Below are 72,089 nucleotides of genomic sequence, written 5' to 3'. Positions count from 1 at the left end.
AGTACTATGCCCGCTCCTCCGGTGTCACTACTAGGGGTGGCAAATCCATCAAAGTATAGAAGCCATGTTTTTTCCTTGATGACCAAGATGTCTGGGAGTTCGTCGGGCACTTCTTCATGTAGTGTTGTTGTGTCTTCCCCTGGAAAAGCAGCGAGAAAGTCTGCGACCTCTTGACATTTGATGGCTTTAGGTGGCGTGCAAGCTATGTCAAATTCTGACATCTAGAGTAGCCATTTTCGCTGGTCTCCCTATCAAGGATGGCTTTGATAGCAAGAACTTTATGGAATCAGCTTTGGAGATGAGTACGACCCTGTTAGATAGTAAGTAATGTATGAACTTCTGGATTGTATGTACCAATGCAAGGAATGCCCTTTTGGCCTTTGGATATCGGAGTTGATCATCTCTCATTGTGCGGCTGAAGTAGTAAATCGGTCGTTCGACGCCTTCGTCGTCCTCCTGAGCGAGGAGTGTGCCGATGGAGACGTCACTGGAGGCTGTATAAAGAATCAGAGGTCTTCCCTGCACTGGAGACCTCATGACGGCCGGTGACAATAATATTTGTTGTATTTTATGGAAAGCTTCTTGTTGAACAGGTGTCCAGGTGAAGCTTGCTCCTTTCTTCAGCAGAGGTGTGAACGAACCAATGAGTTGAGCTAATCCAGGAATGAAGCGTCGAATATAATTTACCTTTCCCATAAAGATCTGTAGTTCCTTCACGGTACGTGGAGGAGGCATGGTGGTAATAGCTTTTGCCTTGTCTGGGTCGACTTTGATCCCTTCAGCCGTGACCAGGAATCCTAAGAATTTTCCGGAAGAAACTCCGTATGCGCACTTTAAAGGATTCATTTTTAATTTGTATTCTCTGCACCTTTCAAACACCTGCCTTAGAACTTCGAGATCAGATGCTCGAGTCTTCGATTTTACCACCACATCATCAACATAGTCTTCTACTTTCTTGTGCATCATGTCGTGGAATATGGCAGTCATGGCTCGTTGATAGGTGGCACCAGCATTCTTTAATCCAAAGGGCATGACGGTGTAGTGAAAATTCCCAATGGGAGTACGGAACGCAGTCTTGTTGGCGTCATGTTCATACATCTTGATCTGGTTGTACCCACTATATCTGTCCATGAATGAGAACATACCATGACCACTGGTTGCATCGACGAGCATGTCAATGTTGGGTAGAGGAAAATCATCCTTTGGACAACATTTATTCAAGTTCCTGAAGTCGACAGAACATCTGATTTGACCATTTTTGTTCTTAACAGGTACCACATTTGCTAGCCACGTTGGATGAAGAATAGGCTTGATGAACCCTGCTGCCAACAGTTTCTGAATTTCGACCTTGATTTGCTCCTCGACTTCGTGTCTAAATTGTCTGGGTGGTTGTTTGACATCTTTGGAACCAGGGACGATGTGCAGGTGATGGGTGACGAGTTTGTCATCCAGACCCGGCATTTCTTCGTACGTCCAGGCGAAGACATATTGATATTCTTTCAACAATTTTATCAGCTCGGTCCGCTCCTCTGGTGATTGTGTTGAACTGCTCAGGATTGGCCTTGGATCGTCTTCAGTCCCAATGTTGATTGTTTCAAGATCGTCAGTGGTAGAGTCAGTGTCGTCCTGTAGTTGTCGCGGGGAATCTTGGACTTCTTCTTCAAGTGATAGCTCACTCTGACACGATTCTTCATGGGGGGAGATTTTTCATTGTTCTCCCCGATTAATTGTTAATCTTTCAGTCGGCAATAAATGACTCTCCCTTCTTCATCTCGATCAGTCGTGAAGTTTGAACCTCGAGTTGAGACTTGATCATTATGGCGTTTAGTCGGTGTGGTAGGTAACTTGATCATTTTAGCGGCTGAGGATGACGGATCGTTATCAGCCTTCTCGATAGTCTTCCAGCTTGGAAGTGGAGTACTGCGAATCCTGCTTGGAGGTTCCGGGACGCCTTTTTGAGATTCAAGGAACTCAGTATCATAGACGGGAGCATAAGGAGATGATGAAGCCGGAATGCGAACGATCTTGTTGTCGAGCAGGGCCTTCATGTATTGATGGTATGTTGAAGGAACCACCTTGTTATCATGGAGCCATGGGCGTCCCAGTATTATGTGGTAGTCAGGTTCTTGCTCGATCACATGAAACTTTGCTTTCGATCGAATCGGCCCAACCCTCAAATCTATGTATGCATATCCATATGTATGGCTTTGACTTCCTTCAAATCCTGTCATTAGGATGGGATAGCGAACGATTTTACCTTGTGGGAATCTGGCCATCCTGAGAGTCTTCATAGTGACAATGTTGGTGGAAGCACCGGTGTCGACAAGATCTCTTCTAAATTCGGTGCCTTTGATGAAACCAGTGACATACAATGCTCGGTTGTGTCCTTCATCCGTCATGCGATCTTCTTCTCCAAAAGAGATATTGTAGATCGAATGCCCAGGCACTAGGGATACTTCTTTAACTGATGGTGTTGGCGGCGTTATTTGCACGCTGGATGATATCTGGTTGAGTGCTGAAAATATGTTTGTGCGCTGATCCCTGGAGAAGTGCAGGAGTTCACATAGATTTTCAATCAAATGTGTGACCTCTTGTTCCACCGGCTTCTCGTATGTGGTGAAGCTGTTGATTTGAGGGTCAGATGATGCTTCAGTCCCCAGTGTTGAGGCTTCTGGAGCGGAGATACCGCCTAACTCGGACGTTAATCTGATGAGAAAGTCGAGGATGTGGTTTAGCGTCTCTTTCATCAGGTCCATGTTCCTGGTATGGACCTCTAGGATTTGAGCCAACTCTACCAAAGTCGGGATCCCTCTGCCTTCCATGTCGCCAGGTGTAACATGAGGAATGTTTTCGTTTGAAATATTCCGATCTGAATTAGTTGAATTAGTCCTAAGACCAACCATCTTGTGAGATTGTTAGATTGCAACCGAGAGAATGATCTCCCACTATGGTCGCCAATCTGTGGATGGGGAAAAATGATTTGCTGGTTTTTAAGGAATTGAGGAGACGACCGTACAGAGGAGACTCCTCGAACCGAGCGAAATATTAAACCTCACACAGATGCACCGCTGCAAAGAGGGTGCTTTAGATTCGAGAGATCAATCTGTAGTACTCCGTCCTAAATCAAGACAATGACCGTTCCAGAGTAAATTCGGTCACAAGAGAGGATGGGTTGATCAGTAGGACGGAAGCTGGGAAATGTGTGGAATCAATGGTATTATGAATATGATAACCTCTAAATGATTGAAATTGCTCAATTGAGAGTAGTTGCTCAATTTATGAGTTGATGATCTCATGTTGTCGATTTGACGTGAGATTGATGATACTGTTGATGCACATTCAATCATGATTCAGAGACTTATTTATATTATTGGAATTGTAGACACCATGATCCCATGAAGTGTGACAGTTGATGGAATCAAGGAGTTGGGAAGTGGAGATCGTGTTTGAAACCAGTTGCTCAACGTGTGGAGACTTGGTCGATTTTCCACCCACTACCTCGTGAATTCCTTCAACTGATTGCACGACTTGCTCACATTCCATCGCGTGTTTGAACACACGTATCGTAGACCGCCAGACCAAAACCCTAAGTGATATCCCCCCAAGTGACACGATTGACGTCTCGTGGTTTGTTAGTCAATTGATGACTTCGTGGTTTGATGGGACGATGAGTCCATGTAGTTGCTGAGTGTCGAACATGATGTTCTGAAACTCGTGAATTGAACATGTCATGATACAGAGGTATAGTTCTTACGATGAAGTGAGCAAGTATTTCTCATTCGGTGGATCGTTGAATATTGATTGTTGAACCAATATTCCTTGGTTCGGGAAAATATTTATCATCTGAGCAAGTGTTGCTCATGTGATGAATTGTTGAATATTTGATCGTCTGAGCATGTGTTGCTCATCTGATGGATTATTGGCAGCGTACCAAAAATATTAATTATAATACTGGTCGTCGAGCCGAGCATAATTGTAGATTAATGAGCATGAGGCCGTCGTAAAATTATTAAGGTTGGAATCTGGAGTGATGATCCTTGGATTCAGAAACCCTAATTTGATCAATTGATGATCAATTCATGGTTCGTCAGAAGTTTAACCATGGGACGAAGGAGGGAGCGACTACATGGGACCGTGGATCAACCATGTAGTGTCCATATGCTCACGTGAGCAAATACAAAGAACTCCTAAAGAGTTGACGATTTTTTGGTGAAAGAATGATTAAATGCTGGTTAAATCATTTATTCGAAAATGCTCGTCTGAGCCTTAGGTGAGAAAACCTAATTAATTATGACAGAGTGGGGGACCGACCATGGGGTCATGAAACTGGCCCTGGGTAGTCACGTGACCACATGATGATCGCTTCATGAAAATCCAAAGTGTTTGGAAGAGTCTTGGACCTAATACGTGCAATTGTGCAAATTAGGTCAAAACTGTGAAACTTGATGTGACCGGCTTCTGTAAGACAAAGAGACAATCTTGGTCGGTCAAGATAGCGTGCTTGTGTCCCCAAGGTGTCCGCGTCTCAGTCCTGAGAATTTTGATATTTTCTGGCGTCCAATTGAGCATCCATTCAAGAAAATATGCCAAAATTAGGGTTTCGACGAAACTGAGGAAAACACCATGAGATGATGACAAATAATTATAAAATAAAGAATGAGGAGGCGTGGGACCGCCGTGGTCAAGACATAGTCTTCCAGTCGTGACCACGGTCCCGTGGTGCCTTTTCCTTAATTTTATAATATTTTGATGATTTTATGAAAAATTCATGAATTTTGAGAAATTTGATGAATTTAGGGAGTTTCCATGAATTGAAGGAGTTTTCATGAGTTGAGGGAAGCAAAAATTATTAAAATAATAAAAACAAGGGCGTGTGGGACCATGGAGGCATGGCCGGCCGGCTATGGACCGGTCCCACGAGTTTTTCATAATTTTTTAATATTTTTTAGATATTTTTGATGATTTGAGGGAATTTTTCCTAATTTGAGAGAAATACCATGAAATCAAGGAATTTGATGAATTCAAGGAAAACTAATAATAAAACAATAAAACAAAGGGGTGTGTGGGACCGGCTAGGGCATGGCCGGCCGGCCAAGTCCCGGTCCCACAAGTTTTCATAATTTATTTTATTTTATTATTATTATTTGATGATTTGTGCAAAATACCATGAAATCAAGGAGTTTTTTCATGAAATTAGAGAAATAATAATAAAATAATAAGGAACCGTGGGGTGTGGGGCCGGTTGGGACCAAGGCATGGCCGGTTGGCCAATGGTCATGCCCCACACTCCTTTCCTTAATTTTGTATTATTTTTTATGGATTTATGGAAGTACCATGAAACCGAGGAGTTTCCTTGAGACGAAGGAGATTTGATAAAAATATAAAATTGGCGTGGGATTGACCACGACACGGTCGGTCGGTCGTGCGTCCGTGCTCCCAGCACCCTGGTCAATATTTTTAATTATTTATTATTTTCTTCCCTATTTTGCATAGGTTCATCATTTCGTTGTACTTTGAAATACTTGTTCGTGTGGTGATTGTTAGTGTATCGTCGTTGAATACACCTTCACCATTTGAATCGGGGCTTACTTAGAGGTATCTCAGACGCCCGGTTGTTGATTATTTATTACTAATTGTGGAATTCAGTGGAGAATAATTTACAAAACTGAGTAATAAGATGTTTATTATTAATTCATAGGTTCAGCTGAGGATTCGACTACGAATTCATAATAATAAAGTGAGCATTACCATTCCATGGGATTGTAGATTCGACCATAGAATCGGAGTAATTAAGATTTATCTATTACCATTTATGAGACCAGTTGTGGATTCGATCATGAAATCGGAGTAATGAGATAATATAGTTATTGTTATTCTATGAGATCAAGTCGTGGATTCGATCATAGAATCAGAACAATCGTTATTTCCATTCCATGGGACCAGTCGTGGATTCGGCTATGGAATAAGAGCAATTGTAATTAGGAATAATTAACTTTGTTGCTCTACACTAGTAGAGCAAGCTGTCTAGGAGCATTAATTATCCCGATATGAGCTTTCCGGTAAGTCATATCCTTTATATAGTCAGGGTAAACTTGTTGTTTGTTCCTGAAGACGTTATCGCTCTATACTAGCAGAGCAAGCTGTCTAGGAGCCGTCCATCTCGTGATGCTATATAGAAATAATCACTGAAAGTATTCAGTATTCATGAGATATGTCGTTGTCCAGTCGTGAGACTACATATCTACATATACTCTGAGAGAAAGTACTCTCCGTTGAGAATTCGATGAGAGACCCGTGTCTCGATACTCACGTCTGATTGATGTATCAGAGCTTCGTATAATTATGAGTTTACGAATTTAGCCTTTTTCGAAAATCCACCATCTACAATTTCTTACCTATACTCATACATCAAGTGGGATTAATCAACACAAAAGAGATGTAGGATCAGAATCTCGCAACAATTATGTCTCAGCGAAATTATCAATGGTACAACACAATAGTGTCGCAGAACAAATTCAGAAATGACGTCAGTAAGGATCATGAGAAAGATGTGATAGTCCTGCGAAAATTAGAGAGCTTGCGAAATTAACATTTGTAAGGTTGCGAGAATGTCGCAAACCATATCCGAAAATAAATGACAGATTAGCTGTCATCCACTATGTATTTCCTTATAAATAGTCATTCGAGTTGTGAAGGAGAGAGAGATCTTTTTTGAGTAAGAAACAAGTAAATAGGAGAGAGAAAGTTTAGAGCAGAGATCATTCTTGACTTCTTTATCTTTCTTGCAAGAACATTCAGAAATTAATCAATAAAATTAAGAGTGTAAACCTAAAATGAGCTGATCAATAATGAAATCATATGAGGGGTGTAGTGTAGGATTTCCTGCAACTACATAATGGCGCTAGAAACAGGGAAGAGTTGAAGATTATTCTAGAAAAAGCTAAAGATTGATATTGAGATTTGTGAAAATTTAAAGTGATTGATTAAAAAAATTTTATAATTTCTTGCAATACTGTTAGCATTGAAGAAATACATCCGAACAACCGACTACTATTAGAAGAAGCAAAAGAATTGCTGGAAGAGAAAGAAGTGAAATGGGAGAATCTACTAGAATGAGAAATAATAGAGAAAATAATTCAATCGCCAATTCAACAAACACTAGTTCAAGAGAGGAATACAGATTATGACAGGTGAGCGTACACACTTGGCGATCAAATTCAGCAGAAGAAATAGAAGAAGAGCAACAAATAGAAATTATAGACAGGAAGAGAGAAATCAAGAAGCAGATGAAGGAATAATTCATGGAGTGAGGAAATTGGAGCGTTAGAAACATTGAGACGAAGAATACATGAAGAAAGAAGAGCTGAGGCAGAAGAACGTGCGAATTTAACAAGGCAAAATCACGAATTAAGGATGGAGAATATAAGACTGCAGAATAGAAGATCGAGAAGTATTACAAAATCATATTCAAGATCGACTAGAAGAGAAATGAGGCGAAATTCACCCACAATCAATGCTGGAAACAATATTCAAGAAGAAATATCAAATCCTAATGAAGAATATCGCGAAAATAGAGAAAGAACTGATGATCGTTACATTCCACAAAATGAAACTTTTGATGATGGGCAAATTGGAGGAAATCAAGAGAACGGGCAAAATCAGAGACAAAATAACCAAGATGGCGAAGGAAATCAAGAGGAAGGAAGAAGAATTTTACATGTGAGAGAAACTCAAAGAAATCAACAGACAATTGAAGAAGAAATTGAAAGACATAATGCTGAACAAGCACGTTTAATCTGCGAACGTGAAAGATTGAGAGCGGAAATGGAAGAACAAGAGCTTCAGGAGACAATTCGCCAGAACAATCATGACAATCGAGAAAGAAGGCGTATACAAAACCGGAATAACGATAATCTCAATGAGGAGTATGATAGAGTAAAGAGAATGGCTGAAAGACAGCGAATTGAATTGATAAGAAATGAACAAAATTATGGAGGGGAAAATGAACGACATCATCATTTGCGAATTCAAGATAGGATGAGGAAGAGAATCGCAGAAGAAGACGAGATGAGGATAATGAAGAAGAGATACAAAATTTCGCAAGAGAAGATAGACGTGAACGCAGAAGAAGAGAAGCAAAATTAAAGAGACCAATGGGTCAAGATTCAGGTGTAAATAAACAAATCTTGAAAGAATTAGAAGAAATGAGAGGAATGCTAAATAACAGAGAGAAGTAGGTAGAAGACAATTGGATGAAGCAATAGAAGAAGCTGCGAAAACTCCATTTACAAGGGAAGTACAATTAGGAGGAATACCACCGAAATGCAATTTGCCCGCATTAACCAGCATTTTCGATGGAACAACTTGTGCAATTCAACACATTAAAGCTTATGTGAGGTGCATGTTACAATGGGAAAATCATGATGCGGTATTGTGCAAATATTTCGCATCCAGCTTAACAGGAGAAGCGTTAAAATGGTTTGAAGGTTTACCAAAGAATACAATAACCTCCTTCAATCATTTGCAGACCACATTCTTGGGAGCATATATAAGTAATAATTCCTCACGACCTGGTATAGAAGATGTGTTTGGATTAAAACAAAGGATTGGCGAAAGTTTGAAACACTTGACTAAAAGATGGAGAACTATGTGTAGCGAAATGGCTGGCCGTGTAGATGAGAGATATCTCATATTATCATTTATCAATGCTATGTTTGCAACAAACCTGTTGTATGTCCAAATTTTCAGAGTCAAGAATACGATTACAATGACTGAATTGCGAGAACTTCAAGAAGAATACATTGCTTTAGAGGAAAAAAATGAAATGGAATCATATCCAGTTGCGAACACCAGCTCACAAACAGCGAATGCAAGCTTATTACCCAAGCTAATAAACACAGTGGCGAATACTTCGCAAGTACAACAAGAAAAGGTGACAAGTAACAATCAGCAAATTGGTAGCTATGGGAGCCGAGATCAAGAAGAGTATGAAAGAGAAAGAAATTTCTACAATCGTGGAGGAAATAACAAGATTCAAAGACTCGATCAACCGCAAGAAACTTATGGAGGTCAAAGACCAAACTTTAATAGAGGACAAGGAGGTCACAAGGTAATATGGGAAGAAATCAAGATGCCACCTCTAAATGCAAGTGTGGAGAAGATATGGGAAGCTATAATTTGATGGAGAATATACCAACACCATGGAACATGGGAACGGAACCACCTCCAAACCACAGAAGTCATGAATTTTGTTCTTATCATCATTTTCATGGACATACCACAAACGATTGCAGAAATGTAAAGAGAATTATTTTGAGAATGATAGATCAAGGAAAACTAAACGACTTTCTGGTAGGGCATCCGCAATCTCAACCATTACCACCACCACCAGAACATCACAAAGTGAATACGATGAAAAAGAAAGAAACATTCTTCATAGAAGTTGGTGCAAAAGCAAAAAATATTCTGTCACTCTATCGTACATTCATATAAGACAATTGAAGATTTTCATGATAATGTTTTGAGTAGAGTGTTCGCAAGAGATAATAATGGAAGAGAAATTATGAATATTGCGAAAATCTCGCACTAGAGGAATGGCAGAAACAGATCATTTCTTTTACCGCAGAAGAAATTCCCGAAGGAGAAGAGTGCATGACAATCCATTGGTAATAAAATTAGAAATTAATCCAAAACCGAAAGAAGATGAGGATGATGAAGCTGAAGATTCATGGGCAATCAATAGAATTCTAGTCGATACTGGAAGCTCTGTGAACATCTTATTTTATCATACTTATAAAACCATGGGTGGAAGAGATGATGATCTTATACCATCAACATATAAGATATATGGTTTTAATGGTACTGCTAACAAGCCTAAAGGGGAGGTTACTATGCAAATTCCATTGAAGGGAATATCTTCTGAAATCTCATTCTGTGTCGTTGATGTAGAATCACCCTACAATGCATTAATTGGTCGACCTTGGCTACATGGGATTCTAGGTGTAGCTTCAACTTTCCACCAATGCATCAAATTCCCTCACCCCAATGGTGTAGGAATCATAAAGGGAGATTGGGTTGAAGGAAAGAGATGTTACGAAACTGAGATAGAATCTTGCGAAGGAAGAGCAAACAAGAAGGAAAACTGGCGACACAAAATCAAAGATGTACAAAGAAGTGAGAGTTGATGGTGGATACAATCGAAAAGAAAGGAGAAGAGATGTTGCGAAATTAATGCTAGCTCAGAATAAAAAGGATGAACATACCACTACCAAGGAAGCAGTAGCAGAAAATAATAAAGAGAGAGGATGGCAAAGTAATAAAAACAAGAAATGTATGAATGATTAAGTTGTTGCGATAATCTCGCAATAAGTAAAATTCTCAAAAATACATTTGATTGAACAACAAAATTGAGATTGCGAAATTCAGATACTAATGATTTGCGAGACTCTCGCAGAGATAATGAATTTTACAAAATAATCAGAAGAATGACAAAAGAGAAAGAGGCGAACCTTTATGGCGTACACCCTAGTTCGCGAATACAATTTCGCAAGAGGCAAATGTAAGACCTAAAGTACGTCATTAAGGGGGTACCTATTGCATGCTCAGGGAAAGGCTACACCGCCACCGGAACCTGAGTCATGGAGATTTGGGGTCAATGAAGCCCATCCGGGAGAGGCACCTTGGATTCTCAACTTAAGCATATGACTTAGGTTGGGCGACTAAGGTAATAAGGACTCTCCCAAGGAGTGCAGATCTGATCAAGGCGCCGAGGTACACGGTTGAGTCAAGAGTGCCAGGGCGTTTGAAGCGTCCTTGCCATTCTTGACAAGTCTTGGCTTATACTGCACTCGGCCTGAAGAAAACCCCACTTAGGGTGCAGTCTCGTAACCATAAGCCCTATAGGTAAAAGGGATAAGAGGCTGCGAAAACAACTGGTTGTTGTTAAGACTGGATGGGAGGAGCTAACCTTGTATGGTAGAAGTACGCCTCCTTGAAGGGGCAACCAGGGGGAGATAAGGGCGGCACCCTCCATTAGGGAGCTGATAAGTGTCTTAAGACGCAAATGTCATGAGGCTTTTTATTCGCAAGGATATTAAGGCTTGTCATATTTGTGCAACAATCCTGAAGAGGCAATAATACAAAAGAAAAGATAAGACGAGATCAATGGGTTTTCGCATGAAAGTGCGAAGACGTCCTGCGATTTCGTCGCAAGACGGCAATGTCATGGGGCTTTATTTTCGCAAGAATATTTAGGCCTGTCATATTGTCGCAACATTCCTGAAGAGGCCATAATACAAAAGAAAAAGTTAAGGCAAGATCAATGGGTTTTTGCATGAAATGCAAGGACGTCCTGCGATTTTGTCGCAATGACAAGAGGTGGCATAATAAGACCTTTAATTAGGAAGGCAAAATAAGACCACACAGGAATGAGATTTTGAAAAGAAACAAAATTCACTTCGCAAAAGTTGCGAAATTATACAATAAGAATTTTATGAAATCTCTCATTTGGATTCAAATAACAGAGGCAAGTATGGGAATGTATGAAATTAGAAAATGTTATTTGTCTCCATATGAGAGATTTACTCAAAAATTCAAGAATTAATGATTATATTGATTAACTGTATTGCAAAGAAGAATTGTTTTAATTTACGCAGGTCAAAATGAAAGAAACACAAATATACAGAAAGAAGAAATAATGTACAAGTATTACAAAGAATCAAAGAAAAAGTAAAGACTATTTCTTGGTTAATTCATTATCTTCATCAGACTTGTTTCCTTCTTCATCTGCGTCAGAATCTTCATCACCATCAGAACTTCCATCACTATCAGATTCTTCATCGTCAGCTTCGCTATCAGAGATAATCAAACTGGGAGTATTCTGTGGGATTTCTTCTAAAAGACAAGGATAATCAGAATGTGGGATATTATGATCACAAACCATTGGATGGTTTGATTGCGAAAATGCATAGCGTCATTCTGAAAATTCGCAACGATGATCTTGATTTGATTCTTCAATCTAGAATACTTGTCGTTGCGAGAAGAAAGATTCTTTGCGAGTTCCTCCTTTTCAGCTTCAAGTTCTTCAATCTTTTCACGATATTTATTTTCAGAATCTGCGAACAAAAACAATAATTATTAACTTGATGAAAATTCATAAGAAGCAAAAGATTAGTAAAGAAGAGCAATTAGCAACCTTCTCTGTCAGAAATCATGTCTCTAATCAAGGCTGTATGTTCAACTTGGAGACTAACATTTACGACTAAATCTTTTCTAGCATCATCTAAAATTTTCGCAGCCCAGACAAATTCATCCTCACTACTTATGAGAAGATGAGAACGAATTTGATTTTCCCTTTCGCAGAGTTCAATATTCTTGCGATTAGCTTCATCTCGCTCATGTTGAACTTCAAGGAGAGCCTCTTGGAATTTCGCCAAAGCCTTGGCACCTTGATCAGAGATACGATCCTTATCATGTATGAGACCGCTAATTTTGGTTCTTAACTCATTGGTTTTCTCTTTGGAATCAATAAGGAGACGCTTAAATCTGTTGGCTAAGCCTAAACTGGATCTATGATCAATTTCTAAGAGGCGAAATTTCGATCTAAGTTCATTTAGAGAAAGAGATGAAATTCTATCATTTGAGAAGCTATTTAAGGAATTGTTAAGACGTTCAAGAAGGGTATCATTATCCAAGGAATTAGGAAATGAGCGAAGAAGGGTAGCTTCATCAGAAAGACCGTAAATGTCTGCAAAAAGGATCATTTAAATAAGATAAAACAACAGGATGAATGAATAAAGAGAAAGGAGAAAAGTAACATACCGTAGAGCTGATTATTAGCTTGTTGAAGACTAGAAATTTTGTTCTTATACGAGGAAGAATCAATTTCTAATTGTCTATTTTTCTCGCGAAGACCTTTAACTTCAGCTTCAAATTCTTCATTCTTTTTGCGAAATTGAAGATTCTTTTTTTCAAGATTTTCGCGTCTTCTCTCTAGATCTGAGGCAACAACAAAATAAGCTTTTCCAGCCTGCGAAAAGAAATAAAAAATATTAACATAGAAAGAGATTTTGAGTTATAACAATGAAGAAGTAAAAAGATAAAAGTATACCAGACTATTGAGAGAATGCAAGAAGTCGGGAGTCACTGATCTAGAAACTCCACGAAGAGAGCTATCACCATCCAGTAAAGGGACATCACAAAGGGTAGCAAGAGCTTTGCAGGTGTTTGCTAATTGGCTATCTCCCATTCCTTGTAGAGAATCAGAAAAGAGGTCAGAAAGCTTAGCCATAGAAGATTCAGGTGGAGAATCTTCAGTTGCAGCAAGATCATCGTTATCTTCATCACCCTTGTCACTTTCGGAATTTTCGTTAGGAAGAACATTTGAAGGAGAAGAAGAACAAACTTTTCTTTTCTTTGGAGGAGGACCAGTTGATTTTTCCTTGCGAAGAGTACCTTTACCTTTATCACCAATCTTCGCAGCGTCAACAGATTCTTCTACTTCAGCAATAATTTTCACACACAGATAGAAATAAGAAATGGAAGCATGGAAGTAACAATAATATTTAAAGTCATAATAGAAAATTTCTTACCTCATCTGTGTATGAGCGAAGAGCTAACAGAGTACTAGATTTCCCAGTCCTGTTATAACTATCCTTTAGTTTTTGGATCTGCGGAATGTCGCAAGAGTTAGCGAACAGAATAGTAAAAATCAATAAAGAAATATAAAATGAGTTAAAGGGGAGAAACATACATCTTTCTCCTTCTCGGTCCAAGAGAAAACCCAAGGTTGATATGCAGCGAGATTCGCAGGAAGATCGTTTGATCCAGCAATGTAGGGTCCCTTTAGCATTAAAGGAAAAACACACCATTTATCATCTTTGGATTGGTGAGGAGTTGTGTTTTTACCAGAATGCCAGTCAATATCTTGCATAAGAATTTTGGCTTCATCAATGTTATCTTTCCTTCTTAATCGAATACCCCAGCGAGTATTCTCTTTCTTCATGGAGATAAGTTCGTAGTTTTCAAAGAAATTCTCCACTGTATACTTCTCAGCAACTATCTCTAGGTTTGAAAATTTTGGATCCCTAAGTTCTTTGGAGTAAAGAGATCCTCTACCAGCATCACGATTAGCGAACTCTAGCATCAGACGGATGCAGTCCCCACTTAGTTGGAAGATAGCTCGCGAAAATCCCGGATGAGCGAGAATTTCATAAAATAAAGGAAGATCTGGGTTATAAAGAGGAATAGGGAGACCTGCGAGAATCTGACCTAGCGAAATTATGATTGATTGATCATCACAATTTTGATTAGAGAAAATCTTGACAGAAAGAATTGATTTAGCATTCTCACCAGGAATGGTGGAGAGTGTAAAACCTTTATCAGCAAGATCTTTTTGGACATCTTGTAAATTCTTCTCATATCTATGACCACTTGGAACCATGTTTGAATATAGAGTATGGGAATGTATAGAAAGTAAAAGGATTGAAGGAAGAAAAAATTACAGCGGCAGAATTTGCAGAAGAATAACATAGTTGCAGAGATGAAAGAATAAAAATAGAAGAGAAAGTAAAAAGAAAAGTGGAAAGAGGGGGGAAGAAGAGTATATAAAGAAAATTTTTTACTCGAAGAAATAAACACCATTAAGACGAAGAGACGTGAGCGGTTGAAAAGTAGCGGTTACAAAAGACGTGTCAAGAAATAAATGGAAGAGAGAGTACGTGTGAAAAATGTGGAATATGAAAAGATAAGCAGCTGCGGTATTTTTCACATCATTCTCTACTTTGCAGAGAAGATATGATAAGAGGCAAGATGTAGGATCAGAATCTCGCAACAATTATGTCTCTGCGAAATTATCAATGGTACAGCACAATAGTGTCGCAGAACAAATTCAGAAACGACGTCAGCAAGGATCATGAGAAAGATGTGATAGTCCTGCGAAAATTAGAGAGCTTGTGAAATTAACATTTGTAAGGTTGCGAGAATGTCGCAAACCATATCCGAAAATAAAGGACAGATTAGCTGTCATCCACTATGTATTTCCTTATAAATAGTCATTCGAGTTGTGAAGGAGAGAGAGATCTTTTTTGAGTAAGAAACAAGTAAATAGGAGAGAGAAAGTTTATATCAGAGATCATTCTTGACTTCTTTATCTTTCTTGTAAGAACATTCAGAAATTAATCAATAAAATTAAGAGTGTAAACCTAAAATGAGCTGATCAATAATGAAATCATATGAGGGGTGTAGTGTAGGATTTCCTGCAACTACAAGAGGAGCATAAGTGCATAATTAGCAATTCGAACTGAACCACTACTGGAATAAAACTTCAGGTTGTTAGTCGGATTATTGTTTTTCTTGATGGAAAGTTCTTTTTATTTTTCAGTACACTTGGTCAGGGGCGGAGGCAGTGTAGTGAAAGTGTGCGCAATTGCACAACCTTAAATGTCAAATATCTCTATTGAGCATTGGTTTTGCAAGCCTAAATCAAGGACTAATAGGCTCTTGCACCCCCTGAAATTCCAAGAGTCCAACTGTTTGTCGCTCCTGAAACAATAAAGAAAAATATAAACAATTACAATTCATCCTAAAATAATTATTGTATGCTACTTGGAAGATTTTGTGAATAGCAGGAGTTATACTTACAAAGGCCTTTAGACCAATAGATATTATCATCAGTTGTTACCCAACTTGAAAATTCATCTTATCTACCCATATGTAATTAACTCGTCGTCTCGTTCTTCTGAAATTCATTTATTCCACTCTCATGACTATAGACTTCGTGAGGATGCATTTTCCATCTTTGGTTGGAACATTGAATCGAATTCAGTAGCTTCACACGATGGAATGATCATGTGTTTTGCGGAAGTATCTTGAGAATGATCATATGTTCATTTTTTTGTTGCCCTAGTCATGTGTGGTTTAGTATAACCATGACATTATGTTTGTATCAGAGTTGCAGAGTATATTAGAGCACCTTTTATCTTTATATGCTTCACCATTCATTATCAACTTCTCTGGTGACTTGAATTGAGATAAACATTTAGTATCGTTATGAATGTTAATTGTTACGGTGAAATTATTGTAAATCGAGTCTGAATGTTATTAGTAGCGGTCAGTTATCGATCTACACTAGTTATACTAACACAAATTCTTTGACATTTGTACCTGTAGACCAAAATGAAGCATACATCCCCATCCAAAACCTCTTGTTGGATGAGGTTGCACCTTGTACGTAAAAAAAAAATGTTTGTCTTTTTTCATTTTGCCGTGTATTTGTTTTTATTGCACCCACTCTCTAAAAATCCTGGCTCCGCTCCTGCACTTGGTGGAAATTTGTTGCTAAGATTTTTTATATTTTTTTATGAAAAGGTTAATATTATTAATTAAGAAATATGTAACAATACGTTACGATTTACGATTTCTTATTCATCAAAAACATTAAATATAAGCTTACCCACGAACAACAAACATTAAAATATAATACTAGACTTTCGAACTCGTTGCTGCAAATGGATTGGCATATATATGTTGATGATTCTTGATCTTTACTTCCTTTGCCATAGAGTCTGCCACTGTATGATTATGATTTCTGCTTATATATTTAACCTGAGTTTGAGGAAGTTTTCCTAAAACTGTTATAGCTTCTGTAATTGTATTTTCCGTACACCATAGAATATTTGCACTATTTTTTTGTTCTTCTGATAATGTCCGATAGTAATTTGTAGTCAGTTTCTATGGAGACACTTGATAATATGTTCTCATATATTTAACCAGTTTCTTGACTTCAGCAAAGTTTTTGCTTTTGCATGAACCGTCGAAGAAGCCCAATCCGAACCCGCTGAAATATGCATGCGGAATCTTTTAGGATTTTCACTATGATTTTTCCATGTTGTGGATGAATCCTAGGGATAAAGTAAATTCCTGATATTTTGAGATTAACCACTTGTCTCGTGATCTCCCAAAAAATAGATAAAATATCCATTAGATTATTTTGCTTCTCCCTGATATGCTCTTGTGAAAAGGAAATAATCATCAGCCAAAAATAGGTGAGATATATTTGCGGCGTGTTTATTGATTTTTAGCCCAGAGTTTTTTTTTTCTCGACAATAGCTTTTCTAGGAGATGCAAAAGGATCTCCATGCAGATAAGAAAAAGGGTATGAGAAAGAGGATCTCTCTGTCGAAATCACTTTGAATTTGTGAAAATTGGATCTGGGGAACCATTTAGGAAAATAAATAAAGAGGTAGTAGATATACATTGTAGGATAAGATTTACCCATATATAGCTGAAACCAAAAGAGATTAGGGTTTTTTTAGTAAAAGGTCATTCAATTTCATCAAAGGCTTTTAAAGATCAAGTTTTAAAGTTAAAATTCCCTTTTTTGCTTTTGATATTTTCATAGATTAATGGAGGAGCTCATGAGCAATGATAATGTTATCAATAAATTGCCTTCCGGTAGCAATGTCGATTGGTTAAGAGAGATTATGTTACTTAATATAGGTTTTAACCTATTGACAAGGATTTTAAAGGCAAGCTTATAAATTGTGTTTCTTGGACCAATGGGTCTGAATCAACAAAGGTTCGTGGAATAGTGATTTTTGGGATGAATTTTATATATTAATAATTGAACTTCGGATTTGCAATGCCTATTTTAAAGAATTCTTAAACTGATAAGACGATATATGTTCCTAGGATTTTCAAATTAGCTTTGAAAAATCCTGGTTAAAATCCATCTGGTCTGGGTGCCCCCAGGGGTTCATTTTGAGAGAATAGACCGGATTTCTTCTTTGGATGAGATTTCAATGAGAGTTAGATTTTCTGAATCTAATATTCATGGTTTAATGATTCCAGAGAAATCAATGTCGTAATACTAATTTGATAGGTACCTACCTGGGAAAAATTATTGATAAGAAGATTTGATCTTTATCAGAAAGCCAAAGACTCGATGGCTCTCTGAGGCTGTGAATTGCATTTATTGTTCTCCTACTGAAAGTCGTTGCATGAAAGTATTATGTATTCTGATCATATTTTTAAAGAATTTATCCCGGGAAAGTTGATGGTAGTAATCGTTTCTGATCTCGTACTATTTTCCTATCTCCGCTTGAAGATTTTTTAGAATATCCAACTTGGAAGAGAAATTCCTGGATTTATGGATATTTTCTATTTTACTATTCATAATTTTTATATTTTTATGATGTTTCTGTAAACATCAGAGTTCCAATGAGCAAGATCATAAGAAAGAAGTTTAATGTTCAATGAAAGATTTTTAATTGAAGAGTTGTTTGAGTGGAGTTTCCAGGATGCAGCAACAACAATGGTTAAAGTAGGATGAGATAGCCAAAATTTATCCGAGTTGAAGTTGAAAAGTAGATGATATGATCTGATTCCACTCTGAATAAGTGACATACCTTTGTATCCGGGAAATTTTGTACCAATGGTAGGAGATTAATACTCTGCCAATTCTTTCGCAAATGTTTTCTTCTACTTTTCTACTGTTGGACCATGTAAAAGGTGCTCCTTCATATCCAGAATATTGAAGGCCAAGCGAATCTATAATTTGTGTAACGAATGGTTTATTGCTTGAGCTTGATGATCTTTTTCCACCTTGCTTTTCCTCCAAATCCAGAATCGCATTTAAATCTCCTAATATAACCGAACATGTTGTGTTATATTAGATATATATGAGACAATTGAGCAATTTTCTTATCAGCTTCAATGAAACAGAACACAAGTAATCACAAATTCCTTTTCAAAAATTATCGCCTGAAAGTGGCACACGTTTAAATACAAAGAGACTAGTTTTAGGTCTACATTATTGTTTTAAACTATTTCTAACCCCTTAGTTATTCCCACAGAAGGAACTATAAACCAGTTATGAATATCAGATTTTTTAGAAAAGATCCAGTCGAGTGAATAGGGCTTTTCTCTCGGATAAAAAAACATTATCAAGATTGTAACACTGACATAGGTAATTTAAGTGATCTCTAGTAAGAGAGGGCCCAATACCCAGTTATTACTTGGATTCAAACCTTTGATGTGAAGCTTATAGGTTATGTAGGAAATCTTATTTGTGATTCACAAATACGAAAAAATACTTTTGAAAAAAAAACAAAAGAAACGACACAAACGGTATTACCGTTTTATCCAATCTCTGCTATCATGCCACAACTAGAATACCGCAACAACCTCAACAAGCTTTGTGAAAATTATATTCACGGTAAAAATGAATAATATAGAAACTAAATATAGTAAAATTAAACGAACACACCGAAGCAAAATTAAGTGGGTATTATCTTTATTTAAAATATTTGATGCGCTGCCCCAAATGGAGTAAATGTCATTTTTTTTCGACATTCAACAATATTTTTGGTTTTTTTCGCAATAATTCGATCTTTTTTTTAAGTACAAAATTTATTAATGAAGAAAAGAAAAACAGAAATATGAGGGGATATAAATTAAGAACCTTCTTAAGAAAGCAGAGAGAAGAAAAATAAAAATAAAAACAGTGAAGACGAACATTACATTAGCAAGCTCACATAAAACGTTTCATCCTAAAAAGTTTATCAGGAGCTTTTAAGTAAATTCCATGTTTTGGTTTCTTGTTGCGCAAAATAGGCTGAAAACCATTCGATGGAGGAGAATGAGTATCTTTTATCACCATGTTCTCAAATACCGGTGACAATGAAAATGTGGGATAGTCATCATATTCATTATCATCTGTATACATGGCTAGCATATTAAATCTACAATCAACATTAGCAACATGTTTAACTTCTGAGAGGAGATCCATTCTCTGTGTCTTATCTTTTATGAAGAAATCCCACCTTCCTCCTTGGATAAATCTTCCCAATGAGTTTCTTTCAAAAAGACATGAATCATAGTTATAACAATATTACTATCAAGACTAGTAGTTACACGAGATCTTTCTTTAAAAATCTTTGTTGTTAATTCTTCAATGGCTTCATTAGCTGCTTGAAGCACCATTTGTTCAACAAATGAAAGTTGAGCACTACTGACATTCAGCATACCCACTCTAACTGTAGTTTGACTTCTCGGAGAAATAAGAGAGATTATAGTGTTTACCAAACTATTAAGAACGAGTGAAATCGTATCAACAATATTAGAAATTACCTGAACTTCCATACTAATTATTTTTTGCTCATCGACTGTCACCAAAGTGGTTCTGTCATCTTTGTTGGGTATGTCACCAACAATTACTTCAGTATAAACTTCACGTCTTTCCACCTCTGTGCTGGTAGTTTTTATGTGGTCTCATCTTTGTTGTCTATGTCACTAACAACACTTCGATTATTACCAATAACGAATGCAAATTAATATAACATGATACAGACTCTCGAATTCTATTTTTTTTTAAATATGCAAAGTTTAATTTATGTGTGCTCCCCCTTATGAGCTCCCCCTTAAAGAAGGATAATTATACTTGTCGGAAAATGTTGGTGACAGTTACACAGAACCGAAACTTCTTATTATCTTTCATGGCCAAATATTCACTTCGCTATCCCTACCCATCCCTCTAACTCTCTTGTATGTTACATCATCGATATGTCAATATTTTCGAAAAAAACTCGAATTGTAGTTGCTATAACATGATAATACCTAATTGAATTCAGTGATGATACGTAATTAGAGTTTATGATTTGTCTTGTAGGCAGTCCGGTTGTATTAGGCCAAATATTCGTAAAAATATCTGGTTGTGTCTGGCCAACATTTGTATTATGTGTGTTAATTGAAACATCACAGAAAATATACTATTGTTCTTAAAAAATCGTTAGACATTCAGGGTTTCAAATGGTTATACTCGTTAAAGATTAATTTCTTGTTTTTTTTAATACAATGTAACTGAACTCAACCTTTAATCATAGTCACCCAATTTGACTAGTCTCACTGTTGATCCAATTTCGACCTTATCCATATATCAGAACCCATATATGAATGGAAAAAATAAAGAATCCTTTTCTTTTTTTGCTTCAAGGAAAATTTTTATTGGAACTAAACATTGTCATACATAATAGTGTTTAACAGGAAAGATGGCGGTTCCCTTTTCTAACTATAACTATTGCATATCCTTTTTTTCCGAGCATGTTTATCAAGTTTATCTGCACACTTATTGGCTAATATGTTGATGTGCTTACAAGAATAAGAGTTAAAAGCCAGTTTGGGTATTGGATTATTTTCAAAGACCAGACTACATCTCTCCTTCCATAAAAACCAGCAGATGGTAGCCATTTTACAGATGATGGAGCTGTCAGATTTTGTAAACCATGAAGATATCCACTCCCTGGAAAATTCCAATGAAAATCGTTATGTCTATAACCAACACAGAACCAAACTGCTCTAGCATATTGACATTCAAACATAATATTCATAGTAGTCTCAGTAGCACACTTGCATCTGCCATAAATAAATTCTTCATATGTGATTCTTCTACTTAATCTTTTCTTGGATGGTAAAATATCCTTGAAACACTTCCATATAAACAATTTTACCATAGGAATTACATCCATATTCCAGACTTTCCTCCAAATGTTACTCAAAGAAGGTCTGAAAGTGGTTTGACCATTATGATTCTTCATATTGTATAGAGCATAGTAGGCAGACTTTACTGTAAAATTCCCATTCTTTGTAAGAGACCAGCATAACTTGTCTTCACTGTGATGTGGAATTCTCATTCTTAAAATTCGTTGAGCAGTATTAGGATCAAAAAGATTATCTATTAATTGTGTTCTCCGGCTTTTAGTATCTTCATCAATCAACTCTGAGACTTAAGTAAAATAAAAAGGGTTACTAGCAGAACTGGAAGGAGAAGGTGGTAAGTCTTGTTTCAGAATCCATTTGTCTTGCCAGATAAGAACCCGTTTGCCTTTCCAATTGACCACCAGCTAAAATTCTTGATAAAACCAAACTCAAAACTAACACTCTTTCAAGACCACGTAGAATCCGCCTTTTTAGGGGCATGAAGATAATGAAATTTTTCGAAATATTTGGCTTTTAGAGAACATACTAGGAGAATATCCTTGGTAGTGCAGATTCTCCAAGATGCTTTTGCCAGTAGCGCATGATTTAAACAGCGTAAATCCCTGAAATTCATACCACCATCATCCAAAGTCTTGCACATACTAGAGAATGAAGTGAGAAACAAACCCTTCTTATCAGACTTATTTCATCAGAACCTTAGTTGGATCGAATTCATCTTCTTTAAAGTTTCTTCTGGAAGCTTAAAAGAGCTCATTTGATGTAGAGGTATGGTGCTAAGGACATTTCTCACCATTATACTCCTGCCAGCTTGTGACTAAGTAGTTCCCCTCCATTTTGATAATCTCCTTTCCATATTGCTTGTAAGATTGTTGAAAGAAACTTTCTTCCTTTTGTTAAGAAAAAGAGGAATACCAAGGTACTTCTCTTCCGGATCCATCTTCTTAACATTAAGTATACTTGTTATATTAGTTGTTGCGGATGAACTCAGATTCTTACCGGAACTGATGTTTGATTTTTGATAATTTAACAATTGACCTAAACGAGAACTGAAGACCTGCAAAATATCATGCAGACTTCTTATGTTATCTAGATTTTCCTTAACAAAAATAAGAAAACCATCCGTAAATAATAAGTGGCTTATTGGGGGTGCCCTTCTTGCTATCTTGATACCACTTGTACTTTTCGAAAATTCAGCAGCAACCATTGCTCTTGAAAATGCTTCCATTGCTACTATGAAGAGATATGGAGAAATGAGATCTCTTTGTCGTATACCTCTAACGGGTTTAAAAGGCTTGTAAGGAGATCCATTCAAAAGAACAGAGATTTCAGTGGTTTAGATCCTCTAAAAAAATAAGAGAACACTATTCATCTCCAAAGCCCATACGTTTCATAACTTCAATAATAAAATCCCACTCCAGCCTATCGAAAGCCTTCAACATATCCAACTTAAGTGCTAGATAGTTATCTCCTTTCTTTTCAGAATATAAATAATCTCATGAGCCAGAAATATATTATCTGAAATGAGTCTTCCCGAAATATACGCAGATTGTAAAGGAGATATGACTTTATGTAAGACTAGCTTTATTCTTCTGACCATAAGCATATATAAGCTTGTATAAGAAGTATTGGGAGTCATCCCTTTATCTACAGCCCACGCAATATGTACCTTTGGCCTTGGTCAATAGCGGTTGACGAAGCATCCGTTAAAAAATGACCTGCCGTCACGAGCATGGGATAAGACGGTTGAGTAAATAGTTGTGGACCTTGTGGTTAAGCTGGAAAATTGGGCGGTCTCTGCAGTCTACTCTGCGTAGTCTGTGGAGTTTCGAATGAAACTGCTTCACTTATCCTTCTCTCGTTCCTTCTCTCTCCGTAAAATCATGGAGTGTCTGCAATCCCTTCCAACGTCTCTAGGAATTCCCCGTATTACTTTAAACTTCAACACTCGAAGAATACAGAGACTCGCTAACCCTAATTATCCATTTCATAAAACAACACCAATTCATTCCCCACTCTTCTCCAACTTCATATTCCCAATAACTCCATCAAACCCATCTAGGTTTTCTTCTTCTTCCACCACGGGTAAGCAATTTTCTTCTATCTCCACTTAATATTAATAATCTATTAGATTCTCATTTCGATTTCCTTGAAAGTTCTTGATTAGCTTTTGATTATTATTTTTTTGTGTTCAGTAAAGTTTGCAGTGCCTGAGAACCAATCAAGTGTGGGAGTTTCTGAAACGGATGAATGGGCAATGCAAGGTAATTACTATTGCTTCATATTGTCGGCCGTTTGGTTGTAAGGTTGCGATATTGTGTAGATTCTTGTGCCGTCATGGCAATTGAGCTATTCTAGAGAGAAATGAGAATGATGATAAATTTAATGAAGGTAAGGAAACTAAAGCATTTATGGTGTAGAATAGCATAGTCAGTGTCCAATCGTACTGGCATTTGCTGGACAAGAGAATTTTAGTGCTCAGTTAGATGAGTTTTTGGTCAATACATGGACATTTTTTGTGTATACTCAATCTAGAGTAGAGATGTACTGATGGTTTTGAATATATTGAGATGGTTTTGAAGTTAAGGTATTCTTCCATTTAATTTCCTTCCTCTAGTAAGAATCAGCTAACACTGTTGGAACATGTTGAATCCTAAGCCGTAATATGCTAAGTTGTACATAAATTTTATTTGACTGTCTTCGGCACTGATTTCAGATTTTTACACCTTTAGAAAGGATGTTGAGATGACGATGGAACGGGTTACAGAAATTAGGCGCTCCTCTGGTTTGGAGAAACTACAAGAAGAGCTTACAGCTCTTGAAAATAAGGCAGCTGATAGCACTTTATGGGATAATCAAGCTAAAGCGCAGGAAACTCTTCTGGCGCTGACTGAAGTCAAAGACAAAATTAAAATGCTCACTGACTTCAAATCCCAGGTATGTGCTTCTCTGCTTTGTGACCATTTTTAGGTTGAATGAATATTAGTCGATATTAAAAACAGTGTAATGCTATAAACCTTTAATGCACACTTTTTTCCCCTTACTAGGTTGAAGATGCAGATATGATTGTAAAACTAACCGAGGAAATGGATTCTGTTGATACTGAACTTGTTGAAGAAGCCAAAAATACAATTCGAAATTTGAACAAGGCATTGGATAGTTTTGAACTTACTCAGTTGCTTTCCGGACCCTATGATAAAGAAGGGGCAGTTATCAGTATCACAGCTGGTGCTGGGGGTACAGATGCACAGGTGATTGGACATTTTTTTCCATACTTTCAAAGTATTTTTATTTATGTTTCATGTTTATGTAACACTCTTTGAATTATCTCCAGTGCAGGATTGGGCTGACATGCTTCTTAGGATGTACATAAGATGGGGAGAGAAGCAGCGTTACAAGACAAGAGTAACTGAGAAATCCATGGGTGAGGAAGCTGGAATAAAATCAGCAACGCTTGAACTTGAAGGTAGTTATGCTTATGGGTATCTCTCAGGAGAGAAGGGTACACATCGTATTGTTCGGCAATCTCCATTCAATTCCAAAGGTCTTCGTCAGGTAATACCTCATTATATGGTCCTCCCTTAGCTTTGTCATATCAGTATGTAAAATGTTAAGACACCTTGTTTTTCATTCTCTACTTAATGCTTAAAATACGTGACTAATTTGCTGACATGGGAGGAATATAATCCATGGACTTGATTAGAAGTAGCTTTCCAAGATATTCTCCTTGGATGCTAGTTAGAAGGTTAATTGAACAGGAACACTGTAAAAAGAGACGAAGAGAAAGGATTTCTGATTCTTTTTAATTCATATCACTTGTCTAGTGAGGTTAGCACCTTGAATCTCTTTTAATGTTCTTTTGTAGACGAGCTTTTCTGGAGTGGAAATCATGCCTCTTCTTCCAGAAGATTCTGCCAGTGTCGAGATACCTGAAGAAGATCTTGAAATAAGCTTCTCAAGAGCAGGCGGAAAAGGAGGTCAAAATGTGAACAAGATTGAAAGTGCTGTCCGAATGGTTCATATCCCTACTGGTGTTGCCGTTCGTTGCACAGGTATGGTCCCGAAAAGATTTGAACTTAAAGTTATTGTCAACTTGCAAACAAGCCAGGTTTTGATCGTGTATAGATAAATCACGATTTGAAGGACCGTGTCATTCCTAATTTATATAATTTTAAAAGTACTTCCTTGCTCGCTGTTAGATTGATGTGTGTGATACCTCATAATGCAGAGGAAAGATCTCAGCTGCAAAACAAGGCAAAGGCTCTTAGTCGGTTGAAAGCCAAATTGCTTATCATTGCTTTGGAACAACGGGCATCAGAAATCAAGGAAATTCGAGGAGATGCAGTAAAAGCCGAGTGGGGTCAGCAGATCCGTAATTATGTGTTTCATCCTTACAAGCTTGTGAAAGATGTCAGAACAGGACTTGAGACATCAGATATTGCTTCCGTTATGGATGGTGAATTGGAGCCTTTTATCAAAGCTTACCTCAAATTTAAGTACAGCAACAGTCGGTGAGCTTCAGTGCTACATCATACATATGCACAAATCATACTCGCTCTTACAAATCTATCATTTGTCTTTGACAAGTGTATATTCAGTAGAATCAACACATGTATAATGTTTGAGACTGATCCATCCATCGATTTTATGGAACAAATTTTGTTGTCAAATTTTTGTTGATATTAATCTTTATATCCAAAACATACTGATGAATATAGCTTTCAAGTCAGTCTAACGACTTTTTAGTTGCACGTTATAAAATGACTCGTTAATTCTGATGCACTTGCAGTACATGACCGAGGAATTTATCCCACAAAACAAATGAACACCTAGTGGGGCAGCTGCAAGTAAGAGCAGGAATTAGAATACTGCTACCTTGTATATAACCCCAGTGTAGAAATTAGTTCACAAATCCCTTTTTTCTATTACAAAAATTTGGACCTTCAGCAATAGCGCCAAACAGACAATGTTTTGTCAGCATAAACCTTACACTAATGAAATTCACACAGTAATATTTGTTGTGTAACCTCATTGCGGCAAAACTTCAACCTCTGAGGGGCTTGATGTTGTCTGGTCACTGTTTTCTTTCACAGTATCAGGCAAAACTTCAACCTCCGAGGGGCTTGAACTGGTCTGATCACTATTTTCTTTTTCAATATCCAGTGTAGCATTGAAACCAAATTCTTTTCCTGGTTTAAAAGTCGCTTTTAGCTCTGCTGCTGATTGTATTGTCTTGAATGTGTTGTTCACAGTTAAATTTTCCTGCTTTCAGTAGGGAAGAAAAAGTGATTACTTCTTGTACCAAGCTGGCGAAGTTATATAAAGATAAATTCAAGGATTAAGTTTGATAACTTGCCGTCTTTACAAATTCGGTCATGGTTGCACTGACAATTTCTTGTACAGTGAACTTGGTCACACGATCTTCACCAAGAGCCCGTAATATAAAGCTCTTTGGAATCTGCAAATGCTTCCAATCAACCATACAGTAGAAGGAAATCGGCTTTAAAATAAAAGACCAGAGTGAAAGACACTTACATTGGATGTCTTTCCTGGATGATCCCCATTGCAATACAAAAGAAAAGTATCAGATTTTGGAAATAAATTCAGTCATCTAATGTGACAAAAAAAAACTAATCTGGAAGGAGAGAGGACTTATAACACAGTCCTTGGCACTATTAACATGTTACCTCCTTTCATTTTGCGGAACCCAGGAACAGGTGGTGCTGATTTAGCCAAATTTGCTATAACCACATCATGTATTTTTAGTGTTTCTATTCCAGTTAAGTCCACTCTAACCTAAGCAATGGCAATCAGGGAAAACATTAGGTTAAGACATAGCACCTTACTGTTGGATAAAGTAATCGCACTAACAGAAATTTTACAGAATGTTCTGGTAAGCACTTCCAAGCAACACATTTGACCAGGTGGGGATTTACTCACTTGGACATTATAGTGTCTTAACAGAAAATAAGGTAGTTAGGAGACATAGTGGAAACTCACTTGGATCTTATCATCATCTCGTGACTCAATGACTACCTTTGCTTGTTTTAAGTGACGAACAATGTCTTGATCAGCAGTAATTGACGACTCAACTCCTGAAAAGAGAAAAGAAAAGGGGTAATTGGTAAGACTGATACATGGAACAAAACTTTTATGCATCATACTGTTTTCAAGCAAATGCGGAAGAAATTATAAGTTTTAGTGCTGTAAGTTAGACCTAAGTTCACCTGAATCAACTGCATATGTGATCTGGGATGATCGCCTGTGACTTTCGCCGCTTGAGAATAATAACCTTATGAAATAAAAAAAAGGAAAAAGTATTTAAACAACATTTCATTTGAGTCACAAACTGCTAGCTATAACTTAGAAGATAACCAGCTACATAGCCAATCAAGATGCAGAATAAGCATTATATAATTGACATCCACATTCAAGAAACAACACAAAATGACCAGCATAGTACATGAGAAGTGTTGCCAAATTCAGCTAATCGGTCTTAGGAACATATTGTAAAATTGTGGAAGAATAAAAGTAAATCCCCCCCGAATAGTATCAGACTATCAGACTACATGGTCGTGGCTACTATAATCCGAAGTCAGACGGAAACAAACTGATCTCCTGTGATCAGCTCCAACCAGAAAATATCCAAAGACATACATTGATGACAACCAAATGTCACATCTCCCTACCACAATGTTACCTTTACGGCTTTACCCCCACCATCTAATCCTTCATCTGTCTCCTACGTCTCTCACTATCTATACTTGCATAGCTAGAGCTAATAATTTACCAGTCTACTTAAAGAGATAGCATACACTTTGAACACCAAAAAGGAAATTATTCCTTGTAGGAGCAATAAACAATACATTAAAAAATAGAAATGACAATAGCTAAAACATATGTCATACCTAGGAAAATTGTGATTTCTTGTGTAGTGAACACTGAAGCTTTTAGTGCTTCCACATATATGCCCAGGATTGTTAAAGGTCCCTATAGAAACCTCCTGCAATTAATCAACCGAGCAGAAAGCATTCAATTACCCATAAAATTTCTAATACTCATTTGCAAAAACCATTGTTGCATATGCAAAACCATTCAATGAAATTTTATCCACAACAAAAAAGTACAAAATCCCAGAAATTACTGCGAGGAATTTTACTTACTCTAATACTTGGAAATGAAAGGGTTTTTGAAGGAACTGTAGACATCGATACACACGCCATCGATTTTTAGGAGATTTTGAAGAAAACCAAGACAATCAATCGGGTGCCAGAAAACCAGAGATTGAAGAGAGAGAGACTGAGAGAGGGGGGGGAAACAGAAGAGACGGACCTAAGAATTCAATCCATCCGATATATAAGAACAGGATATTTCCACCCAAAAATACCATGGGTGGATTAAAGATGAGTTGGGTGTATATATTAGAATTTCTTTTTTACTTCCTGTAATAATTTCTCTGTTACTTCTGGAAAAATGGCGTCTCTATTAGCGGCTACATTTTCTCCCAAACTTCTTCTATTCGGACATCGGAAAGTAAGTGACTTCTCATGTGAAATCCTAGTTTTTTCGTTCAACTTGAAGGAGTCTTTGATTTTGTTTGCAGTTTATTTCTCAAGTGTTTTTTGTTTATCATAGATATTCAATTTGACCAATTGCATAGTATGGTTTAGCCCCATCGGTAAAAAAGGGTTGTTAGGGTTTCATGAAAACATATAAGAATGTGTAGAATCACCAAATTAGGTTTAATTTTTATGTTTATATGTAGGTAGAAAACTAAAAACTCAAATAACTTAGGGAAAATTAGGCGCAGGCACAAAAAAAATAATATATTCATTGTCAGACCCACAATTAATTTTAGGTACCGTGACACCCATAATTATTTCCGACTTTCTGTGACACCCAAAATTATATGAAATTTTGGAAAACGTCTACATAATAGGTTATGCATCAGGGGTATAATTGAAAATGCAACTTGGATATAACATATCTAAAAAACCGCGCCTTGTAATTTTACAAATTTTATATCGTTGGAAATCTTTTTAAGAGACTTAAACAACGAGTACAAACAACAATATCAAAAAAAATTCACAAAAAAAATCGGAGGTGATCACCATTTTAGGCAAAATTTTTGAAAACTTCGTACATAAACATTATGCAGCCACCAAAAAGGATGCATAACGCATTATGCATACGCATAAAAAATTATGCAACCATTTTCTCCACTGCATAACAAAGTTATGCATCTATAACAAGTTATGTAGCCATTGTATTGTTGCGTACATAAAAAATAGATGCATAATGCATTATGCATCTATTTTCTCGATGCATAAAAGATTGTGCAACAATTTTCTCGATGCATAATGCATTATGCAACCGTATTTTCGGATGCATAACAGGTTATGCCTCTATTTTCGCAACTGCATAACATGTTATGCAGATATTATTGTAGGTGCATGACAAGTTATGCAGTCTTTGTTTTTGTTGGTTTTAATAGTAACAAAAAAGTTGTTGCATAACGTGTTATGCAACCGTTTTTCTGAACTGCATAACAAGTTATTCAACAAATTTTGTAGATGCATAATAGGTTATGCATCCATTTTTATAAATGCATAACATATTAGGATTAACATGACAAGACAATTTTGTCATTTGCAGTTCACTATCACTAAATTTTAGTAATAATCTAAACATTTAACTAGGATTCATGTAATCTAATGCGAGACCGAATCAAATTTGACACACAACAGCTTAGAGACAAATCTTCCCGACCCTAGACTTGACTTGAATAGTGGAGAGCTTGTCCTGTATGGCATTTGTCCAACAAAGGAATGAAGTCAAATATAAGTGGATCTACGGACGGACCCAAAAAAAGTTTCTGTACGTTGCAATCCAGGTCCCCAATGTTGCATCTCCTCCTCCTCCATAAACCTAGTTACTGAGTGTTTAGAATCTGTGAACTCAAAACAAAGAGAAATTATGATGATGATGATGATTCAACCCCGTTTCTTCCTCACCTCTTTGTACATACCCGGCTATCAATGCGTTCCACGAAACTACATTTCGAGAAGAATTTTTGTCGAACATACTGCGGGCAGTTTCTAAATCTCCATATTTTGAATAAAGTACTAATAATTTTGTTTGTAGAAACTCATCAGGTGTTAGTCAAAGAACAATCGTATTTCCATGAAGTCTTTTCCCTTTTTTGTATTCTCTCTTGTATATACACTCTTGTAATAGAAGAGAATAGGTATGTGGCTCTAACTGTAACCCTGAATTGCATACGAGATTAATTGCTTCCGTCAATCTTCCGGGAAAACACAGGCCCCTTAATACTGATTCTAGTTCTTTTGATTTATTATGGATTTGTCGCGATAAGTGGAAATGTCTCACTGGTGGTAATCGTATGTTGAGATGATGGAGATTATACAGTTCAAAACCCGTGACTTAGCGCCGTTTTTTACCCATTTAGAATCAAACCCTAGAAACATATCACCCTTCAATTTCATCTCGTCCATTATCTTCTCTGCAAACTCTAATTTTCGACCTTGAAATCGAGCTCAGCTTCACGATCTCTGCCTAACCCATCAAAACAACACCGATGTACACAACATGTTCCCTTCTTCTTATCGAAATTCATCTTCATCCATTCACCACCGTCTTCACAAGCAGCACTCACAGACTCACAGAGAAATTGGTGATAAAATTGAGAACAAAGAGGGATGAATAATGGGTGGAGTTAGAAGTTGGAGTTGGAAATGGAAGCCGCACAATTTCAGAAAATATGAGTCTGGGACTAATTTTTCCCCCAAAAATGGGTGCGCGCCTGTACTTTTTTGACGGTGGATTTCTCAGTGGAAAAAAATTGAAAAATGGGTCTAGTAGTAGTTTTCACAATAACTTACCTATTGGTCTTTTCAAGAACTTTGAGCCCAATGTGTGTCTTTTGATCAGACACAAAAATGCCGCAAAGCTGCATAGAATGCTGAATATTTTCAACATTTGGTGGATTATGAACTTATTTGCTTAACGATATAGTTCTGCTTTGCAGGAAGTGAGTTCCTGGAAACCTTGCAACCATGTTTCGTTCAGAAGAACAAGTACAAGCGTTAGCATACACTACCGGAAACAAGATCAGTTTAGGCATGATATTGCTTCTTTTATTCTTAATCTAATGCATAGCAATTCTGGTTTTGTTTTTCATGAAATTCAGTTTAAAAGAAATCAAGCCACCAATTATTCTAAATCACTAATTGTAGCTTACTTATCATTTTATAGGGTAAGTGACAGACCGTCCCTTCGTTTATTTGCTTTATTTTCAGGTATAAAATGACTTCTTCTTGTGTTGTTCAGATTCTTGTTCTGCTACCTTGTGCGTGTTTCCAAAGATTTTCTGCTACTTATGACTTCTTAATTGCTGTTTATATTAGAATAGGACGGCATCTCAGTTGTTCCTACTACTACTATGCCCAGAAAGTTGAAGGTAAGAAAGAGTACAAGAGTTGATGCACATAAGGTTGGACCTAGTAGGCCACATAAGGATAGACGTAGTATCAAGCAAAAAAAAAAGGAAGCAAGTAGAATACTAACAGGAGCCATTCATGTTCAATCAAGCTTCAACAATACCATTGTAACGATTACAGATGTAGAGGGTCGGGTGTTTTCTTGGTCTTCTTTCGGGAGTTGTAAATTCGAGAACACAAAAAAAGGAACGCCATTTGCTGCCCAAACTGCAGCAGAAGATGCTATTCGCAAAGCGGTCGATCGGGGTTTGAAACGAGCAAAAGTCATGATAAAGGGTCCTGGTCTCGGAAGAGACACTGCATTACGAGCCACCCAGAGAAGTGGTGTCCGAATAAGTATTGTACGGGATGTAACCCCTATGCCACATAATGGATGTAGACCTCCTAAAAAAAGACGTGTATAGAAATAGGGATTGGACATATTTCATAACAAAAAATTATATTCAATGATCTGATAAAAGATATTACTATGCACTGAGAGGAATTAGCAGTATACATTACAGTGGAAGCTTAATCTATATCATACAGGACTATTGAACAATAAAATGGAATCCCTTCATCCGGACTTGTCAACTGAGAAATCAGCCGACTGCTGTACTCCCAGGAACAGGATTTTTCCACCCAAAAAAATACTGGTGCATTAAGAAATGTTATTACCTTATAAGTTGGGTGTATATATTATCTGGAAAGGATCAGGTTCTGTAAATTTCTCTGTTATTTTCTTTTTGATAAAATGGCGTCTCTATCAATATCTACATTTTCTCCCAAAGTTCTTCTATGTGGAAACGGCAAATTAAGTGATTTCTTTCACATTTGAAAGATTGAGTTTTTGCATGTTTTCTGTTAATTAATTTGTTTGTTATAGTTATTCGATTTGACCAATTTCAATAGGATTTTCCGAACCCTAATGTGTATCTTACAGTCCTCGCTAAAGTTAGAAATTCTATGAGGAAAAATCAAGGTTTAGTAATAAAAACGCAACTTTATTGATATAATAACTCAAAACTAAATTTGGAATTATTGAACATGATGCACCTCCCAGAAGATAATTAGTGTGTGGAATGTCAATGTTTTCATCATTTTGGAATTTAAGATGAACTTATCTGCTTAATGATACAATTTTGTTGCGCAGGAAGCGAGTTCGTGGAAAAGTCGCAACCATGTTTACTTCAGAAGAAGAAGTGCAAGCGTTAGTATTCACTATCGAAAACAAGATCAGTTTAGGCATGATAATTGCTTTCTTTTTATAACTTGCTACATTAGTCTTGCACAATATTGTGATTTTTTGTTACTTAAACCTATGAAACTTGCAAGTAGCAGAAAATTCCATTTTATTTATGAAAGACTAAAATTTAAATGGCATGATAATTACTTCTAAATGGTTGTTTATTTTAGAAGCAGAAGAAGTAGGTGTTTCTACTACTTCATTGGACGGCATCTCAGTTGCTGCTAAAACTACTTCTGAGCCACTAGAGTTGAAGGTAAAAAAATTTCATTGTTCTTCTGCTTGTAATATGATTGTTTATACCCTATTCTTCAGTTAATGTATCATGGTAATGCAAATATCTATCACTTAAGCCAAACTTCATACTCGTTATGATTAAATCAGATACGGATAGATGTTACTGGTGCGAAAACACAAGAAATTTTTGACGACGTTTTTTCCAAAATGGTTGCTGCCGCACAGCCCATTCCAGGTTTTCGAAGAGTAAAAGGAGGTCAGTTTCTGTGTTTAGTTTCTCATGAGACATTCTGTTTGCATACAGCTTATTGTCCACTAATTTAAATTTAGCATGTCTCACGTTTTAGTAACCATATGCAGTCATGTCTTTTATATTAGAACCTAACTCTCATTTTCCTCATTTGGTTGATTTGCTGCGAAACTTGTCGCTATCAGGAAAAACTCCAAATGTAAGTTTCCTTCCCATATATGATACTTTCTGTCACCAAGAATCATTTCACGATATAGTTCAGCTCCATTTATTGTTGAAACATTTTTTTAGGTCAAACACTGTTAGGAAGAAGAATGGTTTGGGATTTCAAATTTATGTTCGAGTTAGTCTTTTCAGCATAAAAGAATAGGTCTCAGGTCTTATATGATTTTTTCTCAATCATGTACGGCAGATACCTAAAGATATACTCGTGCAAGTCCTTGGGCCAGAAAAAGTTTACAAGAATGTGATCAAGAGAGTAATAAACTCAAGCATTGCTGATTATGTAGAGAAGGTACATTGTAGCCTTTTGAAATTTTAATCTCTTGCTTTTAGTATGAACCCAACTAATGATTCTCCTTTTCTTTTACGTGTCAATTGACCCTCGTATTCTTTCCTCTCTTTCTTTTTCTGCCTTTCGCCTGGTTTTTACAGGAAGGTTTGAAGATTACCAAGGAGCTTAGTGTTGAGCAGAACTATGAAGAGCTTGAAGCAAAATTTGAACCTGGTACAGAATTCAGCTTTGATGCATTTATTCATCTTCAAGAAACAAATAAAGAAAAATGTTAACATTTGAAGAAAATATTCCATAAAGTCCTGAACGAGACTAAAACTGCTTAAACCTCCCACAGACAGTGACGAGAAGCATAAGGATCGCACATACGACCTAGAGGAACAAACTCATATCGACGGGCCTCTACCCTGTACTTTGTGTGGAGAGAACTAACAGATAATTCTTCATGCGTCTAATATTTTATCTTTTACTAGAATTTTTGTATCACATTAGCAGTGAACTAACAATTTTTGAAGTTTTGACATACTTCAATTTCCATTGCTTATAAAACTCTCAAATATAACTCGGGAAATGTTAGGTCCCACAGCAAGGTAGGTCCAATATGATGTGAAGAGTTACTGTCTACTAAAAGGTTGGCAGTTGACGCGTTTTTTATACCCATCCCCCATTCTTCAATCTTAGTACTTCAGGGTGTTTGACCACCTCTTCTCTCGCTCCTCCTTTTCTTGCTTTGTTCGCCATTGAAATACTGCCCTGTTCTTGATAATTCAGGATCAACTTGGGGATCTGGTTAACTCTTTTGCTTAATTTGTTTAATTTGGAAATGCACTTGTGCATTGTTTTACTAAATATTGCATTTTGCTTAATTTGTTTTATTAATTAAACAAAAAATCATTTGGTCGGGTTCCTGCAGGTTACCATATTGTCAAGAATCAATCAACATCTACCATACAAATGAAACATACTATAACCTGACAGAACTCCTTGGTGTAAGATACGTATATGAATCTCAGTTGGAGTACCCAACATAACATGCCAATATAACACCACAAGACCTCTAAGAACCTAGTTGATTTCAACATTATTCTTCTATTCTTCAGCCTCAGGGCAGGTTCCTTCAATCTTATTTTTTCTATCAACTTTCTTACTTTTGCAAACTCCTCAGGCCTCAATGGGATGAATGCCCCAAGGATTTTCTGCTTCCCCTCATCGCTGCTTGCAGTTGCGTCTTCATTACTTGCACCATTATCCTCCTCAACATCAGACTGAGAACATTCTTCTGCAGACCCGTCCAACTCACTCTCGTCTTTGCTAAAATCCCGTGCTCAACATTTTCATTCATTCATTTTATTTCAGACTACTGCGATGACAAAGAACGTAGTTATCTTTAAAATGTACACTTTAATTGGATAATCACAAGGCTTACAGAAGGGGCAAGAACACTGCTATCAAAGCACCAATAAGGGCACTTGTAACTCTCGTGCAAGTGCCTTTACTAATTTTTCTTGATAAAGTTTATTTCCTGTAAGCGATAGTTAAATAAAAATCAAACAATTAACCCACAAACATCCACTACAAATACAAACAGAAGGGAACAAATACAAACAGAAGGGAGTAACAGTCATAAGTAAACAACCTGGGGGACTCTGAAGCCGTATTCTACCACTTGAAGATGCCAGCCGATTACCATAAGATGCAGTAACATCTTTATGTTTTAAATGAGAAGCAGCACATTCCAACAGTAAATTTTTCACTACAAGAATAAGAAATTTCCGGTCAGAACAAACAACTTGCACAACACAATGTAGTAGGGTAAATAATAAACCAAATGAAAGACAAAGAATTTTCATATAAACATACTTAATGTAGTAGGGAATTCTCAAGTACTCGTTCTTGAATCTTTTAATGGCAGTTGTTAATAACTTACTATGCAGCCATTCTTTTTGGTCTTATTCTGCAAGCCGAGCATCCGCCTCAGAAAGACTAGTAATTTGTTTTATCTCATCCTTATTTCCATCACCACCACCACTATCAAACCCAAGAAACCTTAACCCAATATGTTTCCCAAACTGACTACTATAGTAGACAGAAGAACCCTGCATTTGTAACATCAAGCAGAAAACCAAATGCAGAATCCAGCTAAAGGGCAATATAAGAGGAGCTGTAGAGATAACTTGTAGGCCAGTTCAAGAAAAGAACACTGAGCTGAATGCACACGGCCAAATTGTCCCAAAAAACACAAGAAAATTACAAATGTTTGAACTCAACACTAGCAGGCCAGTTAAAGAAAAAGCATTGAGCTGAATGCACAAGAACATATTGTCCCAGACACATGAATTACAAATGTTTGAACCCAACAGTGCAGACCAGTAAGTTGCTGCATGACAATTCCCTAATTAGTATAATAAATTGCAACCCGGAATACTACCTACGAGAACCTAGTGAATCTCGTCGACTTAACTTTTGTATTACCATCACTGAAAGATAAGTTCTCAAGCTCAAATACATAAACATTACACCCTTAAAAAAAGTTCAGTTTTTAAGATTCATTTTCGATTGGCATACATATATGAGAAGACGATTTGTTTGGTGAAGTTCCCAAACTCTTTGACTTTGTTTAGTTCAAATGATATGACTAATGAACAAGAGTGGTTAAATTGCATATTTATATTGAAAACGTAACATAAAATTCAAAATATTCAATACAAGAAATCCAAAGGTTAGACCTGGTAAGAAAAACAAAGCACAACTCAGCTATGCTCACAAGTTTTAGTTATCCGGAATACTTAAAGAGCGCGACAATTCAAATGAGTTGCAGTCTCAACTTAATCTTCCTCAGAACTTCCCTCGCTACTATATTCACTACTGCTATCTTCCTGGTCAATATCAAGTTGTACATGCCGAACTTGAAATGGTTCAGGACCCTTAACTGGCATTGGAGGAGCACGACGTGGTTGTTGTTCCTCAACCTTACCCGGAACAATAGCATCCAATGGGGGCAACGGAACAGGGTCCCCTGGTTTCCATCCAGCTGGTGGAATAATTGGAAAATCAGCTGGCAATTCCACAGGCATCCCAGGTCGCCAACCTGATGGAATAGTAAGGTGTGGGGGGAGTAAACCTTGAACCGCTGCTAAATCACCAAGCTTATTATTCTCTGTGGCTAATCCAGGAGCCTCCACCAATGTCTCAATGGTCTTCTCATTACTTTCTATCTTAGGTAATCCAATATCAAGATCAGCGAAATTATACAATTGCGATGCACGCATTTGTTCTTCTTGTGGGGCAGGAGGAAGAGCTCCACGAAGCGGAGCTTGCCCCGCCCCAAATTCAGGTGGTGCGAATGTTGTGTAACTAATTCTATGAGCATAAGACAGTATATCATTCAATTTCAATGAAGTTGCAATACTAGTAGTGGTAGTAGTTGATGTCATTTCAGTATCATCAGAATTACCTTGTGATTTCGATCGTTTAGGTTGACGATAATCAGAGTAATCATCAACTAGAAGATCAAGAACATTTTCAGCTTCTTTAAGTTTATTTGCAAACCCAAGAATCACCGCATCTTTTGCTTTAATCTCTCGAGCAATTTTCTGTTTAGCATCTTGAAGATCAAGAATTTCTTGAAGCTCAGCAACCGATTCAAAGAGTTGAGTTTGAAGAGAAGTGAACAGCGAGATGATTTCTTTGGGAGAAGTAGGAGTAGAATCAAGTGGAGGTGGATTTAGGGTTAGGGTTTGAGAAGCTAAGAAAGTAGGAAGTGAACCACGAAAAGAAGTGAACCATGATGCTCGATTTGGGGAAACTTCAAAGAGTTTAGAAGCAAGAGAAGCCATTTGGAGGAGAAGAGATTGAGCTCTAGATAGAGGTGGAAGTAGAGAAAGTAAGGATGAAGAAGTTGTTGTTATTGTTGCTGTAGGTAATGTGATTGCAGATGGGGTTTGTTGTTGTTGTTGTTGGAAATGGTTCTGTGAATTGAGTTTAGGTGTTGCTGGGTTTGAGAATGATGGTGAATTAGGGTTTGTTAAACCTAATCTGGCTGGAGATTGGAGAATTTGAGGTGATTGATTCTGCAACATTTTTTCTATTCGGGGGGATTTTGTGGTTTTGATGAAGGGATAGTTCTGAGTTAGGGTCTTTTGAATTGCTAGATGCAGTGGTGAGAAGAAAAGATGCTGACTTGAATCTGGTTATGCTCAGTTCTGTTGCTCATGGAAGAATTCTCTCATTTTCTGGTGTCTAGTCTAGTGTTCAGAGGCTCGTTTGCAGTTATTATGAAGGGAAAGGAAGCCTGCCTGTTACATATGTGTGACAATTTTGGGCTCAATCACTCCGATCCAAACCATTAGGCTAACGCCTATGGTCTTCTAATCGGCAAAAATACGGTTTAGTCCAAAATTCCATGCAAATATACTAGTTAGTCCTAACCTATTCAACTAGGTACAAATTAATCTTTTTTTATTGAAAATACACAAATAACCTTCCTGCTTTACAATTTATTCGAAATATTTGCAATTTAGTCCAAAGTGACTCATGATGATGTCAGCGGTTTTAAATAATATATTAAAAAAATTGAAATCAATTTGTCTTTCGAACTGATTGTCCAAAATTCACAAACTTTATATATTCGGAAAGAACTTTCCGAGAGCTACAAAAAAAGTACCCATATGACTATATAATTCTGACTTTTAAAAATTCTTAATTTACATTGGTGTACAAACATGTACACTTCTACAAAAATCCAGAAAATCCAAAAACACCAGCTTGTACATTACACATAACTTAAATCATGTATATTACACACAACTTAAATCGTCCACCTAAGACAAATTTTAGCCTCATCCACGGAAGCGAATCCACTTAAATCTTGTTATTCAATAAGGCTCATCCTTGTGCGTACTAAAATCGTCATATCTGCTGCCAGTGTCTCACATGCACCTGATAATTTAACATGTTCATCCCCACAAACAAATGCAACTCTAATTCTTCTGCCACCTTCGCATGAATTACCCAGCGTAATCATGGGAAAATTCGACGTGTTTGCATTTGTTCCCATGAGCTCTTACACCTAAGCCTATTGAACCAGTTATAATATTTCTTCACTCTTCATAAAAAATATAGGTAATCAGATTAGTCCCTATAACAAACAAATTCAAAATAAACCCAAACATATTTTAATAATTTCACCATACAAAGGCACCTTCATAATACTAGTTGCAAGCTCTTATAGAACTAGGCACTCATTTGTTTCACAAAGATGGGCATATTTGTCATTTAGAGCTTGGTAAAAATGATAGGTATGTTTATTTTGGGGACGTTCAAATAAAAATAAAATATGCTTGTTTCTAGGATAAGAATGACAGTGATCCTAAAAATGGCTTGTTTCTAGGATGAGAATGAAAGTGAAATCAACCTGCACTCATCTTGTTATAGGCGCACCATTTTGTACACTTGTATTACTGATGCGCCATTATGTACAATTATAGAATGATGGTAACCTGAATGCCAAGAGACAATGTCAAGCTAAATCGGAAATTCTGCAAACGATGCACAACCAGAAAAGCATCTATTATTGCATTTAAGAAGATCACTAGCCTTACATTATAATTCTTCTGAGTATTATGTAAGACTAACTTGTTCTTGTATGTTTCCTTCTTCATTACCTTGGCCGCCAACATCTCAAAATCTTTCTCTTTTTTCTTAAAAATAACGTCCTGACATTCTATGGTCTTTCTGTGCATACAACCTGTGAGTAAGAAAAGAGTTCATCAAACACAAATTCAAAGAAAAACAAGAAACAGGGTCCGTAACGGTGGTAATAAAATGACATGCAGTAGTGCTAGAAACATAATGTTCTCAAAATACAACTAGGAAAACACTACTGAGCCTTGGCAAGATATGCTGCTTCAATATTTTGGCTTCGAGATAGAAAAACTAGCGAACACATATGAATACAATCACATATGAGAAATTCTAAATTGATACAAGTATGGTTAACACTTTTATAACCATGATGTTTGGTTGTATCAATATGTACACTGAAATTTGATTAGAAGTCCTAGAGTGGGCTATAATCTACACATATTATTTCTGTGACATGTGTACAACAATGTACACTTATATATTACAGGTGTACTAATATGTACACATGTAATTTTTTTGACAACAAACAATTAACGACTCTTAAATAGAAGTTGATCACTAATTCAGGTATACATAATTTGCTAAATCAATTCGAGTGGCCATTTATTTTGTTGTTAACATATACAAAGCTTAGGTACATGTTTAGAATGTCATGTGATATTCGTCACAATGGACAATCACAATTTGAGTTCAACTCACCAAAAGCAGACCTTCAGCAGCTTGATTGAGGTTAGGATCAGATGACAGCTTCTGGGGAGACCATTGTGGATATTCATCTCAATTCATTAGCTTGCTTACCCCTGGAAACCTATATTCATTTGGAGTTCCCAACAAGCAACCCTAGAATGTACCAAAAAAGATCAGTAAGTTATATTAACAATTAGAGAACAACCCAGAAGATCTGAGCCAAACACATGTCCATCTGAAATTTACTAAGTGCAACTATAAAATTCATTTCAGTCCAGACTTGTTATTTTGTTGAAGTTGGATTACTAAATTCATTTCAGGTGTACAACTATGTACACATTAACAATAAAAATGTGTATAATTATGTACACATGAAAACCTTAAGTGAAAATAGTCCTTGAAGCCTGCGAGACTTACTTTTTTAGAAAAATCTAGGATCTGCAGGTGGTTATTAACTATAAAGATTTATGTGTTAACACTTTGCAGACTCTAGTTGCCATCAAATTTTGCTAATCTACTATCATTACCTTAGTACGGGCAATGATTCCAGCTGCCATCAAATTCTACTATCTGCCACTTGTAGTGTTGTACCTAACCAGAAGTAGAAATATATATAACAACCAGTCAGCATGGTTTTCTTGGTTTGTTCACAGAAGGCTGAAAGCCATTTCCAAAGAAAAGGTAATAACAAAAGAGACTAAAAATATACCTTTAAGAAAACATTCGAGTATGGATTATTTAGAAACTAAAATGGACAGTGTGTACAATGGAAGTACTAACATGTATAGAGATTGATGTAATACTGTAGTAGGCAGACGAATTCTGTCACATATTCTACGGTAATAGACTAATATAGTAAAACGGGTAGAAAATAGATTTATCATCTGATACTAAGATGTGTTCGGTGACTCAAAAATTATTTTTGTGTAGCAAGGAATCCCAACTCTTCGCTTAGTGTCTAAACGAAGATACCTAGACAAGCAACGTAATCCACAATGACAAATAAATAAGCAGGACATCAAGCAACATAACGAAGTAATGGCATTTGTACTGCACTGCGTATAACTGGTGTACAATCAAATACACCTTGTGTAGGAAGTACAAAACAAACAAAAGTAAATGCATGTAACTGGTGTACAAGAAAATACACCTTATAGAGCTAGTAAAAAATATGTAGTACACATAAAATACACTTTGTATAGCCAGTACAAAAATTTACCTTGCCTTAGTAGAAGTCTCCAACAAACCTCCTCTAAACCTTCTTGCATTCTCCACTGCCAGATTCCCTAGCCTTAAACTGTCCTACAAAATTCTCCTAAGCAACACTAGAAATCCTCCTTAGTTCACCAGGGCTAGTACCTTTCTGATCATCAAAATTCAAAAAAAAAAAAAAAAATCAAAGGGTTTCAATGAAAGTATAGGTACACATGGCATATACATAAATTCCTTTCAAATGCAAATATATCTAACAACGTTCACAACGTATTCAGACACAACTAAGAAACCATGTGTACGCAAAAAAAATGAGTTAAAATGTCATAACAGTTGAAAGCATCACTTGGTTCCCCAATTATGAAATTACAGCTGCATGTTACTATTGAATGCCGCTATTAACGTAATCTGATACTTTATTCAAAATTAAACTTGAATAAAAAAATATTAATAATTAGCATGTGTACAACTATGTACACATTAACAATCCACAGGTTTACAATTATGTACACTCTTCAACGGTATACAAATACGTAGATATTGACAATAAAATGGTGTACACCTATGTACATGTTAACAATATATGACGTGCACGTCCCTACAGGGGGAATGAACACAAACTAATACTTCAGAGATGAAGAGGTACCTGATGTATATATGCTTGATATTGTTCCCTCCACCAGGCGTAGAAACAAAATGGAGAGCTCTATAAAGTCAGGCACTGTGTATAAACATAATCCTGGGTTAAAATTTTGTTCCTGTAATTAAATTTGGATATTTTACTTCACTAATTTCCAAGTAAAAGAAGTAACGATTAAAATCTATGCTGGAAAAGCTCAAAACTGGTCTGCTCGTATTTTTTATCTAGTATCTATTCACAAAACTCATTTACTGAAAGTTACGGATTCTTCCAAATAAAAGAACTGTGGAAGTTAGAATCATAAGTTAGACAAACATGTGTTTTCATTGACGTCCCCCTCCTCGCTTAAACTATGAAGATGGATCAAGTGAATTCCAAAAGCATACACAAAGAACCAAGTTGACTGTAGCTAGAAAAGAGAGAAGAAAGATGTTATTTCCGCTATTTAGCGAGGTAAAAATGGTATGTGCTAGTATATCTAAATATTAGAATGCTATTTCCACTCAGGATTGGACATTTCCAGCAACAAGGTTTTGATGATTTTATGCATGTCTCTGAGTATTTCCAGCAAGTATTTTTTATTTATGTTCTTAAGAAATATGAGTAAAAGCGACCGTCTTAGCGTTTCAAACAAGATCCAATTCCTAATTAATATGTGTACAATTACGTACACATAAAAAATAACCAGGTGTACAACTGTGTACACATTAATGTACAACATGTGTACACATATGTATACATTAAAAATCCACATGTGTACGATTATATACACATTAATAACCAATAATAAATTACTTAAAATAAAGATCACTCGCATAAGCCAAAATGCAATATTTGATAATTGTTCATGTAAATGAGAAGAAATCTAGCCCATCTAAGAGGAGAGAAAAACTGCTCATCTTCATACATAAAAAATTCAGAAAGTGTTGGTTAAATTTTACTGAATATATTAATATGTACAATGGGAAAATGACGGAAAATGCGACCTAATGGCAAAGTTACCAATTGTTAATACTTATAATGTCTAATGTCTGCTATAAAGTGTTAACTTAATGAACAAACAATCAAGATCGTAAAAGAATATTACTTACCCATTTACCAGGGTAGAGGGAACGATAATATTTGGAGAACTTGTCACATTCACCAGCCTCTTCACCTTTGGAAGCAACACATCTGCATGTTATAATAAAAAACGACCATTGTTTATTTAACGAAATATAGTAAAATAAATATTGACTAGAATGTAGAATAGGCACACAGAATAAACAGTACGGAAAAACTCGATGTAGCGAGTATTTATGTTGTGCAAGGCGTCGCCAAGGCGTCAAAGTGGCCTTATTTTCCACTGGGCGCCATGCAGTTGGCTGGGCATTAAAGTAGTATTTTTCTTTAAAAAAGGAAAAAAAAATATTTACAAAATCTTTATCATTAAGTTATACGTTAATATTTGAAAATCCCAACTGATTATGTTAAGAAACATATCATTGCTAGTTGTTTTCATTAATATTTTGATTTAAAAAAAGGAAAAAAGATCTTTCCAAATCCTCTGAAGATCTTCAGCCTTTAGTTTTATAAGCTAATATAGTCTAAGCTAATTTTGTTAAGAACATATCATTTATTAGTTGCTTTTGTTAATTATTATGATATATTCCTGCAATTAATATTAATATATAGAAATCAGGGAAACTTATGTGAGAAGAACTATAGTTGTATACGCCGTGCCTCATCGCGGCTCGGGTTTTCACACCCGACGCCGTGTTGCGCCTTACGCCTTGTACAACACAGGCGAGTAAAACAATGTCTAGACTGATTTGTTCTCGGGAATCGAAAATCAACATGTGTCGTTTTCAATTCAAACAAAGAGAATAAATCATAAGAATATCAGCCCACATGAGGATTGAAAAACAAGGATAAAACATATGCTTTTGAACCGCCAAAAAACAAACTAAAGTGATCTATTCTTCTGGAGAAGAAACAACAAAACCAATGAGCAAAAACATAATTTCTTAATCCCATATATTCACGAGTTCAAGACTATAATTTCATCTTGAAGGGAGAGATTCAGCATAAACACTATCCAAAAGATTTCACAAGGCTATATAGCATGTTTTTCGTAGTCTACTAAATGCAATCTTTAAATTAAAGTCGTTACAACTTTTAAGAACATAGAACAATTAAAACAGGTCCAAAATCCATATTAAATTGAATCTGATTAGAAACATTGGACCACTAACAACCACAACAAAATCAATTCAACCTTAGTAAACCAAATAATCAAACATCTTATGAGCAAAAATAAAATGAAGATACAAAAATAATATGTGTCTTTTCTATGATCTAGTACGTAATTACCTTGTCATGTATTTGAGAAGGTTGTTGAAGAAGCTTCGTTCAGAATGTTCACCATAAAAGTGAGTTGCACTGTCTTCATCTAATTGAATAGTCGTCTCAAGGACAATAATGCAATCCAGAAACATCTTCTTTATCGTTTGTGTCTAGCTGCCAGAAACACCATCTGGTTTCATCATCGCCAGCGTCTTCTCCTTCTCGATAGTTGTTCCATATCTACAAAATCAAAAATCAAAACCATAGATTGAAGTTCTGAAATCTGATTTCGTGAGTTTATATCGAAATGATAATGAAGATGTATAAATTAAAGTAAATAGAAATTAAAACCTGAACCTGATAAGTAGAGAGATCGATATGAATAAGAAGAGAATCGAAGAAATCTTCTTCATCGCCACAAAAAAATCCAGAGAAGATGAAGAATTAAAATGGAATCTCATCAACTTTTCTCCTCGATTGCGAGTTAATCTTCAAATATATGTACTAATAATAACCATTTGTTTGATTCTCATATTAAAGTTTCAGCAGTCAGAGAGATTAGGTTTTACTTTTCAGGATTTCTTCTCTGCTCTATAAAGCTCTCTCGACATGAAAATGAAGAAATAAAAATTGCGTTAGTAAAAAATTATACGGGACGGGTATTTTTGTCAACAAAAAAATGTTGTTTTGGACTAAGTCGTTCATGAAAGGACGGACTCGTTCGAGATTGGGCAGATTTGTACCTCTTAGTACTAGGCTTGAGGGAGAAGGACTAGATTGTCCAAAGCCCATTAATTTTGGGACTAAACGTCAATTTCTACCTTCTAATCTAGCAGCTAGATTGGTCATCCACATCAGTTATGGCAACCTCCTAAGTCCTATGGCATTTCTAATCTAGCAGCGAAACGCTGAATAGAACAGAGATGACCGCTGAATCAAACATTGTCACATGATTTTATTTTCCAAACAACTAATCATTATCATTTCTCTCTCCATCTTTTTCCTCCCTCTCCCTCTTTTTCCTCTCTCTCTCTCGCTTTTTTTTCTCTCTCTCTATCACGTTCTCTCTAAACATTTAGTAAAAAGTATGGAGCGTTGAATGGTTCAGCGTTAAAGTTACTTTTTGAGCACAGAATAGTTCAGCATTTCAGTCTCGCTGCTAGTTGAACTGCGAGCAAATGCTAAGAGAGAGAAGTAGACAGAAGTAGTATTAACTTTTTTCCCACACTTTTTTCTTGATTTGCAACACTTTTTGACCAATCTAGCAGCTCAATTTAGCCCATAGGGGTTAGACTTAAGGAAACCTATGTCACTACTTTAGACACTGTTACTATAGTCTTACTTTGTTTTGTATATAGCGTTTCTTTCCAAACCTTGGATCATATGTAATTGTGAGAAGAGATGATGTTGTTGTTTGACAATCTTCTCACATTCAATTTCATTTCTTCATTTCAATTCATATTACAGAAAGAGACATTTTCAGACTATATAAGCAGACTCAATCGATGACCTTCTCAACCGGTAGGTAACGTACAGATTAACTGTCATCTTGCAGTTATCACACGTACAGTAGACACGGGCACATGTTGACATACACATATACTTAGATTCTTTAACATGCACACTCCCCCCCCCCCCCCCCCCCCCCCCCCCCCCCCCCCCCCCCCCCCCCCCCACCCCCACACACCCCGCGCCTCCCACTCCTGCAAGTCTAGGGTCTATGGAAGCAGAGACACTGAGCTTGTCTCGCAAAGTAAATAAATTATTTGTGAAGATATCTGTTATTTGATCTTGAGTCGATAGAAAACGCACATCCAAGCCTTTGATGCCACAAGATCCCTGACATATTGAAAAGCTATCTCTATATGTTTCATTATATTATGAAAAACGGGATTAGTTATCAAGTAAGTAGCTCCCATATTGTCACACAACTGAACAAGCCACTCTTACAGAGGAGAATTGCAAATCATGAAGTAGAGGCTGAACCCACACAAGTTCAGATGTACCATCAGCCAATGCCCTATATTCAACAGATGTAATTGATCTGGAGACAGACTTTTTTTCCTTGAGCACCATGAAATCAAGTTTAGACTAAGAAAAATTGTCATTCCAGCTATAGACCTTCTATCTGCCGTGTCACCATCCCAGTCTGCATCAGAATATGCCTGCAACTGTAGAGAGAAGGATCTTTTTAATTGCAGAGCATGTGTGAGAGTACCTTGTAAGTATTTAGGGAATGCGTTTCACAGCTGACCAATCAGCATCAGATGAGGTTTGTATATGAAAAGCTCTGTTAACAGCAAAAGCTATGTCTAGTCGTGTAAGAATTTCATACTGAAGGGCACCCACTGTGCTTCTAGACAAAACAAGATCCTAAAAAGGAGTAGTAATAGCTGCAGTTGTAGGATTGGAGATATGAGTGGTGCAAGACTTAGTAGTATTCATCTTAGATTACATTAGCAGATTAGAGATATGTTTCTCTTGAGACAATAAGACACCAATAGAGTTTTTAGTTTCCTGGATACCTAAGAAAAATGCAGCTCACCCAAATCCTTGATAGCAAATTGATTACTCAAAGCTGAAATCAACTGATCAATTGCAGAAGGAGAGCTTTCTATCACCAGAATGTCATCTACATAGATGAGAATATAAAGAAAATAAGAACTGGTCACCTTGAAGAAAGGAGATGTGTCAGTATTAGAAGAATTAAAACCATTTTTGACAAGAAACTGACTCAGTTTTCAAACCAAGCTCTTGGAGCTTGTTCTAAACCATAAAGAGACCTTTGAAGCTTGCACACATGATTTGGAAGCAGCTTGTGAGCATATCCTGGTGGTTGAATCATGAACACATCCTATGATAAATGGCCACACAAAAATACATTTTTGAAATCCAATTGCTTGATTTGTCATTTCTTGTAAAGAGAAATGGAAAATATTATCCTTACAGTAGTTAGTTTGACTACAAGACTGAAAGTATCCTGATACTCATTTTCTTCTACTTGATTATATCCCTTTGCAATAGTCTTGCCTTGTATCTTTCAGTAGAACCATCAACTATTTTCTTAATCCTGAAAATCCTGCTACAACCTATCTCATTTTAACCACTAGAAGCCAGTACCAATTTCCAAGTACCATTTTGTAATAAAGCAGTGATTTCTTCATCCATTGCAGCTCTCCACCTAGGATATTTACAAGCTTTAGTATGATAGGTTGGTACTGTAATATCTTCACACATAGACTAAACTTCAGAGGCATACACTCTTGATATTGGTTTAAAAATACCCAATTTACCCTTATTGTCATAGAGTGGGTATTTGAAATAGCATGAGAAGTAGCAGTAGAAGAAGTAGGTAAAGTGACAATATGAACATCTTCAAAGTAAAACTTGTAACTTGAGGTGTAACAGAAACTTGTATAGTAGATAATGGCACATCCACTTCATTTGAAATAGCACCTGAAGTTATAGGCTGAACTGACATTGTAGACAGTGTTGCATTACTAGAATAATCACATTTGAACAAGCTTGCATAAGGAAATTCATTGTCTACAGATATTACATTTCTGGATATGATAATCTTGTTGGTATTATGATTAAAGTACCTGTAACCTTTGTGCATATGACTGTAACCCAAAAAAATATATTTAACAGACCTTGTTTCTAGTTTACGATGATTGAAGTTTCTCAGGCATGGATAACAAGCACATCCAAAAGTGTGTAAGAAGGAAAAATCAGTTTATATGTTCGGAGCCGCAGTACATGTACCCAGTACACGTACCGTCGTAGCTATAGTTAGACAACGAATTTTTGATATGCATACCCGGTATCCATACCATAAAAAATTTGTTGACTCGTGAACCAGGAAGGCGCGCATACCTAGTATGCAAACCGGAAAAGATCTGTTGGTTTCTAAACTGGAAAGGTGCGCATACCCAGTATGCAAACCGGGAAAGTCTGTGGATTCCTGAACCCTTTTTTGTCTTGAGAGTATACAAACCTGGTACACGTACCATGAGAAAAATACTCATGAACATGAATATAGTACACGTACCAGGTACATGTACTTACCCTCTCGAATATTTCAAATACATCGTAATTATTTATGTGAGATAATCGACATTTGAACAATTCTCTAAAAACGCTATCTAGACATGATTGATCACATTTGTGACTCAAGATTAAAATCTTAAAGTGTTATATGAAAATGGTTAAGCTTATCGTTCGACTGGCTAGTTTCGGCTAACCTTTCATGAAAGTGATTGTACACGGTTTGGTTACGGGTCATCCTAACCAGACTGTATATTCTATTATGTTATTCTCAAGTGAAGTTTTTCATCTAACAATGATTACTAATTGCTTGATTCCAAAGTTACCTTAGCTTAAATCTAAAACAACCTTGACCTTGGAAATATTTATAAGGAAAACCTCAAGCAATTAGGATCTTTGAATACCTAACATTATTCTTATGTGTCCTAGATGCAAACTAGAGTCGTCCTCTCCTTTAAACCTTTTTAAGTTTGGCGACTAAAAAGGCTTCACCCAGGGATTCGTGAAGCCAGGTCCAACTTTTTTTTGACAGTTCGTGTATCCTGATCTTGATATTGATTGTTGAGCCTTTATCTCCAACGAGCAAGATAGATAAAAATCACAAAGTTTATTCGTCTCAGACTTTGTGATTCCACAAGTATCTACTTGTGAGGTAAATAATAATTTAGGTTGCTCTCCGGGAGTCATAAGACTGGATTTTGAGGTTTGCTAGACTTTGTCTATTACAATCGATTTGCTATCTCTCCTTGATCTTTGATCAAAACAGAAATCACATATAGGCTTATCTGCGGGAGGCATATTGGTTTAACGTCTTCAATTGAGTTAAAGCAACTCTTAGGCTGTAAAGGACGTCAGCTAAGGGAATCAATTGCGCAAAATCTTACGATATTCAAGAAGCGTAAGGAGCGCGACTATAACTGAATCACCATGATGGTAAGTCGGTCTCAATTACATTCCAGTCCGAAGTTTTGATACCAGGCTAGTGTCTGTAGCGTCTTAATACAGTTTGGTGTTCAAATCTGTACTAAGTTCCGGGATTTTTCTGCACTTGTGGTTTCCTTATTAACAATATTTCTGGTGTCTGTGTTATTTCTTTTCCGCATTATATTGTTTATTTATATAATTGAAATATAACATGTTATACGTAAAATAAATCAAAGTAGATACGCGTCCATCTTAATTGTTGGACACGACTTGATTGCTCTTGGATATTGATCTTTGGTATCGTCCAAGTACTCTCACGGTATTATCAGGTTCATGGACTTGTCTCTGTTTACATATTGATTGTGAAAGAAAGAGAGATGAACTCTTGATATAATTCCTTATTGAGATTCATTAAGTTGTAACTCTCGGAATTGTATTTGGGTTAAGTTAGTGCATACAGGTTTCCTGCGAAAAAGTTGGTGGTGTATTTTGGTATTCCCGCATTTTCAATTGGTATCAGAGCAGGAAAACACACAAAGACCTAATAAGTTTGTGTTTGAAGCAATCTGACTATATGGACAGAAGAGCAATCTCGATAAACGTACCGTCGGCTCTTCATGGCACAAATTACTTATGGTGGAAAACTCTTATGTGTTATTTTCTACAAGCTCGTGACTTCCAAACATGGAAACTTATTGTAAAAGGATTTAATGTTCCAACAGTTGTTAGAGACGCATTATTGAGAAAGATATACCAGCATAAAATAAAACCGAGATAGATGCTGCAAAGCATAATTCAAACGGGTTAAACGCTATTATTCACGACATAAACCAAGATCTTCAGCACCATATGACTTCGTTCTCTAAGTCAAAAGATGCTTGGGATACCTTAGAAACCGTATTCGAATGAAATACCCCGGTAAAAGAAGCTAGGCTTCAAAACCTGAATTCTGACTGGGAAAATATTTGTATGTATGATGAAGATTCGTTTGATGAGTTTAATCACAAAGTATCTGAAATTGTTAATGCATATTATGCGTTAGGTAAGGTTATTCCTGAAAAGGACATTGTGATGAAAATTCTCCTATCTTTACCGGTAAGATACGAGTCTAAGAAACATGTCATCATGGAAGGAAATAACCTTGCAACACTTTCCAGAAATACATTGGTTGGAAAGTTAAAGATCTTTGATCATGAACTGCAATTCAAAGTGATAGACACATTTTTGTGTCTAAGTTGTCCTCAATTTTCTGTATTGTTGGTACTCGATTTTGTACTTATTATGGTGTTTTACGTGTGTGTAGGTATTTTTGGGCAATAAACATTTTTTGAAAAATCGGCTCGAAAAGTTGTCTAAAGTACCTGGAGGAATTGTTATTGACACCCACAGTTTGGATAAGGGGAACCCCAAGGTCACCCCTCAAGGAAGCTACTATTCGCACCCCCTAATCTGGATAGGGGGCAACCCTTCATCTTAATTTGAATTCTGAAAAGTAGCGGGAAATCCAAGTTTCAACTGCCAGAATTAGGGTTTGCGATTTGAGCTTGTTGCAATGAGACTAAAAGGCTGAAATTAATTGGGTCTACTCATATGGGCTAGACAGGGATGATGTATGTGTTGGTTGCGATCCAATCCACAAACTAAGAACCCGACCCAAAATAACGAATTAACGCTCCCAAACGTGCCCTTAGGCCTTTACAAGGTGTGAATACACGTTTCCCATTTGATAAGTTCGTGTACCCAGTCCACAAACTTCAAATTCCAGCAGAAAGTTTCGGAAATAAGTCTGCGAACTCGGTTCGCAAACCCAGTTCGCGGACTTCACTGTCTTAGGTATTCAATAAAAACAGTTTGGCCACAACTTCTTCATCCGAACTCGGAATGACCTCATTATTTTTGCATTCTTTATATCTTTCAATTCTATTCAAGATGATGATGAGAAATCCTTAATTTGAATGAGTTAAGATCGGTCTTTGGCCTGAGTCTTGATTTTGAGCGTCTTGCTCCTTTTCGTCGCACTTCTTCCACTTGTCTTGGACTTGGGCACTTGGATTCTTGGAATACTTCTCTTCCTAGCTCTTTTCAGCACTTTATAGCTCCTTTTTGGATGATTCACCTAATTGAGACAAATAAGAAAAAACAAAAGTAATAATACGAAAATATGCAAGAATAATAGCTAAAACAAGTATGGAATGGACATTAAAATCATATGAATGATGCACTTATCAGATACCCGCTTGCATCTTCCTTTTATTGTTCGCACTGTCTTTCCTCATGGAGCTGTTGAGATCGAGACACCAGATAGTAGTAGTTCTTCGAAGGTTAACGGTCAGAGATTGAAACCCTTTTTAGAGCCCTTTCCTACAGGTAATGCTGAGGAGGTCCCTCTGGAGGACCTTGTTTACCCTCGATTTACCATCGAGGCGGTTTGTATGTTGTATATTATTTTCTTCCTTAATCTCCATAGAAGGATTGTTACGCTTGAAAATGCGTGGGTCTAACAACCTCACCCAATATTTCGATTAGCAATCTGTATGGACTAACTCGAATATACTTTTAAGAGAATCAACTAGACAGTCAGACTCAATCTTAATAAAAAGTATATCAAGGAGTTAATATCTCTATCTCTCGATTTGATCCATACTCAAACAAATAGAAATATGTGAGTCTTTATCAAATACAAGAGATATAAACTTGGATGGTACCAAAGACCAATATCCAAGGATCAATCAATTTCCAATCAACAACCAAAGGTTGGATTTCACAATTGATCGATACAACGCACAACCTGTGATATTTTAATTATCTAACAAAATATAATGCAGAATAGAAACAACACAGACACCAGAAGTTTTGTTAACGAGAAAACCGCAAATGCAGAAAAACCCCGGGACCTAGTCCAGATTGAACACCACACTGTATTAAGCCGCTACAGACACTATCCTACTACAAACTAACTTCGGTCTGGACTGTATTTGAACCGTAATCAATCTCACACTGATTCAAGGTACAGTTGCGCTCCTTACATCTCTGATCCCAGCAGGATACTACGTACTTGATTCCCTTAGCTGATCTCACCCATAACTAAGAGTTGATACGATCCAAAGTCGAAGACTTTAATAAACAAATCTGTATCACACAGAAAAGTCTACGATAATAGATAAATCTGTCTCCCACAGATAAACCTAAGAGTTTGTTCCGTATTTTAATAGAAATCAAGGTGAACAGGAACTAATTGATAATCCGGACTTATATTCCCGAAGAACAGCTTAGAATTATTAATCACCTCACAATAATCTTAATCGTATGGTAGCGAAACAAGATATTGTGGAATCACAAACGATGAGACGAAGATGTTTGTGATTTCTTTTTATCTTGCCCTATCAGAGATATAATCTCAAGTCAATTATTCAATTGAACTCGTACGATAGAAAATGACAATATCAGATCACTCAACTATAATAGAAGTAGTTTCGTCTGGCTTAACATCCCAATGAAGTCTTTCAGTCGTTAACCTACAAGGTCTCGAGAAGAAACCTAAGGTTAAAGGAGAATCGACTCTAGCAAAACCAACTAGTATCACACAGGAGGTGTGGGGATTAGTTTTTCCAGTTGCTAGAGTTCTCCCTTATATAATTTTCAATTCAGGGTTTGCAATCTATGTTAGCTTAGTAACAAAGCATTCAATATTCATTGTTAGATGAAAACCCTGATTCAACCAAGCTAATATCTTTCAACCGTTAGATCGAAACCTAGCTTGTCACACACAAATGAAATGTATTTCATTTAGGTTTGAGTAACCGTACCTAAACGTGTACACTTAGTTGGTTCACAAATAGTTAACCAATGGTTAGCCATATGAGCAACTCCATTAACTGTATTCATCTTTCTCATAAACTAGTTCAAATGACTCATAAGAACTAGTTGACGAGTTGTTCAATTGCTTAGGTATTTATTCATAGACACAATTGAAAAAAAATCGGTTTGATTCATTTGAATCAATTCATGAACAATATAGCCACGGTTTGCAAAGATTGCATTACTTATAATTTATTTTTTTAAGTTCATGAACTACCAATTTGAGAAATAACCAGCTTAGTTACGCGTACGGGTATGCGTACCTTAGCTACCGGATTTGAGTTGGCTTTGGTTTTTCAAACTCAGCAGAATTTTTCGGGTAGAAAAGTTCCGCCAGTACGGGTACGCGTACCTAAGGTGACTGGTTTATGAGTTCGTAAACTCCAAAGTCAGCAGAATTTTCCGGGAGGAAAAGTTCCGCCTGTACGCGTACGGGTACGTGTACCCAACCTGTCTCCTTCACCAATACCGTATGCACACATATGCACACACTTGGTTTCCGGTACATGGATTTATACACTTGTTGATGATGGATTTTCGACAAAGGTCAAAATCGTAAAATCATGATACTGCATGTTTCTGACATGGCTTCAGGCATGTGACGATTCATATTTTACGAGCCATGATGAATATGTTTCTCGAAAGGCCTCCACTAGCTGAGCATTCAATGCCTCGCATTTCATCATGCCCTCTATGTAGAATAACATAATTGGGTGGTTCTCCGTAAGATTGAGAGCAATAACGCCTTCAGGACGTCGGTGACACTCGTTGTTCCCTGACTATGTAGAGATACCGTGTATAGATCCAGGCGGTTCTCCGTAAGATTGAGAGCATTAATGCCTTCAGGACTTCGGGAACACTCGTTGTTTCCTGACTATGCACCTTTCAGAACGAGTATGACGCTTTAAATAGCTAATATCCCTTCTGCAATAGATTAATTCTACCGTGACATTCTCCACTGAATTCCTAGAAGATAATCTAGTTTATCTCATTACTCCGATTTCATGATCAAATCCACGGTTGATCTCATGGAATGGTAATAGATAATCTCATTACTCCGATTTCATGATCGAATCCACGGCTGATCTCATGGAATAGTAATAGATAATTTCATTACTCTGATTCTATGGTCAAATCCACGATCCCGTGGAATGGTAATACTCGTTTTATTATTCCGAATTCATGGTTGAATCCACGGCTGATCATATGGATTGATAATAAATAACTACTCACTTTTATTACTCAGTTTCATGAATTAGTAATAAATACTCAACAACCGGGCATCTGGACTATCACTGAGTAAGCCCCATAAAATTGTGCAAGTGTACTCAACAATGATGCACGAACGAGCATTCAAAAATATGGACAAATTAGGAATCCTACATGGAATAGGAGAGAGAAAATCTTATTAAAATAATAAAGTGGCGCCTAGGGGATCGGGCCCGCCGGCCGACCGGTCATGTCGTCGTGGCAGGTCCCCCACGCCCTTTTTTCTTTATTTTAATTATGTTATTATTTTCATGAACTCATGAAAACTCCTTTATTCTAGCAATTTTCCTTGTTTGAGAAAAACTCATGGTTTCTCCATATTTTCATGGTTTCATGAAAAGTAATAAAAATAAGGAAAGGTGTTGCGGGACCATGCAACCTAGCCGACTGGCCATGCCCTAGACGTGGCCGGTCCCACACCTTACAATCCCTAGTCTTTCATAATTATTATTTCCCTCATCTCATGAAACTCCTCCGTTTGAGCAAAATATCATGATTTCTTCATATTTTCTCAAATATTACTCAAACCATGAAAAAGCCAAAAACCCAGATGGCCACATGACCGACTAGGCTACTCACGCTAAATATTGAAATATCATTATTTTAATATTTTCCAAATTTTGATCAAACGAGCAAAGGTTCTACTTGCTCATTCGAGCAAAATCAAGAATTTCAGTCAAAGATCGAACTCTTTTGAAAATTCAAAATATTGCTCAAACGCATATCAGAAAATACCGAAGATCTCAGGGCTGAGACACGGACATTATGGTGACACATGCATGCTTCCTTGACCGAGCAAGGCCGTCCCTGAGGCTTGCAAGGAGCCGGTCCCACACATTCTTATAATTTTGACCTAATTTGCTCAATTGCTCATAGTGGGTCCAAACTCTTTCCAACCAACTTGGAATATGCTCAAACGACCATCTGTCGGTCCCACGACCACAAAGGGACGGTTTTTTGCCCTCTTGGTCGGTCCCTCACTTTTCCATAATTAGGTTTTATCACCTAATGCTCAATCGAGCACTATTTCAATGAATGATGAAACCGACATTTAATCATCATTCTTTCACCAACTGGCCAACTAAGGACCCGGTGCACACTCACTCGAGCACTTGGGTCGGTCCCTCCCTCATTCCATGTGGTCGGTCCCTCCCTCACTCATGATTTATTTTCAACAATTCATCAATTGACGAACAATTGATCAAAAATTAGGGTTTTTGAACAAACGCTCCACAAAATCATCATTCTGAGCAAGTTCAAGCACTAATAAATTTATGTTGATCCAACAATCAAAATCTGAATTAGTTATATAATGTTTGGTAGTCTACCAATATTTTAATTAATATTTTATTGGGTCACGTTACCGATAAATAATCCGTCGAATTGAGCAATACTTGCTCAGTTGCTCGAATATTGATCTAACTATCAATATTCAGTAATTCGTCGAGTCGAGCAATATTTGCTCAGTTTCCCGAATTTACAGTATTTGCTCAGACGAGTAATATCAACATAAGAACATGTATGTTCAATCCATGAATCACTGAGCATTCGTCACTCATGCTTAATTCAACAAAACTAGATTCACTGTCTAATCAGTCAACAACTGACTAATTAACACACGTCTGTCATGAAGACTCCACGATTTGTAATACATCAATCATGTCACATGGGGGGATATCAATTAGGGTTTTGGTAGGGAGGCCTACGGCACGTGGATTCATCCACGATGAGAAATGTGAGTAAGTCGTGCAACGGTTGAAGGAGTTAGCAAAGTAGTGGGTGGACGGTTAACCAAGTCTCTGCACGACCTGGAACTGGTTTCACCACAATCTTCCACTTCCCCACTCTTTCACTCAAGAAACCGTCACACTTACAGGGATCAAGGTGTTTACTATTCTAACAATATAACTAAGTCTCTAAATCCATGATTGAGAAGACAACATCCATCTACACAGAATTTCTCGAGCAATTACTCTCAAGAATTCGTCAATCTCCCAGAACTTATTCGAACTCATCAGTTCATAGAAAACTTGCAGAAACCTTCAACACATCCACAATCCTTGATCATCATTGATCCCACACAATTCTCAACTTCCCTCCTACAGATCAACCCATCTCCGTCTTTGCGACCGAATTGACTCTAGAACGACCATTGACTTGGTTTAGGCCGGAGTCCTACAGATTGATCTCTCGAATCTCAGCACTCCCTTTACAGTGCATCTGTGTGAGGTTGAACAGTTTTCTTGGTTGAGGAGTCTCGACAACACGCTCGTCTCTTCAATTCCCTGAAAAAGCAGCAAACCCTTTTCCCCCGTCTACAGATTGGCGACCACAGTGGGAGATTAATCTCTCGGTTGCAATCTCAAATTTTCACAAAATGGGTGATATGAGGTCAGGTTCAGTTACAAATCCTAACACAAACAACGCTAGCACTAGCAACAATGGTGGTACTCCAGAAACTACTCCTACTTCTAACACAGGTGTTGTTGATAGCACTCCTCCTCAAAACAACAAAGGAACCTGCATGCTTCATCACTCGTGAAGACCTAGAACGCTTCATGAAGGATCGAGGGAAATGCAAAACATCATGTGTTCACCGTCATCAACCTCCATATCCTGCTGCTACGTAAAAAATTCCTCTCCCGAAGGGCTACACTTCTCCAACGTTCACACTATACAACGGAATATGGAACGCTCGAGAACACGACTCTCGATTCCTGGAGGCACTAGGAGAGCACGAACATGTCGTTCATCTGAAGGAATTCTTGAAATCTCTGACAGGCCGAGCAAACACCTGAAAGAATGGCTCAGAAGAACAATGAATGTCTGAATGACTATGTGAAGAGGTTCAGAGTCCAGGCTTTGGATTGTCATGACCCGAATGTCACTGAACAACAACTGGTGTACTTGTGCATCAACGGAACGATCCCAGTCTATAGATCCTTGCTGGAAAATCTCTGGTTCCAGACTTTCTCAAAACGTCATGAAACAACCAAACGATCAACGACTACTGCACCTGCTTTACTGGAAAGAGAAAATTCTGCAGTAGTTGAGGAACCTCGAAGCAGCCGATGCCTAGACAATAATCAGTACAATCTCCAACCTTGCGCTTCTCTAACATCCCAGGCTCTTTCGAAGGCGCAAGGAAAAGATATCCAATCCTGAAATGCACAAACCTCGACCCGGCATCAACGAATGGGGAAATGATCAGACAGACTCAAATTTCTCTCTTCTCATGAAGGAGTGGTCGAGTTACTGGAATTATGGGTTCAAGATGGAGCAATCAAATTGTCGTTTATCAGGAGAGAGCCAACTGAAGAATAAATGGATAATCCCAAGTACCGTCGCCTTCATAGGTTCATCGATCATCCAACAAGTAACTGCAATATTTTGAAGCACATCTTCAAAGAGAAGGTTGATCCATAATAGCTTCAACTAGGGACTGAAGGAGTACACAAGAATTCTCTCCCATTCAGAACCTTTACACTCTGAACAACCAGTCAAAGAAGCAGTTCAATCGTTGATCGAGCATATCTGTGAAATTGCTCTATCTGTCTAAGGCACAAAGGAAAGACATGTTCACAACACCGAATTACATTGTGTCAGTCGTCTTTCCATCCCGGAAATACTCCTTGAACCTTCATCCACAGACAAGGAGATGCACGACTGGGGACTGCTTACCACAGTCCATCTCAGAGGAAATGAATTCGGAAGAATGTTGATCGATGCTGACACCGCCATCAACATCATTCCACTGAAAATCCTCAGAGCCGCAAGCATCACTCGACAAGAAGGTACTCGTGATCCCATCTCAATCAGAGACCTTGAAGGAACGCTCAGAAAGATCCAGAATATGGAATTGTCTTCAGAAGAGCGTGGATCCATGCTGAAAAGATGGCTGATGAAAAAGCGCCTTTGGTTGCACATCTCTCCGAAGAAAGTTCTGATCCAGAAGATTTGGCGAACATTCCATCATCAGAGCACTTGGAGGAATTTCGAACTTTGACGAGGTTGAAGCAAGGACTTGCAAAAGACGCATAGACATTCATCAAGAGGTTCCGCACGCAGGCAAGTCTTATTCCTTCCATGTCTATGTCATTTATTTCCTCACATGCTATCCTAGCATGGGGACTCAATTCTGCTAGAAACTCTGCAAGACGTTATGAATGGTAGCTTCACCGCATTAGTATTTTACCAAGTGGTTGAATCTGACATTTCTATGAATCGAGCACTGAGACGTTCATTACTAAGATGATGTCCAAGCATGGTAAAGAACACTTTGGGCGTTTCTCCATAGCCTTTCAGGAGTGTCCATGTGTGCCACAAAATCAGAAAGCTCCGATGTCTGCACAAGTGTTGAATCCCACTACCGCAACGAAAGGAATCCTGAATCAACAAAGGATACTCAGGGCCGAGATGATCAAACCTAAGACATTCGATGCTTAAGGGATATGACGCTTCAACGCTCAAGCATCTAAGAAGCCTTCAAATTCTACTCCCAATCAAAGAGTACATCTTCTATAGTGGCGCCTCTAACTTCAGAACAAATATCTCGAAGATGACACACTGATTCAACACCAGCACGATCAAAGTGTAACTGAACTACAATTGATAGGTCTTCATTATCCCATGATAAGACTTCTGAAGCAGATGCAACATCATTCATACATGAATGGCACTAACTCCTTCAACATACATTGAACAACCTGAGGTGATTCCGTGAAACTTCATCAACAGGACTTCTCTATATCACAAGCCCCTGCACGACTGAGGAACTTCTTTTCTTCACTGATCACATAAAGTCATGGTTCTAGCCTTTTCGGTCTCTAGAGCAACTTCGAACCGACATCAGCAAGGATATCTGTAGGACTCCATCCATGGTCTCGGCATCAACAAGAATTTATGGAGAAAATTCAATCGTGATCTCAGCATCAACAACGGTTTCATGAGCAACATCATCGCTTCATCAATTAATCATTCTCTGAAGTATTGCTCGATGAAGCGGACTTCTCCAAGTACTAATGATTCATATCAAGGTGTGTAGAAATGGAATATTTTCACATGAAAGTCTTTCCGAAGCTTGCACGACGGGCGGGCACAATCCCAAGTCTTCTACAAGATGTTCTCAACACCTTTACAAATGAGATACAACACACTTCAGGCCATGGGTTTACAAAAACGTACCAATGGGTGAGGAATGGGACAATGCTTCCTCAAAGAAATATGTTTGCCTATGTTTCTTATACAACATACCAAAAGGTTGCATCAATTGGACATACGAGCTGAAAGATATGGCCTTTACCGTCAGGTCTATGAAATCTGAAAGTCTTGTACGGGATTACAAATTACAAATGCGCACACTTCGTTGGATGACTTCTACAACCCCAAATTAAGTGACTCTTTTCTCATGAGATAACTCAATCTCTTAGCTTCAAAAGTTGGGGTCAAGCATCGAATTTCGACGTCGTATGAGGTTCCTACAGCTTCTAGAGCATACAACATGCAAGTAACAATTTTTAGACGTGATTCATAACTTCCACAGTCGATCGGTGTCCACCAGGTCTTTCCACTAAGTCCTTCATCAAGGTACCTACAACTTCGACCACCTAGGTCTTTACATCAATTTTTCTACCTGGGTCCTCTATCTAGGTCTTTCCATCAACTACAACTTCGACCACCTAGACGTGGCCGGTCCCACACCTTACAATCCCTAGTTTTTCACAATTATTATTTCCCTCATCTCATGAAACTCCTCCGTTTGAGCAAAATATCATGATTTCTTCATATTTTCTCAAATATTGCTCAAACCATGAAAAAGCCAAAAACCCAGATGGTCACATGACTGACTAGGCTACTCACGCCAAATATTAAAATATCATTATTTTAATATTTTCTAAATTTTGATCAAACAAGCAAAGGTTCTACTTGCTCATTCGAGCAAAATCAAGAATTTCAGTCAAAGATCGAACTTTTCTGAAAATTCAAAATAGTGCTCAAACGCACATCAGAAAATACCGAAGCTCTCAGGGCTGAGACACGGATATTATGGTGACACGGGCATGATTCCTTGACCGACCAAGGCCGTCCCTAAGGCTTGCAAGGAGACGGTCCCACACATTCTTATAATTTTGATCTAATTTGCTCAATTGCTCATAGTGGGTCCAAACTCTTTCCAACCAACTTGGAATTTGCTCAAACGACCATCCGCCGGTCCCACGACCACCAAGGGCCGGTTTTATACCCTCTTGGTCGGTCCCTCACTTTTCCATAATTAGGTTTTATCACCTAATGCTCAATCGAGCACTATTTCAATGAATGATGAAACCGACATTTAATCATCATTCTTTCAACAACTGGCCAAGTAATGACCTGGTGCATGCTCACTCGAGCAAATGGGTGCCACATGGACTCCCTCATTCCATGTGGTCGGTCCCGCCCTCACTCATGATTTATTTTCAACAATTCATCAATTGACGAACAATTGATCAAAAATTAGGATTTTTGAACAAACGCTCCACAAAATCATCATTCTGAGCAAGTTTGATGAGTGCTAAAAAGTGCATATTTCTATATCTTTTTCTTGGAAATTAACTCATCTTTTGTGCTCTAATTCTCCATTTTAACCCATATTCTGTATTTTCATTGTTTTCAAGAATAAATACTTTTCTTAATTAATTTTGCATTTTTAGGTTCTAAATAAAGTTTGGATGAATAGCGGAGCGGAAAAGAGCAGAAAAGTGGTGAAAAGCCGGGAGGAATTACACAAGGAAACCGCGAAGAATGTTGTGCACAAGACCAGAAGGATGAAAATGGGCTCACAAAGGAAGAAATTGTTCTTAAAGAAGAAGTGGGCTCAAGATTGTTTAAGCCCTAACACATTTCCTAAACCCAAACCCATTTTCTAAGCCTAAAATCAATATCCAAACCCGTTTCCTCTCTTAACCGTCAGATTGGATCCATTCCATCATCCAACGGTCGCTTCATCACAGTGCATCAAACTCTGAAGCTCCTGTCTAACACTACAGCACCTAAATCCATCTGGAGCCATCAGTTTTGTTGTGTCTCACAATCCTACGGTCGCTGCAAGCATTGCCATCTCAGCCGATAGATTCGATCCAGATGTGTCGATCCAACGCTTTAACTCACTGGACATCGAATTCTGATACATCCGCTCAACACCCTAGTACCTAACCCTATTCCTACCCAACCAAACACCCCCCTCACTCTTTTCCATCGACTCCATCTTCTCTTTCTCCCCTCACCTCCTCTGCAACCTCCATGTCCGCCACCATCTCCTCCACCTGCTCCGCCATCACCACCATAATTACCACAGCATCAAACAATGATAACTCATCATTGTTCCCCTCTCCCTAGTCCATCTATTCTACCTATTTCACACATATCCTTCTCCGAAACCCTAGGTGTGAAGTGGGTAAATTAGGTCGAGCTAGAGTCAAATTGGCGGTATGGGAAGAAAGAGAGGACCAATTACAAGCATGGATCGAAGTTTGATTGGATTCAGAGATTAGGTAAAATTTTAATTTCAATTTTTAAAACCCTAATTTTTCTGACATTGGGGATTTTTTGGGGGAATCGATTACATGTTTAATTGAAGTATGGGTTAGTATATTAGGGTTGTTATCAGAGTTAGGTAGGATTTTTTTTTATTTAATTTGTATTTTCACCAAACCCTAATTGGACTGATGTGGTCCTGTTTTGGGGAAAGTTGGTTTGTGTATAAATAGGGATGATGGGTGTGTGTTAGAAGTCATGCCTGGGCTAGCCAGTGCTTCACCCAAGAGGACTGGAATAGCCAGTGCCTCAAGGGTTAGTTCTTATTTTAAATTGTTTTGTAAATTTCAGTTCATTTTAGAATTTAATTTCAGTTCAAGTTTAGTTCAATGTTTTTAAACAATTTCAATTCCATTGTCATTTGATTTCATTATGTTCTAACTCCATTTGCTAGGGGTTAGATGATACTCTTGAATTTTAAGCTAGGATATTCCTTGCTCATGTCACTGTTCTTGTAGTGCTGAAACTAAGTAGGATTGATAATTGGCTAGTTGAGTGAATGCACCTGTGATCAGCTGTGCTGTAAGAAGACAGCTGATTCTAGGGGTGTAAGAGTGAGAGTAGCTAAGGATTCAGTCCATTTGAAGGACTGTGCTTAATTGAAGTAGGGAAGTTAGTAAACTTAGTGATCAAATGCACCTGTGATTGAGTGTGCTGTAAGAAGACACTCAATGCTAGGGGTGAACTAGAGAACTTAGGGGATTAACCTTCCACTAATGCGGATTGCTAGATAACTGGTTGAGCAAACAAGCCTGTGATCAGCTGTACTGTGAGAAGACAATTGATGCTAGGGGTAAGTTAGTAAGATTAGTTAAATCATCCATAATCTTCCCTGAGATGAAACAAGAACATGATTTGATTAGGATCTGCCTTAGTTTAGGATCAAGATGTGGATTCAAAAGCCCTACCATGTTCCTGTTTACTTGCTTTACATGCTACTGTTTTTCAGTTCTGTCACTGCCCTTGGCTCACAGCCTTGGTTTGTTTGTCTTTGTTTCACTGTTTCTTATTCACTACCACTGATTTTTCTTGTTAACTGTCACTTGCTTCATCACTTCAACTATACACCCTAGTCTCTGTGGTTCGACCCTGCCTTGCACACTCACTACAACAGACCATGTGCACTTGCAGGTATCATTTCTGTGACTCTTTTAGAGAGCCACCAAGTTTTTGGCGCCGCTGCCGGGGACTTGGCATTGTGTGGTTGTTGTTTTTCCTTGCTTTCTTTTGATGCTATTCCCTTGCATATCTTGCATTTAGTATAATCATTTAGTGTAAGCATTTATCTCATCATAACTTGCATTCATTACTGCATATTCATCTTTGCATTGCATACTCATTGCATCTTGCTGTCCTGATTGCATATCATATTTTCATATTAGTCATCTTTACATTCTTGCAGTCAATCTTGCGTTACAGTTCTTGTTCACTGCCTTTCTTTGCTGTCCTTGACATTTTTGTTGAGTGACCAGGTACTGTGACCTTGCTGTGAGGCTGAGAACAAACCTCTGGTGCTGTTGTGTTGCTGTGAAGCCCAAATGGTGCTGCTGCTGTTACCTGTGGTGCTGCAGCAGAGCTGCTGTTGCTGAAGTTGTTGCCCCTGCTGTTGTTGTTGTGACCTTGCCACAAACTGACCTGGTGCTGCTGCTTTTTCCTGCCAGGCCAAGCCTATTGCTGTTGCTGAGTTGATCTTGTGTTGTTGTCTGTTGCTGCTGTAACTAGACCAAAACACAACTGGGCTACACAAGCTTAGGATGATCCAAAGCCCAACTGGGATTTTGCAACCAAACTGAACAGCTGGGCTGTGCTTCACAGGTAAGCCTAAACCCATTAAGAGAACCCAAATTGTGGGCTTCCATTTTTCTTGTGGGCTTGTAATATTAAACCCAACATTTGGGCTTATATTTTCTGTTGGGTTTGTAATTAATTTCTTGCGGGCTTGTTTGTTTAATTTCTTGTGGGCTTGTGGTTTTAGATTGATTTGGGCCTGTTGTTTTAATTAAAGAAAACTGAACTTTTGAAAGCCCAGTTGGGCTTCATATTTTAGTTAGTAGCTAGCCAAAGCCCAACTAAATTTCTGGGACTGTGGGCTTAACATCCATTTGAAAACTAAACATTTACACTGTGGGCTTGACCCAAAAACAGAAAACGTTTTCAAAGCCCAGTTGGGCCTCGACCTTTGGCTATTTAAGAGCCCAAATTTCAAATTGTTACCTGGGCTTGTTTCTGAACTATGGGCCTGAACCAAAGTTCGAATGGGCCAAAATTTCAAAATTCCAAAAACCAACATTGAGCTTTACTCACCAGCAGTGGGCCTGTTTTTCAAAAACGTAGCTGGGCTTCGCAAAACCCAACAGTGGGCTTGGTCTCCTTATCCCATTAAAAACCAAATGTTTTTCTCCCATAAAAACCAAAGTTTTCCAAAAGTTTCCCATAAAAACCAAATGTCTCCCGACAAAACCAAATTTTTTTTGTATATAATCCAGTAAAAAAAAAAAAAGTTGTTTCTTTTGTACATATTTTGCTAATCCAATATGATCTCGGCTGACATATGTTGGATTCTTGCCTTGAATAACGGAGTTCTAATCTTGCTTTCGCCGAAATCGGGTATTCTCTTTCCTTTTTCTCTACTCAGCATGATCCTCTTCATATGTTGTATTATAATTCTTTACATCTTTTGAAACATTGAGGACAATGTTTAGTCTAGGTTTGTGGGTATAGAGTAGATACCACGATAATATGCCATAATTGAAAACAAGAACTCCTTCTTTTTGAAAAAATTGAAAAATTGAAGAAAAAAAAAATTAAAAATTAAAAAATCATAAAAATGGAGCTCATTTACCTTGAAATGTTGACTCTTGTGCATGTATGTAAACATAAGGATTCTTAGTCTAGATATTTAGGCACCCTGATTCTAGCACAATTCACATGTGATAAGAAACTTGCACGCGCACGATCTATCAATACATGTATAGCCTCGATCTTCAAGGTGTTTGATAGGAAGTTAGATTGCCAATCACTTTAGAATACTGAATGAGACTTGACTAGCTTGTTCTTTGGTTGGCTGGGATAGAAGTTGGAGGATACGTTAAGAAAAGCAACCATAGAATTTGACCGGATGCATTCGATAAGGGCCACCTCTTGCTAAGAGTCATGTAATTATGTTTTTCTTTTTGTTCATGTATCAAAAGTGTCACTATGTTGTAAAGATCAAAGTTATTTCTTCAAAAAAAAAATCAAAAAAATCAAAAAAAAAAAATTCAAAAAAAAAAATCAAGTATTTATTTATTCCATGTTTTGTCATGTTAAAGACAATAGTTCTCTCTTGTTCCAAAAATAAAAGAGAGTAATCAATGTAAATAAGAGTCATGTAAAGAGTCATCTTTTATTGTTTTATTGTAATAAGCAAGGAGGGTGCAGCCATCGATGTATAACGCGGGTAAACTGAAATATCACCAACTCATTGGGTGAACATTCACAATTCTCGTAAAGCCGGACAGCTAGCTTGGCTTAGAATTCGGTTCTTAGCCTAAAAACTATCTCTTGGTGATTAGTAGTCATAACTTCAGGTCATTCTAGACACATGTGTAGATACACTTAACACTCTTATCACATGTCTTTATTTGTTATCAGTGCTAGGATTGTGCCTTTGATAGCTATATTGACATCTCCATTTTGCTGTGAGCTTCTACTGTCTTGCACATGTCACATTTCATGGAATATGAGCTTATATTTTGTCCTAGAACTTTGTAGGTACGTTCTAAGCAAACCTTCACGAGACTTCACTCGTCCACTAGGGACACTTAGTGGTTTAAAAGGCTTAGTGCATACGTTAAATGCATTCGAGAGACCAGCGACAGTGGTATAGGTAGGATTTCCTTAGTTTTGTTTTACTTGAGGACAAGTAAAATTCAGGTTTGGGGGTATTTGATGAGTGCTAAAAAGTGCATATTTCTATATCTTTTTCTTGGCAATTAACTCATCTTTTGTGCTCTAATTCTCCATTTTAACCCATATTCTGTATTTTCATTGTTTTCAAGAATAAATACTTTTCTTAATTAATTTTGCATTTTTAGGTTCTAAATAAAGTTTGGATGAATAGCGGAGCGGAAAAGAGCAGAAAAGTGGTGAAAAGCCGGGAGGAATTACACAAGGAAACCGCGAAGAATGTTGTGCACAAGACCAGAAGGATGAAAATGGGCTCACAAAGGAAGAAATTGTTCTTAAAGAAGAAGTGGGCTCAAGATTGTTTAAGCCCTAACACATTTCCTAAACCCAAACCTATTTTCTAAGCCTAAAATCAATACCCAAACCCGTTTCCCCTCTTAACCATCAGATTGGATCCATTCCATCATCCAACGGTCGCTTCATCACAGTGCATCAAGCTCTGAAGCTCCTGTCTAACACTACAACACCTAACTCCATCTGGAGCCATCAGTTTTGTTGTGTCTCACAATCCTACGGTCGCTGCAAGCATTGCCATCTCAGCCGATAGATTCGATCCAGATGTGTCGATCCAACACTTTAACTCACTGGACATCGAATTCTGATACATCCGCTCAACACCCTAGTACCTAACCCTATTCCTACCCAACCAAACACCCCCCTCACTCTTTTCCATCGAATCCATCTTCTCTTTATCCCCTCACCTCCTCTGCAACCTCCATGTCCGCCACCATCTCCTCCACCTGCTATCCCAACTGCTCCGCCATCACCACCATAATTACCACAGCATCAAACAATGATAACTCATCATTGTTCCCCTCTCCCTAGTCCATCTATTCTACCTATTTCACACATATCCTTCTCTGAAACCCTAGGTGTGAAGTGGGTAAATTAGGTCGAGCTAGAGTCAAATTGGCGGTATGGGAAGCAAGAGAGGACCAATTACAAGCATGGATCGAAGTTTGATTGGATTCAAAGATTAGGTAAAATTTTAATTTCAATTTTTAAAACCCTAATTTTTCTGACATTGGGGATTTTTTGGGGGAATCGATTACATGTTTAATTGAAGTATGGGTTAGTATATTAGGGTTGTTATCAGAGTTAGGTAGGATTTTTTTTTATTTAATTTGTATTTTCACCAAACCCTAATTGGACTGATGTGGTCATGTTTTGGGGAAAGTTGGTTTGTGTATAAATAGGGATGATGGGTGTGTGTTAGAAGTCATGCCTGGGCTAGCCAGTGCTTCACCCAAGAGGACTGGAATAGCCAGTGCCTCAAGGGTTAGTTCTTAGTTTAAATTGTTTTGTAAATTTCAGTTCATTTTAGAATTTAATTTCAGTTCAAGTTTAGTTCAATGTTTTTAAACAATTTCAATTCCATTGTCATTTAATTTCATTATGTTCTAACTCCATTTGCTAGGGGTTAGATGATACTCTTGAATTGTAAGCTAGGATATTCCTTGTTCATGTCACTGTTCTTGTAGTGCTGAAACTAAGTAGGATTGATAATTGGCTAGTTGAGTGAATGAACCTGTGATCAGCTGTGCTGTAAGAAGACAGCTGATTCTAGGGGTGTAAGAGTGAGAGTAGCTAAGGATTCAGTCCATTTGAAGGACTGTGCTTAATTGAAGTAGGGAAGTTAGTAAACTTAGTGATCAAATGCACCTGTGATTGAGTGTGCTGTAAGAAGACACTCAATGCTAGGGGTGAACTAGAGAACTTAGGGGATTAACCTTCCACTAATGCGGATTGCTAGATAACTGGTTGAGCAAACAAGCCTGTGATCAGCTGTACTGTGAGAAGACAGTTGATGCTAGGGGTAAGTTAGTAAGATTAGTTAAATCATCCATAATCTTCCCTGAGATGAAACAAGAACATGATTTGATTAGGATCTGCCTTAGTTTAGGATCAAGATGTGGATTCAAAAGCCCTACCATGTTCATGTTTACTTGCTTTACATGCTACTGTTTTTCAGTTCTGTCACTGCCCTTGGCTCACAGCCTTGGTTTGTTTGTCTTTGTTTCACTGTTTCTTATTCACTACCACTGATTTTTCTTGTTAACTGTCACTTGCTTCATCACTTCAACTATACACCCTAGTCTCTGTGGTTCGACCCTGCCTTGCACACGCACTACAACAGACCATGTGCACTTGCAGGTATCATTTCTGTGACTCTTTTAAAGAGCCACCAAAGTTCAAACACTAATAAATTTATGTTGATCCAGCAATCAACATCTGAATTAATTATATAATGTTCGATAGTCCACCAATATTTTAATTAATATTTTATTGGGTCACGTTACCAATAAATAATCCGTCGAATTGAGCAATACTTGCTCAGTTGCTCGAATATTGATCTAACTATCAATATTCAGTAATTCGTCGTGTCGAGCAATACTTTCTCAGTTCCCCGAATTTAACAATACTTACTCAGACGAGCAATATCAACATCAGAACACTTATGTTCAATCCATGAATCACCGAGCATTCGTTACTCATGCTTAATTCAACAAAACTTAGACTCACTGTCTAATCAGTCAACAACTGACTAATTAACACACGTCTGTCATGAAGACTCCACATTTGTGAGACATCAATCATATCACATGGGGGGTATCAGTTAGGGTTTTGGTCTGGCGGCCTACGGCACGTGGATTCATCCACGATGAGAAATGTGAGTAAGTCGTGCAACGGTTGAAGGAGTTAGCAAAGTAGTAGGTGTACGGTTAACCAAGTCTCCGCACGACCTAGAACTGGTTTCACCACAATCTTCCACTTCCCCGCTCTTTCGCTCAATAAACCATCACACTTACAGGGATCAAGGTGTTTACTATTCTGACAATATAAATAAGTATCTAAATCCATAATTGAGAAGACAACATCCGTATACACAGAATTTATCGAGCAATTACTCTCAAGAATTTGTCAATCTCCCAGAACTTATTCGAACTCATCAATTCACAGAAAACTTGCAGAAACCTTCAACACATCCACAATCCTTGATCATCATTGATCCCACACAATTCTCAGCTTCCCTCCTACAGATCAACCCATCTCACTCTTTACGACCGAATTGACTCTGGAACGGCCATTGACTTGGTTTAGGCCGGAGTCCTACAGATTGATCTCTCGAATCTAAGCACTCCCTTTGAAGTGCATCTGTGTGAGGTTGAACAGTTTTCTCGGTTGAGGAGTCTCGACAACACGCTCGTCTCTTCAATTCCATGAAAAACCAGGGGACCGTTTTTCCCCATCTACAACACTAATGTGCGAACACACTATACATGCTTATATCCATAGATGGTAATCTCAACTCTACATTTCAATCATTGAAACATTATTCTATAATGTTATAATAGTCGTTATTCACAACTATCGTCATCAAAGCCATTTTCAAGATTGAAACGTCATCATGACTTTCGTCACGGGTAAAGATGAAAATGGTTAAAGCGAAAGCTTACCAACACATATTTCGAGAAAAAAATAGGCGGGTAAACTCGGCTCGAAATAGCAAATGTGTATGTATGAAAACTATCATACTTATACGACTTTTGTCTCAAGAGTATGAGATAGAGTAGATAGACTTTTGAGTGATAGATAATTTCAAGTCTCCACATACCTTTTAGTCGGATGAAGTTCCACTGGTTCCTTGAGTAGTTCTTCGTCTTTGTAAGATGATCACCATGGAGTCTGGAGCTTAACTACACTTAACTATCCTAGTCCGAGACTTAGTTATAAGTAGACTAGAAATCAAGACACATAGTTTTGACAACTAAATTTGACAAACAAGCTTGAGATAGTAACGCTTGCGAGTTCGACCGAGCAATGCTCTAACAACGCTTCACCCAGGTATAATCTTTCCGACTTCACTCTTTACTTTATCCTCGTGTTACTTTACATTTGATATTGCTCTTTCATTATAAACATTGAGGACAGTGTTAGATTTAAGTTTGGGAGTGGGGAAGAAACTTTTTGTTAGTTTTTAGTTGCAATAAATAAACTACAAAGCCTAGAAATTTGTACCAATTTAGGATAACACTAACCGATCTAAGTGGATGGAAGCATCTTGATTGTAGGAGTTGAGGTACCCATAAAAGCATCTTGGATGGAAACATCTTGGTTGTGGAGTCTATTCATAAAAGCACATAGTTCAGGTGTTAAAAATAACATGGTAGTTTCGCCATATCTCGTTGAGTCCTTTTCACCTTCTGTTTTTCTTTTATTTGTTTTAAATATGTTCTCTAAGTGATTTGGTCGGGCACAGGCATCGAATTGTTACTACTGCTAGGGTGAATAGATCGATTGAGTTACCATGATAAAAAGAAAAAAAAAATGAAAAATTGAAAGAAAAAAAATGAAAAAAAAAAAGATGAAAAAAAGAGACCAGACCATCAGACCAACCAGAATAAATTCAATAAAATCAACCACTGTTTCCCTTGTATATGCCAGTTGAGTTGATCTAGAGTTAGGATTATCGACCATTGGTTCCCTTGTATATGCCAGTTGTATTGATATTAGTCAGACCGGTATCTCAGTCCATTAGCATAGGTTCGTCTCGGCAGTGGCCTTCAGACAGATATGGGAAACACCGTTAACCTTAGTCAACATCTAAAACCATATACATTTTCTCTATATCCATCTTCTTAATCTATTCATGTGATTTGTTGATTCCGGATATTGATGTCCATAGTGCGACTATCTTAGCAGAGCTCTGTCACTTATATGAATTTTAGTATGCTTGAGTGCAAACTCGTGTACAACAATTGGAATTCGCATCAGGGTACTTCTTCCTGTAGTCAATGAGAGTATGCCAACCAATGAGGTTCTTTAATGCTATTCTTAGGTTCTGCATAGGTAGCTAGGGTTTGGAGTATAAGGTTTTGTGGGTACACCTCTTGTAAACCCTCCCGAGACTATAACTCGGCCACTAGGGACACCTAGGGTTCAAAAGCTTGTTGCACAAGATAAGTGCAACTGCGTTGCCTGCGACAATGAGTTAAATTTTTTATTTTCTAGGGTAGGTTTGCTCGATGACTAGCAAATAATAAGTTTGGGGATATTTGATAGACATATTTTTGTGTCTAAGTTGTCCTCAATTTTCTGTATTGTTGGTACTCGATTTTGTACTTATTATGGTGTTTTACGCGTGAGTAGGTATTTTTGGGAAATAAATATTTTTGGAAAAATCGGCTCGAAAAGTTGTCTAAAGCACCCGAAGGAATTGTTATTGGCACCCACACTTTTGATAAGGGGCACCCCCAGGGCACCCCTCAAGGAAGCTATTATTCACACCCCTACTATGGATAGGGGGGAACCCTTCATCTTCATTTGAATTCTGAAAAGTAGCGGGAAAACCAAGTTTCAACTGCCGGAATTAGAGTTTGCAATTTGAGCTTGTTGCAGTGAGACTAAAGGGCTGGAATTAATTGGGTCTACTCCTATGGGCTAGACAAGGATGATCTATGTGTCGGTTTCGATCCAGTTGGGCTGAATACCAAGATTCTAAAAAATCATGAAGTTACTCATCAGAGGATACATTCACAAGATTGCGCGAGCAGCAGAGGAGTTTGCACGTGTTTGGAAGACCCTAAAAACTATTTGGAGTGTGCAGGAGTTAAATATGGCAATTTGGAAGCTTCAGAACGCGTGGAGAAATAAAAAATCTAAATTATTTCCTAAAATGGCCATGAAGAATAATACTGAGTAATGGAGAAATATATGAAGTTATCACG

The 72,089-nt window shown here is 37.5% G+C and overlaps 5 protein-coding genes across 11 annotated transcripts; 3 read left to right on the top strand and 2 right to left on the bottom strand.

Moving 5' to 3' along the window:
• Positions 1 to 23,275: 23,275 nt before the first annotated feature.
• Positions 23,276 to 26,196, top strand: LOC113318289 (peptide chain release factor PrfB1, chloroplastic-like). Its single transcript, XM_026566436.1, has 7 exons — positions 23,276 to 23,574; positions 23,685 to 23,753; positions 24,206 to 24,426; positions 24,537 to 24,740; positions 24,829 to 25,044; positions 25,355 to 25,541; positions 25,718 to 26,196. The coding sequence occupies exons 1-7, from the start codon at positions 23,322 to 23,324 to the stop codon at positions 26,002 to 26,004; spliced, it is 1,437 nt and encodes a 478-aa protein (XP_026422221.1). The 5' UTR covers positions 23,276 to 23,321; the 3' UTR covers positions 26,005 to 26,196.
• A 2-nt stretch (positions 26,197 to 26,198) lies between these two features.
• Positions 26,199 to 28,805, bottom strand: LOC113318290. Its single transcript, XM_026566437.1, has 8 exons — positions 28,653 to 28,805; positions 28,398 to 28,492; positions 27,717 to 27,781; positions 27,490 to 27,584; positions 27,177 to 27,285; positions 27,025 to 27,038; positions 26,846 to 26,947; positions 26,199 to 26,751 (listed from the first exon to the last, which is right to left on the bottom strand). Exons 1-8 carry the CDS (start codon positions 28,710 to 28,712, stop codon positions 26,518 to 26,520), a joined length of 774 nt encoding a protein of 257 aa, XP_026422222.1. The 5' UTR covers positions 28,713 to 28,805; the 3' UTR covers positions 26,199 to 26,517.
• Positions 28,806 to 31,300: 2,495 nt separating this feature from the next.
• On the top strand, positions 31,301 to 32,413 carry LOC113315717 (30S ribosomal protein S11, chloroplastic-like). Its single transcript, XM_026563974.1, has 4 exons — positions 31,301 to 31,423; positions 31,538 to 31,540; positions 31,700 to 31,765; positions 31,922 to 32,413. The coding sequence occupies exons 1-4, from the start codon at positions 31,301 to 31,303 to the stop codon at positions 32,411 to 32,413; spliced, it is 684 nt and encodes a 227-aa protein (XP_026419759.1).
• A 306-nt stretch (positions 32,414 to 32,719) lies between these two features.
• Positions 32,720 to 35,008, top strand: LOC113317561 (trigger factor-like). Of its 7 annotated transcripts, none has more exons than XM_026565717.1 (8): positions 32,720 to 32,970; positions 33,142 to 33,198; positions 33,411 to 33,490; positions 33,619 to 33,727; positions 33,907 to 33,920; positions 34,134 to 34,235; positions 34,376 to 34,448; positions 34,573 to 35,008. In XM_026565717.1, exons 1-8 carry the CDS (start codon positions 32,955 to 32,957, stop codon positions 34,665 to 34,667), a joined length of 546 nt encoding a protein of 181 aa, XP_026421502.1. In that variant the 5' UTR covers positions 32,720 to 32,954; the 3' UTR covers positions 34,668 to 35,008. The 7 variants fall into 7 exon arrangements, with proteins under 7 accessions (XP_026421502.1, XP_026421500.1, XP_026421504.1 ...); XM_026565715.1 differs by having other exon boundaries at positions 33,405 to 33,490; positions 34,573 to 35,007; XM_026565719.1 differs by having other exon boundaries at positions 33,142 to 33,233; positions 33,405 to 33,490; positions 34,573 to 35,007.
• A 1,876-nt stretch (positions 35,009 to 36,884) lies between these two features.
• Positions 36,885 to 38,519, bottom strand: LOC113318862 (mediator of RNA polymerase II transcription subunit 4-like). Its single transcript, XM_026567141.1, has one exon. The coding sequence runs from the start codon at positions 38,312 to 38,314 to the stop codon at positions 37,061 to 37,063; it is 1,254 nt and encodes a 417-aa protein (XP_026422926.1). The 5' UTR covers positions 38,315 to 38,519; the 3' UTR covers positions 36,885 to 37,060.
• Positions 38,520 to 72,089: the final 33,570 nt, after the last annotated feature.

Source organism: Papaver somniferum, chromosome 10 (assembly GCF_003573695.1).
Source record: "Papaver somniferum cultivar HN1 chromosome 10, ASM357369v1, whole genome shotgun sequence".
Taxonomy (NCBI): domain Eukaryota; kingdom Viridiplantae; phylum Streptophyta; class Magnoliopsida; order Ranunculales; family Papaveraceae; genus Papaver; species Papaver somniferum.
The sequence above is the reverse complement of the archived record's forward strand: the minus strand, read 5'-3'. Positions and strand labels throughout refer to the sequence as shown.

Excerpts from the sequence above, each read along its gene's own strand:
- LOC113317561 (XM_026565714.1), top strand. The coding sequence starts at position 33,120 with ATGATACAATTTTGTTGCGCAGGAAGCGAGTTCGTGGAAAAGTCGCAA. Across the intron at positions 33,491-33,618 it reads CTGAGCCACTAGAGTTGAAG|ATACGGATAGATGTTACTGG; the intron begins GTAAAAAAATTT and ends TGATTAAATCAG. Across the intron at positions 34,236-34,375 it reads TTGCTGATTATGTAGAGAAG|GAAGGTTTGAAGATTACCAA; the intron begins GTACATTGTAGC and ends TGGTTTTTACAG.
- LOC113318290 (XM_026566437.1), bottom strand. The coding sequence starts at position 28,712 with ATGGCGTGTGTATCGATGTCTACAGTTCCTTCAAAAACCCTTTCATTT. Across the intron at positions 27,782-28,397 it reads AGAAATCACAATTTTCCTAG|GTTATTATTCTCAAGCGGCG; the intron begins GTATGACATATG and ends TTATTTCATAAG. Across the intron at positions 27,286-27,489 it reads GAGATGATGATAAGATCCAA|GTTAGAGTGGACTTAACTGG; the intron begins GTGAGTTTCCAC and ends GCCATTGCTTAG.
- LOC113315717 (XM_026563974.1), top strand. The coding sequence starts at position 31,301 with ATGGGTGCGCGCCTGTACTTTTTTGACGGTGGATTTCTCAGTGGAAAA. Across the intron at positions 31,766-31,921 it reads CTTACTTATCATTTTATAGG|GACGGCATCTCAGTTGTTCC; the intron begins GTAAGTGACAGA and ends ATATTAGAATAG.
- LOC113318862 (XM_026567141.1), bottom strand. The coding sequence starts at position 38,314 with ATGTTGCAGAATCAATCACCTCAAATTCTCCAATCTCCAGCCAGATTA.
- LOC113318289 (XM_026566436.1), top strand. The coding sequence starts at position 23,322 with ATGAAACTGCTTCACTTATCCTTCTCTCGTTCCTTCTCTCTCCGTAAA. Across the intron at positions 23,575-23,684 it reads TTCTTCTTCTTCCACCACGG|TAAAGTTTGCAGTGCCTGAG; the intron begins GTAAGCAATTTT and ends TTTTGTGTTCAG. Across the intron at positions 23,754-24,205 it reads GGATGAATGGGCAATGCAAG|ATTTTTACACCTTTAGAAAG; the intron begins GTAATTACTATT and ends CACTGATTTCAG.